Source organism: Capricornis sumatraensis, chromosome 8, assembly GCF_032405125.1.
Source record: "Capricornis sumatraensis isolate serow.1 chromosome 8, serow.2, whole genome shotgun sequence".
In the NCBI taxonomy this organism is placed as follows: domain Eukaryota; kingdom Metazoa; phylum Chordata; class Mammalia; order Artiodactyla; family Bovidae; genus Capricornis; species Capricornis sumatraensis.
The window spans coordinates 87,894,514-87,965,299 of NC_091076.1; the positions used below are offsets into that span (position 1 = coordinate 87,894,514).

At 46.8% G+C, this 70,786-nt stretch overlaps 2 protein-coding genes across 2 annotated transcripts; both read left to right on the top strand.

The window, feature by feature from the left end:
* Positions 1-2,725: 2,725 nt before the first annotated feature.
* Positions 2,726-30,354, top strand: TTLL6 (tubulin tyrosine ligase like 6). The gene is made up of 12 exons (XM_068978756.1): positions 2,726-2,761; positions 2,900-3,030; positions 4,599-4,755; positions 5,515-5,658; positions 6,282-6,367; positions 11,525-11,750; positions 13,081-13,256; positions 14,522-14,710; positions 15,511-15,688; positions 16,594-16,875; positions 29,227-29,596; positions 30,086-30,354. The coding sequence occupies exons 1-12, from the start codon at positions 2,741-2,743 to the stop codon at positions 30,352-30,354; spliced, it is 2,229 nt and encodes a 742-aa protein (XP_068834857.1). The 5' UTR covers positions 2,726-2,740.
* Positions 30,355-64,950: 34,596 nt separating this feature from the next.
* HOXB13 (homeobox B13) lies at positions 64,951-66,707 on the top strand. The gene is made up of 2 exons (XM_068978979.1): positions 64,951-65,554; positions 66,454-66,707. Exons 1-2 carry the CDS (start codon positions 64,951-64,953, stop codon positions 66,705-66,707), a joined length of 858 nt encoding a protein of 285 aa, XP_068835080.1.
* Positions 66,708-70,786: the final 4,079 nt, after the last annotated feature.

Genomic DNA, 70,786 nt, shown 5'->3' on the forward strand with positions numbered 1-70,786 from the left:
TATTATTTTGTCTTGCTTTTATTTTGAATTGGATGGTGAGGGAGACATTGTAGCCTCTTCTGTGGTTGAAGTCTCTGAAGGGTTGCATCTGACCCTGGGCTGGAGTCTTGCTAAGTCAACTACAAGTCAGTCCTGCACTTGTGAATGCCGGTTGCATGTGGGATGTTTGGTGCAACGCCTGAATAGTTAACAGACCTCCTCAAAGCACCCCATCTACAACCACGGGGACCAACTCCTTCAGCTAGGAAGGCTCAGGGCTCATTTCTGAGGCTGTCTCCAGATACTCACTCAGTTTAATAATAAGACTGTTTACCTGGTGCCAGGCATAGCATCTCAGCTTGCTATGATGCTAAAACCCCAGGAGGGAAAAACCAAGGCCAGAGTTGGCTGAGTGAGTCCCCAAGGTCATAGTCATGGCAAAAGGTGGAATCAGCTCCTTGCTGGAGCTTGCATGAACCGTGGAGGTGAGGTAGCATTTCATACACTGCAACCTGTTGACTGGTTCTGAGTGTTGGCCCACCGCCCACATGAGCAAGGGAGGGGGTCCCCCTGCAGGTGGATCTGAGTAACTGCCATTCTGTTTGCCCTCTCTCCAGGGTGTGGGGGGGCAGTATTTCCCCCGAGCCTCCTCACAGGCAGGGGAGATGCTCCAGTGCCTGCCTATGGAAGAAGAGGAAGGGACAGACTCAGAAGAGAAAGAGGACGGTTCTATAGAAGATTCGAAAGAAAGCATCACCATGGCTTTTGTGAGAGAGAACACTGGGGCTCAAAGGGGGCTTCAGAGTGCCCATCAGCAAGGCAAGAAGAAGAGGAAGAAAAAGAGGTTAGGATTGCAAGATGGGGAATGGGGATCCATGGTGGGAAAAGCAGGAGTGGACCTGGAGGGGAGGGGGCCTCAGCTGCTAAGGAGTAGGTAAAGGAGGAACTGTGGAGTCAGTCACACCATTTTTGGTTCGTATGAAAAAGAACCTACTTTTGATTCTGTTTTATAGAATCAAATAATGGTGTGTGTAATCTAAAACCACACCTGTCCTCATCTTCCTTCTGTTGTTAGAATGCCTTTTGAAAAATTGTGTGGGGAGAGACTATTTCCTCATTTTAAGAAAGTGCTTATTGTCTTGGGGATTTAGGATACTTTAAATGTAACAACCACGTTGATTTCTTAGGATCTGACTGTGGCTTCTGTATTCCAGTTCTTATTTAATATTTTGCCATACTCTACTCCATTCTTGGTCGGGGCAGGGGGATGAATCACTCCTCAGACTGATTGATATCTGACATCTTATCTGCTTTCTAACTCATAGCTTCCCTTAATGGGGGGTAGTAGGAGAGAGACCATTGAATATTTTGGCCCAAAAGATGTTCACTTCCTATTCCTGATGGGCCACTGGAATTAGAGGATTGAGGAGTGATGATGTTAATGTGAAGCTTCAAGGAAAATCAGCCATAATCACAATACAGCATTTCTAGCTCATAGGCAGAGCAACAGTACTCTGCACCCATGTTTTCTGTCTCTCTGCAGCTACAGGGGTGTGTGTCCCCAGTAACAGGGATGGTCAAAGCAGGCTCAGTGTAGCCACTGAGATTTCACTCAGTTCCCGTGGGACTGGATGTTTCTGCATGCAGTCACTTGTTCTGGCAAGTGTGTCTGTCTCTGTCTTGGTGCTTTCCCCTTTCTCTTTTCCAGATGATTGGTGATCAATCTATCCAGCTGCCGATATGAGAGTGGTGAGCATCTGCCCTCAACGCATCCACCATGGGGACCCCACCAGATTCCCCCGAAGAGTTGGGAAGGGTCACTCATATATTCCTGAGGATGGGAAAGGGGTGTCTTCTAATTGTGTTCTTTGTATCTCCCAGTCCAATTAACTATTTGAGAAAGTTGGGAATCTCATTCCAAGAAAATATGAGTTTTGATCTCAGTGGTGTGTACTTCTATAGTTTCTGTGTATGATTGTTGGGGGATCTGTTAACAGCTGGCAGCAATGGCTGCAATCAATAGCTCTTTTTTGGAGCACAAGTTACAAACTGGCAGTCCATGGGCTAAAGATGACCTGCAGACCTACTTTGACTGCAGAGCAGAGTGTTATTTTCACTTTGAATTTGGGTGCTTTAGGCTGATCCTGACTTCTGGTCACTACAGGCATTTCTTCCTTTCCAGGTCCTTGAAAGCATTTGAATTTGTGTTGGAGTCAGCTCCCAGTTATTAATAGGGACCAGGAAAGAAGGATGTGTGTGGTTTTGAAATACACTGTGTAGTTTTCTTCTGTCAATTTACCTTACTAATTAAGCTTGGTTTTGGCTGACGTTAAGGATTAGTTTATATTCCCTGAACACTCAGTGCTAGTGTTTGGAGGAAAGCCAAAGGCCTGCTTCCTGGCAAGGGTGGGTGAAACACTGACCTCAGAAAACCTTCTGTGGTGATCACTGGGCACAGGCCGTGCTCTCCAATAGCTTTCGACTCTCTGTGTTCCTTTCTCGGCAACGGCATGTCCAGATGGGGCAAGATGGCTTCCGGTCCCAGGGAGCCCACTAGTCTGGCTTCCGTGTACAGTCTGGGAGCACCTAGGAACATAACCTCCCCGTCTCGTGCTCCTTCCCCACTTCCCCCCATGGGTCTTTCTTCCTCTCCCTCCTGGCAGTGCGTAGGGCCGCCCAACAATATGGCCTTCGAGAGGGAGGAGAAAATGACGACTGGACTCTCTACTGGACTGACTTCTCAGTGTCACTGGAACGGGTGATGGAAATGAAAAGTTACCAGGTATCTGGGTCAGAGCTGGTCCTCGGCGTAAGCATGGCATCGACTCTGTGGGGCCCCACTCTTATGACTGACCCCAAAGGGGAGCTCCTGGGTGCTCCTGTGGGCCCCATTGTTCACCACTTCCAGCTTCCTTTGCAGAAAATCAATCACTTCCCAGGGATGAGTGAAATCTGCCGCAAGGACTTGCTGGCCAGGAATATGAGCCGCATGTTGAAGATGTTCCCGAAAGATTTCCACTTTTTCCCGAGGACCTGGTGTCTTCCTGCTGAGTGAGTGCCCCTTTCTCCACTCCCCACCCCCAGTTTACATTTTCCTCTTGCCCCTAACCCTGGTTACTACTTTCCCTTCCCGTAGGATCTTCCATTTCTCTCTCTTCAGGAAGAGAAGGGATAAAGGGTGTGTCCAAGGTTGAGAAAACACAAGGCTCTGCCTGTAAAATTAGATGACATTTAGGGGCTGGGTGCCTTGGAGCCTGTGCCTGCAGTTGGGATGAGAGTTTGTTCTCACCTTGAAAGCTGTTGATTTTGAACTTGTTCCAGTCCTTTCACTGTGCAGTTTCTGAATTTTTGAGGCCTTCGAGCACTTCTGGAGGGAGTAAGGTGATGGTTAGAGCCCTCTAACCAGTAGGAGCAGGGAGGGATGCCTGACCTCTGACCCATGGCAGGACATGGCAGTCAGCCTTTTCCCATCTCTTGTCTCACTATATCCATCTGGACATCCATCCCTGGTACATAAAGTACTCTGGACCACACCACTGAGAAGCAGGAGAAATGTGAAGTGACATGAGCATGACCTGGATACCGTCTAGTGTCTGGATGAGGTGGGGGTACAGAAGCATTGGCATCAGAATGATGTTCACAGGGCAGGGGCCCCACAGGAGTCCCACTGTCCCTGCTCCACTGAGTGCTTTCCCGAACCAAGAGCGCCAGGGTGCCCAGCTTTTTCAGACTTGTCTAGAACAATTGGAAGAGCTTAGCTGCAACTTAGAAGGAAATATGTTTGTCATCATGTCAGCAGGCTCCTCCAGATTTCATGGCCACTGAGAGACATTGTAGTTACATGACCTCCAGTGGCCACAAAGCTCCTTGAGTTAAATGGAAAACAAGAAGTATCGCAAGGCTGAGATTTAGAATCCTTTAAGTTGGTTGCTTGCTTCTGAGTATACTTTCTTCAAAGTACATTCAAAGATAGCATTTGCCAGACTACCCCGGTGGTCCAGTGTAAGACTCCGCCTTCCAATGCAGGGGGTGCAGGTTCAATCCTGGTTGGGGAACTAAGATCCCAAATGCCACAGGGTGAGGCCAAAAATTAAAATAAAAAGATAGCATTTTCCCTGTCACTGTAGCTAGAGTGGAGGTGTTACAGAAGAAAAGCTGGAGTCCAGAAGGAGATCCAAAGTCACATCATTTGTCAGGGCTTGAGTCAGATTCAGAACTCCACATCTCTTATCTGTAAACTCAAAGCCAAACTGTGTGGATAACAGTTACTTTTATGGGATGTGAGGCATGTACCAACACCTTGCCTGCACTGTGTCATGTATGAGACAACTGTCACTGTCCTCATTGTGTAGATGATGGAATTGAGGGTTAGTGAGGCCAAGTCCTTGCAAAGGGCCACACTGCTGGTGAGTGATGTTGCCTGGGCTTAAATCCAGCGCTGATCTCCCTCCAGAGCCCATCCACTCACCACTGTGTGTGCTCCGCTGTCTCTCCAGATCTCTGGGCATCTGTCTGTCAATTCCAGGGTTTTTGTCACTTTTTAAAAAAGAATAAAGAGCTAGCTTTCATTTTTGCTGATCCCCAGCTAAAGGTGTCTCATTCCCTCCCTGCTCTGGTAGCTGGGGAGATTTGCAGAACTACAGCAGGTCAAGAAAAAATAAGACTTACATCTGTAAGCCGGACTCGGGCTGCCAAGGGAAAGGTATATTCATCACCCGAACAGTGAAAGAAATCAAACCAGGGGAGGATATGATCTGTCAGCTCTATATCTCAAAGGTACTTCCTCATCATAACTATTTATCTGTCATCCACGCACCCTCACGCTGTAGCTTCACTGTGAAGCTAGGGAAGGGAGGACGGGGAGGAGTGATGCTAAATCCCGTCTTCTGCCTTGTACTTGGTCAGACCAAGCCTTCTGACTGGAGAGGTGACATGTGCCTAGGCCAGAGTGCCCTTGCACCCTTGGAGGTTGGTCTGGCCCTGCCAGGCTGGCCCCTGGCAGGATCTCTCTGGAGATCCCACCTCCTTTGGGAGAGAGAAATAGCTCTGGAGAGACCAGGGCAACCAGCTGTACTCCATGACTGGCGATAAAGCCCAGTACAGAGAGGGAGCCTTCTAGAAGGTACATGGAAGGGAAGCCTGGCTGGCATTGCCATCAGCATTGCAACTGCGTGAGAATTCTGGCAGAAGGGCAACTGTAGTATATACAGTCTTGGAGGGTGACAACATGTCCTTCATCACAGGACTTCTTCATGTTATTTTGTTTCATTGCCAGGAGAGCTCTTCAAGGTAGTTACTTGTGCCATTCGACAGATCAGGAAACAAAGGCCAGGTGTGGTTTAGTGACTTCCACAAGGTCACGTGATGGGTCACAGGGCCCAGGCCCCACATCTCCCTCTCTAGTCCCGGCCCAGGCCACCCTTTTTTAAACACAGGCAACGTTGGAGCTGACGCCAAACACAAGACAGGGCCCTAATGAGCTTCAGGTCTGGGTTTCTCCTCTGACGCTATGGGGCTTCTGTTCTCTCCTCCCAGCCCTTTATCATTGATGGGTTCAAGTTCGACTTACGGATTTATGTGCTCATGACATCCTGTGACCCCCTCAGGATTTTTGTGTACAATGAAGGACTGGCACGCTTCGCCACCACCTCTTATTCCCATCCCTGCACAGACAACCTGGTGAGCTCGGCGATACGCTGCCTCCACTTCCTTTTTAAGCTGGTAAAAAAACCCCTCATTACATCTGCATTCTCAAGGCACGGTGAATGTGGCTGTCACTTGCTGGACTCTCATTTTCTGGGTAACAGGGTGTATCTGTTCTTGGATTTAGCCTTCCCAAGAGCCCTCAGAATAGGGATTATCATCTCCAATTTACAGATGAGGAAACTAAAATCCAGTTATAAGGACAGCAGAACTAGGAAAGTCCAGGACCTTGGGCCAAGGCCCAAGTTCACAGAACTAGGAAGAGGCGAGGATGGGACTTGTGGCCTGACTGCAAAACCACAGTTCCATGATGCTCAAAAAAAGGACATGGGCAAGCCCTTAGTCCTCCCCCCACATCCCTGGCCCCAGGGTTCCTTAGGTCTTCCTCAGCCGAGTGCCACTCAGCCTCTGGAGGAGTGGGAGTGATATGCTCCAGGCTATAGGGTACCCCTTCTTTCTTCCTCCTTTTTGCCAGTATATGTAAGCCCTAAGACATCCTCTTCCTTCTCTTTAAACCCCAGGGCCCACGGGAGGGTGCACAGAGGAAGTGGGAGGCTGCGCTTCCTTCTGACCCCACAGACTTGTGTCTCTTTCCCCAGAATGATATCTGCATGCACCTGACTAATTATTCCATTAATAAGCACAGTGCCAATTTCCTTCAAGATGCTCACTCTGGCAGCAAGAGGTAAGGAAGCAGTTCCCCTTCTCTTCTTTCCCTGCTGGGCTCAGAGCTGCCCTCTGTGATTCTACTCAGACCCCGTCAGTCCCCATCAGTGTTTCCATTTCAGATCATGTGGTCTCACAAAATATTTCTTTTCCTCTAAACCCAGAACAGACGCCTTAGCCTCTGCCTTCTGGCTGTTAATCATTAAAAGAAAGTCACATCATAAACCCTAGGGGGTTGGGAGGAGGAGAGATAAACATGAACTGTTTCCCCAGCAGGATACACACACACACCAAAACATACTCATATTACAGTTGGCCCTTCTGACATTTCCAGACCAACAGCTATTTATTGATTGCTGGTCTGCCACTGGAGAAGGACCTGCCAGGCCTGGGGTTCCCTGGGGTGTTGCTTCAACAGAGATTCTCAAATGATGTGGCATGATGTCCTGGTGTGACATGACCTGTGGCTAGCTGGCTGGAAGTTTCCCCAGAAGAATGGGGGAAAATGGGAGGAATGCATGAGTCTTTTCCCCAGCGGCCTTTACACTTCTATTATCATCTAATCCTGTCTCATTGAGTTTTAAGATGACTAGGCTAAAGGGAGAGGGCAAGGAAGGCCTGTGTGTCGGGGCCCATGTTGGTGCTTTGAGTGCATGTTTTCTCAGTTGAATTTTTACAACACCATGGCAGAGGTGCCATCACCTCCCCTTTGTAGGTGGACAGCTATGAGTTAGGCATCACCTCCATTTTATAGTTGAGGAGACTGGGCCTCTGAGAGGTTAAATAAGCTGCCGAAAATTACAGGCTATAAATGCTAGAGCTGGACACAAATGTCAGTCTGTCAGATTCCAAGGTGCATGATCTTTCTCTTATATCAGGCTTAAAGGACTGATAAATAGAGTCTGTTTGGCTTCAGAGCATCAGAGAAGCACAGGAAATTTCACAACTCTCTCGGTAGCAGAGTTCCATAAAGCAAAAGGAAAATCAGTAGGTTAAGCCTGCTGGAAGGGGACATGTCGGATGGATAGGAGGCAATCTCCCTCTTGTCCGAGAGTGCCAACCACCCATCTTGCCCACAGCTCCCTGACTTCCTCTTTGCCCACCTGGTCCTTGGGGACCCACTGGCATTCTGCACTGCTCCATGTTGAACATCGGGGCTTGGTGAGGCCCAGCTTCCAGTCCCTGCTCTGACTCTCGCTGGCTGAGTCGTCTGGAGCAAGTCCCTTCACCTCTGTGAGCCTCCGTTTCTTGGTCTGTAGGATGAGAGCAGTGAGATGCCCTGCTCTGCCCACCTCGTAGGGTCACTCCAAGCCTCACGCGACCTGTAAGAGCGCCCAGACAGTGCTCTTAGTTACTGTGATTCTCCTTAGTCTAAAGGCGTGTAGTTAAAGGACCATCCTCCTCCTCCTCTTATGAGAACAAACACCCCACTGATAGACTTTGGGCCCTCAGACTGTGATGGGCGGTGTATGTGGTGCCTGGACCAAGGTGGGGGTGTAGAGTATTGTTCTGCTGCCTTTATTTTCCTTCCTTCCTTCCTCTTTCTCTTCGCCTCTCTCACCCAGGCCTGGCATCAGCACTCTGCTCTTCTCCATCCCCCTCCCTGCTGGAGCCCCCTCTCCTACCTGGTCTGCAGTCCCTCACCCACCCTTTCTCTAGGCCCATCTCTCCTCAGCTGCACCTGGATGTCTGTGTGGCTTTCTGCTCAGCATTTCCCAATATCTTGCATCCTGTCTCCTCATGTCCACCCCCGCAGTCCAAGCTTCCCCCTCTGCCTTCTGACTCACAGGATTGGAGAGTTTGGTATCATCTCAGATGTTTCCTTTTTCAGCAAATCATTGAATTCTGAAGTTCCTTCCTTCAAATGTCCCCCAGTTCTTTCCTGTCCACCAGGCCCCGACCTTGGTTCAGCCTCTTCCTTGACTGTCGCATGACCTCATCACTCTTCTCCTTAGCTCCAGGCACCTCTGCTTAACCTTTCTGTACCTCCGATTTCTCATCTCTGAAATGATGAGATTGGGACATCCCTGGTGGTCCAGTGTCTAAAACTCTGCACTCCCATGCAGGGGGCCTGGGTTCAATCCCTGGTCAGGGAAATAGATCCTAGATGCTTAAACTAAAAGATCCTGAATGCCACATCAAAGGCTCGGCATAGCCAAACAAATAAATAAAATGACGTGATAGGGAATTCCCTGGTGGTCCCGTGGTTGGGATTCCGCATTTCCACCGCAGGGGGCACATGGGTTCGATCCCTAATCAGTTCACTGATCAGATCCCACAAGCCATGCAGTGCAGCTCACAAAATAAATACAAATAGATAAATAAAATGATGTAATAAAAATGAATCCTGGCCAGCCAGCCTCAAACAGATTTACCATAAGAACTTATTGAGATGATGTGTATGAATAGGCCTCAAAAACCATAACCCCCATGCAGGTGGCTCCTGTTATTATTATACACTCCATATACTCATTACTTCTGCACTCAGGTAACCAGTATGGTTCCCAGGTGCCTAGAGTACCAGTTCAAACTCCTCTAGTCACTCTATGCTTTGACCAGACCCCATTTCCCACTATTATTGTTAATACAATAATAGTTACCATTTTATTTGTTGGGCACTTGTTGTCTGCCAGGCACTGCTCTGAGAAATTTACACACCTCAATACATTTAATCCTCACAATGACACTATTAAGTTGGCATGATTTCCCAAGTTTGCATATTAGGGAACAGGTGTAATAAGGTTAAGAAACTTGGCCAAGGTTACACAGCTAGAAAGTGGCAGAGCTGGAATTAACTCCTGAGTCTGGTCCTTACCCTTAACTACTAGTAACACTGCCTGCACCATCCACTCTGTGGTGTTCTCCCAGGATGTTCTTTGGCTCACTTTTTGATACACAAGCCTTGCTCATTCCCACTTCTCTGCTTTTGCTCAGCTCCAACTGGAAACATAGGGAAACATCCTTGAAGGCCCTTTCTGTCTAACTAAGCTCTGTGTTGCCTTCTCTGACCTGGTCCTTGATGCTGGTCCAGCCACATAACCGCTGCAGTGTGAGGGAAACCCATCTTCTCCGTGGGCCTCTGTTTCCTCACTTGTCAGATGGGAGGATTGTCTTCCATCTCTAAGGACAAGCCTGTGGAATCTGAGTCTAATCACCCCAGAAGCCTCTCCGTCTCTGGACTCCCACCATCCTCCTGGTCAGCATCAGCTGTAGCCTGTAACTGCTCTTTGCTTGGAGCACATGTTTGTCTTGTGTCCCCAGTTGTATTTAAGTTCCTTGAGGGTTAGTATGGCGCCCTGGCTTTAGAATCTAGGTGTTTCCCATGTTTTAGGGCAGAGTGTTTTCCTTCTCTCCCTCTAATTTGCTTTCACCTCTCTTCATTCTCCTCTTCCTCACCTTTTAAAACCATCTGCTTCTCCTACTGTCTGCCTCACCTGCCCTACACTCCCCACTTCCTAGCTTGACACCAGCCATACCTGCAGTAAATCCCCACCAGACTGCAAACTCAGTAGGAGCAGTGAAGAAGAAAAACTGGAAACTTGGCAGGCCTCCAGGGCAGAGACCAGGCCTTCTTCATCTTTCAGGGAGCCTGGCACATAGTTGGTGTGTTAAATCGAATGGACTAACCACTGGGCGTTATGAAATTGCACAGTAATATGTATTCATTGTGATGTGCCTGAATCATCAAGAAGAGGTTATGTTATGATTCATAATGTCTATTATAAGATGGTAGAGGAGTGTCTGATCTATTTTGGGAATATTTATTTCCCAGTTAGGCAAATTAAACACTTTTTTTTATTTTTTTATTTTTTGCACTTGAGAGGATTGGCTTCAAGTGATCTGGAAAATTCATTTATGAGCAGCACTTCATCCTGGACAATGGCAGGTAGAAAAGGCGTGCCTCTGCACTGAGTGTCTCTGTTTATCTGTCGTCCTATAAACGCATCTTTGGCAGTTTCATGTGTGTGCTGGCTCCTCAACGGTCCTTAGGCTTCCCACGGGAGAGGTGCTGGTTTCTCAGGATCCCCTCATCGCATGAATTTTGCACACACAACAGTGTGTTTGTCACTCAGTTGTGTCCAACTCTTGGTGAGCCCATGGACTATAGCCCACCAGGCTCCTCTGCCCATGGGATTCTCCAGGCAAGAATACTGGAGTGGGTTGCCAGGCCCTCCTCCAGGGGATCTTCCCGACCCAGGGATCAAACCCACGTCTCTTATGTCTCCTGCAGTGGCAGGCGGGTTCTTTACCACTGGTGCCACCAGCAGGCCCTTAGTAAGTGTGCGCTGGCTCTGCTGACGGGGTGCAGATCTGTGGGCTGCTGGCTGAGCTGTGTCCCGTCTTCTCATCCTTCCCTTCGCTTTTCATTCCCCTGCATCACCCATACTTCCTCCTCCAATGTTTTCACTTCCTACTTCGGCTCTCTGTGCACACCTGTGTGTGTGTGAGGGGGCGGGTATCTGTCCCCACCATTGTCTTTTGAACCTGTCAGATTTGTCCTGTCTCTGTACTGCCCAGCTCAGAGCTGACTGGAGCATTTCTTCACAGACCTCTCTACAAGGGATAGACATTCTCTGATATCTGTGACAGGGGGACCAGCCATCTTGGTTTGCCTGTGACTGAGGGATTTCCTGGGATGTGGGACTTTCAGCTGTAAAGTCAAGACTGTGTGGTTTGCCTGGGACAGTGGGTGACCCTATCTATGGAAATGCCTTGGGGTTGCCTTTTCCCTCTGGGCTTCCCTTTACAGGGTTAACATTGAATAAAATAAACAATATTTCTATGTCTTTAGTGTCCCCAGAATCCCCTCAGATAGTGGAAGTGGAACCCAGATATCAGTGGTCTTAAAAGACTCCTTAAGTGCCTCTAATGAACACCAAAAGCTAAGAAACCATTGCTACCAAAGCAACATTGTGATGTGGGGTGTTGGTTTTTACAATTTTAAAAATTCATCCATTAAGCTTTCCACTGGGATACCTAATCCCTGCCCCAGCCCACAGATGTTTTCTCCTGTGGGTCCTCCTGAGCTGACACAGCGATTACCCTGGCTCCTGGGTGTCTCTCCCACTGGCTTTGGGACTTTATCCTCTCTAGAAGTTTCTAGTTTCTAGCATTCTACGGCCTTAGATGACCAGAGGTGGGCTGCCCTGCCTCACAGCCCATGATTCCCTTCCAGGAAGCTCTCCACCTTCAACACGTACATGGAGAGCCATGGCTACAACGTGGCGCAGATCTGGAGAGACATTGAGGACGTTATTATCAAGACGATCATCTCGGCCTACCCCATCATCAAGCATAACTACCACACCTGCTTTCCCCACCACACACTCAACAGCGCCTGTTTTGAAATCCTGGGCTTTGACATTTTGTTAGATCACAAACTCAAGCCCTGGCTGCTGGAGGTAGGGAGATTGGGGTGAGGGGTGAAGCTGGCGCCTGTTACTGGGGTCAGTCCCATCCCTCCGCCCTCCTGGCTCAGCTAGGATGTCGTAATCCACTTGTCGAGCAGCGGCCTCCCCGGTGCCTGCTGCCTGGGGCGTCTCCCTTTGCTGAAAAGCGGCCACCAGAGGGAGGTAGACGGCCGGGAATTAGAGAATTCCTTGTGCTTTCTTGAGGTCCACCCAGACTTAGAAGCTCTGATCTCAGGTGCAGAGTGACTCCAAAGACAGTTCTACCTTTTCTAACAGTTGTCTCCGTCACAGAAAGGAGACTTTGTTCTTCATCAAAGGTGGGTGGAGGATATTTGAGATCAGATGGAGCTACTGGGCCTGGCTATCTGGGGCCTAGATCCAGTTCCAAGCACCAGCAGAGAACAACCTAGTGTCTGTGGGCACAGAAAAGGGCGGGGAGCCACTCAGTGAGTTTCTTGTCTCCTCCAGACCCATGGGGTGGTGGGAAGAGGAGGAAGAGAAGCTTCTGGGTGTCTGCGTCTCTTCCTGACTGGACCTGTGCGAGCAGGCCTCTCCCGCGGGCATTCAGTGTACACACCGGAAGCAGGGGCAAGGGCAGGGTTGTGGTACAAGTCAGAGGTGATGGTGACGGCTGCCAGTGATACAGAGGCAGCCCTCAGAGGGGAAGACCCAGAATTACATATCAAATTCCTGGGGTCTTGCCTTTCCTCCATTCCTAGCCCTTGTTCCCAAGTGTGGGTGGGAAGGAGAATATGGGTGTTCAGAGCTCTTACCAAAGAGCAGAATAAGCTACCAGGAGCAAGCCTTCAGAAACTGCTAGAAGTCTTCAAATGTCACATAATGCCTGTGAACAATATGGACTCTTCTGTGAGCAGCAATGAGTCCTCCCAGTCCTCCCACCATCCTGACCCTTAACCCCTGTCAGGATCCTGAATGCGTCACTCCCTTCCCCTCCCCAGCTCCCAGCCTGGCCCTCTGGACTGCCCTCTTCCATCTGTTCTCTGGGGTGCACAGTGCACAGGAGGGGCACATGCACCCCAGATGGAGGGGAAACCAAAGGCAGCTCCTTCACCCCCACCCCTTGCCATGCTCCTCAGGAATTCAGGACTGAAATAAAAGCTAGTTACACTGCAGGGAAAGGTTCTGCTCCCTCCTTTTTTCACCGAGGCTCCAGTCCAGACTCTCTTTTCCCTCTCTCTCCTACTCATTGTGGTAGCCAGGGCCCCTAGGTGGGCTTGGGTGGCTCCGTTGAGGGGGCACTTAGCTTTACCTCCTGCTTGCATGCTGCCCAGCCTCCCCAGCTGCCGTCTTGTCCTCACAGGTAAACCACTCTCCGAGCTTCTCCACTGACTCCTGGTTGGATAAAGAGGTAAAGGATAGTCTGCTGTACGACACTCTGGTCCTGATCAACCTGAGAAGCTGTGACAAAAAGAAGGTCTTGGAGGAGGAGAGACAGCGGGGGCAGTTCCTACAGCAGTGTCGTTCTCGGGAGACCAGGTACAGTCATGGGTCAGTTCTAACAAATGATAATCCTGTTTGGAACATTAGTTTCTATTTGCAGGATGTGGCAGGTTAAACAGTTTTTCCTTTGTTCCTAAAAATAGGAGATTAATTTATAGACATAAGTACATGTGATGAATATAAGTTTGTTAATATCATATGAAGAGATCCAGGGATTACCGATACAAAAAGTAAAACCATTTGTCTTTACAAAAGGGAACATTCTTCTGTTCTCCCCTTGTCACCGTGTTGTGAGGAACACCTCATCCCTGCTGCATAGCATTTGCCTTCGTCCTACAAGAGCGAAAAGGAAGTCTCAGAGCCTGTCAAGGACTTGGCTTTGCTGCTTTTCAGATCTCACAGTGGCCCCTGCCCTCCTCACAAGCCTGGTCCTTCGGAACTGAACTTCTGGAACCCGGCCATGGCATCAGGCCGTCTCTGTTTGGATGGCACTGTGTTTCTCAGAGCACGTTCATGTCCACTGTCTTCCCTGTAAGGAGGGGGCGGGTGGGTGGTAGCATGGGGGATTGTATGTCCTGCTTTTGGAGCTAAGAAGACCAAGACTCTGGAAGGGGAGCTGCCTGTATAGGTCACCTCGCTGGCAAGTGCCAGGTCTGGACACAGAGCCCGATAGGTGTATGCTGCCTGGCGTTCCAGGATGCCTTCCACTGAACTCTTGGAGAAGGAGGCAGCATCGTCTAAGGAGCATTCCCTGAATCAGTCTCCTCGTCATGACTTGGCCCTGGATGGCTCAGGGGCTCCTGGTTTCCCTACTATAAAAGGGGCTTATTGATCCTCCGCCCTGACCTCCACCTCCTGGGGGGCTGTGAAGGGGAATGAGATCATCAGCTCTCATAAAATCTCATCAGGCTTATCCATGAAGCCCTCAAGTTTAGCCGGTTCTCCAAAGGAGAATGGCAGGGACTGTGATTGGAAAGGTGACAGTCTGCCCCTGTCAGAAGCTAAGCCAAGAGGGAAATGGGCTTTACTTGTAATGGGAGAGAATTTGGTGAGCTGTTAGGAAGAGTGTTCTAACCAGCTGTTTTTAGTGCATTATGACACCGGCTGTCCCAGGAGGGCTAGAATCTCCTTTCAGGAAACGTTCATGTATTCATTTACCTAGGAAACGCTGGTTGAACACTCTTGCATGCAAAGCCTTGGTCTCACCCTAGATGACATCCATGTCCTTGGAAAGGCCATGTCCTTTCCAGGATTGGTCCCAAGAAAACCTAACTGCAGCCCTGTGTTCCGCTTCCCAACAGGAAAGAGGAAGTCAAGGGCTTTCAGGCCGTGCGAGTAGAGAAAACTGAGAAGTATGAGAAGGAAAACTGTGGAGGGTTCCGCCTGATTTATCCCACTGTGAATTCGGAGAAGTATGAGAAGTTTTTCCAGGACAACAACTCCCTCTTCCAGAATACAGTTACCTCCAGGGCTCGGGAGGTCTATGCCCGGTAGGAAGGCTCCTGGGGTGAGGGCGGCTGGGTGTTGGGGGAAGAGGAGATAGTGCTTGACCTATGGTGTGACCTTGGGACAGCCATGAGGTTGCTTTAGTCTCACAAGGACTAGGAATCATAAGGTTCTTTGGTGTGGGATGTTGGTAAGTGGATATGAAGCTGTTTCTATAAACTCACCCCTAAGACAGCCACCCCAACCCCACTCCCAGAAAGCCCAACCCCTCAGAACTACCTCCTAGATTCATTCAGGTATCAGATCTAAGGACTGGAAGGGACTCATCCCATCCAGTCCAATGCCTACCCACCACCCATTTCATGGAGCAGAAAGAGGATCATCCAGCAGATAATGACAGAAGAAGCTCTAGAAGCCCTGTCCCCTGAGTCCTGTGACTGAGTTATTTCCATCACATGATTGGCCAGAGAGGCCCAGCATATGAAGGGGTTTGATGTGGGAGCTCCTGATTTTATCCTCCTACCCAGACCCTCTCCTTAGCACTTGCTGGTTGTGTGATCCTGGCATACTGGGAAGGGAGGAGAGATGGGGTGGTAGAGTAGGGTGCTGCCCCCCACCACATCTCTCCCTGGGCTAATCCCAGATGGGAAATGGTGTGGGTGGAGGAAGGATTCTCTCCTCCATCTCTTGCTTTGGAACTCTCAATCATTTGGACACACTGGGGCAGGGAAGATGGAGCACTGCCCCTCCTTGCCCCAATCTTGTCTGCCCCTCAAGAAGTATGTCCATAATATTCATAGCCTATCCCTAACCTGTGTGATACTCACTGATCCTCACTGGGCAGGCAGCTGATCCAGGAGCTGAGACTGAAACAAGAGAAAAAATCCTTCCAAATGAAACAGAAGAGGGTAGACATGCAGGAGGAATCGGCAGGCGAGCAAGCGAGAGGCAAGAGCTGGCAGAGCAGGCGAGAGAAACAACAGCAGAAATGCAAGACTACCACCAGCCAGACCTCCAAACAAGTAAACGTGGATGGGAGGGGAACGCGCATGCCCAGCACACTTCCCCAGCTGGGGCCAGTCCAGGGGGGATGCTGAGAAGACCCCTACTGAGAGCTCAGAAACACCGAAGGAATGGGGGCCGCATGGAGGGCTGTGCCCCAGGAGCGGGGCCTGGAAGTCACAAGGAGCCCTGCAGCCTGCAGAGGATCCCTCCATCCAGGCAGAGAGGACTTGTGCTGTTCTGTCCTTCTCCCTCCAGTAGGAGTAAAAGCAGCTGGGAGGCTGAGGACCAGCCCCATGTGGCAGCGGCCTCTAGGACTACCTTACTCATGGTCCCCAACTCCAGTTTGGGTTGGAATGCCCCCTTCCTACAGGCCAGGGGCACAACTGAGAGAGGAGGCTACAGGGAAGACCTGGGGGCAGGGCCTCAGAACACTACATGTGGGGCAGAACACAGCTGGTCCTTCCAGGCTGCTCTCTGCTCCAAGTATGGACTAGCCTCCAGGCTGGAGCCAGCTGTCCAGTTGTCCCATGATCTCAGTCTCTGGAACCCCCTTCTTGGCCTGGCTCTCTCTTCTTGCTCAGTGAAAAGATTCAGTTGACTTTTCTGAAGTGACAGGATTAGAGGGGTTTTTTTAAAATAATTTTGTTAGGGTCATAGACCCTCTGAGAATCTGATAAAAGCTATGGAATCTCTTGCCATAAGTAACTGCTGTTTTAAGTGTTTCAAAGGCCCCGTGAAGCCATCCATGAGCCCTCTAGGGGTGTCTTTGAACCCTAGGTTAAGAGCCCTGGATTAGAGAGATTAATTCAGATTGCTTTCCTCTCCTCCTGATCTCCTTTGCACCTACCGTTGGGTGCAGATGATCTGGAAGTGGACAGAGCTCGGTTCCCATGGGCTCTATGTTTGGTGTCCTTCTTCCCAGTATCTCCAGCCATTGATGTTGGTGTCCGGTGCACCTGACTTGCTCTCGAGTGTCAGACACACAGAGAAAAATGAAGCAGATAGCAGCCTTGACCAGGAGGCCCCCGAAGAGGAGGCTGATCCAGCACTCTGTAAGCCTTCATCTTCAAGGCCTTATAGCTCTGTACCTGACTTGAGGAATTCAAGCCTTCTCAGCTGCTCCAGGCCAGAGCTCAGTAAACCCATCTCCAAAATGAAGGAAGCCAAGTCTACCTCTGCAGTGAACGCGATCGCCGGCATTGTGGTAAGCAGCGCAGTCTGCCTCTCCTGAGGACTGAGCTGGGGTGGGGTGGAGTAGTGGCAGGAGTCTTGCCTTCTGGTCCATTCTCTGCCCCTGACTTATATGGCCCTTTGAATAAGCTGCCTACCCTTCTCAGGCCTCAATTTCCCCACTTGTGAAGTCCAAGTTGTGGAATTACACTCCTGCTAAGAGTCTAGACCTACGGTATAGGGCTTTTAGAAAGGATGCATGCCCTCTTTGGGGCAGGTTACCATCTGTTGTATTAGCTTCTGTAGGGCTACTCTAACAAATTACCATAAACTTAGTGGCTTGAAATGCACATCTCTGGTCTCACAAATCTATTCTTTAGATCAGAAGCTACAGATCTGAAAACAAGGTGTTTACAGGGTCATGCTCCCCTCTCTAGGGAGGACCCTTCCTTGCTTCTTGCTAGACTCTGGTGGTCGCTGTCCAGTCTCTGCCTGTGTCATCACATGGACTTCTTCCTTGCGCTTCTCCTCTGTGTTGACTGGTACAAGGATTCCAGTCATTGCATTAAGGGCTTACCCTTATCCACAATGAGCTTATTTTTAACTTGAGATCTGCAAAGATCCTGTTTCCAAGTAAGGTCACATTCTGAGGTTGTGGGTGTACATAAATTTTAGGGAGCTGTTGAACCCAGTATACCACCTCAACAACATTTCCATTTGAAACAATGGAGTTTCAGACTCCAATGATGTATGGACTCCTTTTGATGGAAAGAAACCTCTTTCAGATTCCAACTGTAAACAACTTTTTTTTAATATATACAAGCATAAGATCAGATATAAAGCCTTTATACCTATAACTCTTGAAGTGAAGTGAAAATTGCTCAGTCGTGTCCTACTCTTTGCCACCCCATGGACATTTCAGTCCATGGAATTCTCTAGGCCAGAATACTGGAGTGGGTAGCCATTTCTTCTTCAGGGGATCTTCCCAACCCAGGGATTGAACCCACATCTCTCGAACTGCAGGTAGATTCTTTACCATCTGAGCCATCAGAGAAGCGCACTTATAGCTCTTGCTCCATGCTCAGTTGTTGCAGTCGTGTCCAAATCTTTGTGACCCCATGGATTGTAGCCCACCAGGCTCCTCTATCCATGGGATTTCCCAGGCAAGAGTACCGGAGTGGGTTGCCATTTCCTCCTCCAGGGCATCTTCCCGACCCAGGGAAGACCCAGCGTCTCCTGTGTCTCCTGCATTGGCAGGCAGGTTCTTTACCACTGAGCCACCAGGGAAACCTATAACTCTTACACAGCTACAAAACAAAAACAAAGCACTTCCTGGTGGTCCAGTGGTTGAGGCTCTGCCTGCCAAAGCAGGGGACATGGATTCAATCCCTGCTCCAAGAAGATCCCACAGGCTTCAGGGCAGCTAAGCCCGTGCAGCACAACTGTTGAGCTCGTGCTCTAGAGCCTGTGAGCTGCAACTGCTGAAGCCGCGCACTCTAGGACCCATGCTTTGCAGCAAGAGAAGCCTACACACCACAAAGAAGAGGAGCACCCGTTCTCTGGAACTGGAGAAAGCTTGTGCTCAGCACCAAAGACCCAGTCTGGCCAAAAATCAATTAATTAAAAAACAAAACAAATAGCACCAATAAAATCGGCACAAAATATTAACTTCACATGACAGTTGATTTTCTATTTTTGTAGATACCAAGTTGCCACATAAATGTGGTACTGACAGTCCTAACGCAGGTCCTTTTGGATTCATTATACTTAGGCCAACCAAGAGCTATGTGATGGCTCTACTGGAAAATCTTCAGCATTGTTGGGCCTTCACTTGGTCTAAGCTCAGTATAGAGTAGTGCAGTGTTTTTCAAATTTCTAACCAGAGCCCATAATAGAATTTCATTTTATTTCATAGTCCATTAAATATACATGCATACAACTGGAGAAAAGTTTTTAAAACAGTGCTTAGCCATGCTGCATATAGTGAGTGGCTCAGTTTTTTCTTTTTTTAAAAATACCAGTTACAACTCCCTAAATTAATTTCATGACCTAGTGGTAGGTTTGCAACCCATCGTTTGATAAACACCTTTAAGAGCGTTATCCCCTTGGATTTCACGATGGTTTCTTGGATATAACACCAAAAGCACAAGAAGCAAATGTACCAATAGATAAGTGGGCCTTCATCAGACTTAGATAATCAACAAAATTAAAAGACAGCCTGTGGAATGGGAGAAAATCTTTTCAGATTATATATCTGATAGAGATTAATATCCAGAATATATAAAGAACTCTTACACAACAACAACAAAACCAAACAACCTGATTAAAAAATGGGCAAAGGCTGGACTTCCCTGGTGGTCCAGTGGTTAGGACTCTCTGCTTTCACTGCAGAGGACACAGGTTCAGTCCCTGGTCAGGAATTAAGATCCTGCCAGCCATGTGATTCAGCCAAAGGAAAGAAAAAAAGTGGGGTGGGGAGGGAAAGGTTTAAATAGACATTTCTCCAAAATGAACTTAGCCAGCCACCAAAAAAAAAAAAAAAAAAAAAACAACACAAAAAACCACCAACTGCTGCATGCTTCCACCTATATGAGGTATCTAGAGTAGTCAAACTCTTAGAAACAGAGTAGAGTGGTGGTTGCCAGTGGCTGGTGGGTGGGGTGAAAAAGGGCTGTTTAATGGGTACAGAATTTCAGTTTTGCAAATTAAAAAGAGTCTAGAGCTGTTGCCCAACAATGTGCATATAGTTAACACTACTGTACTATACACTTAAAAATGGTTATGATGGTAAATTTTATGTTATATGAGGGTTTTTTTTACTATAAACATTAAGAGTAAGGAGTATACTTTGGGAATCTGGCTGCCTCTGTTGGATTCTTGGGGTCTCATTTTATTATATACATGACTTCCATCTAGTCAGTCTAGTCTCCCTAAGCCTTAGTTTCCTCACCTAAAAAATGGAATTTTTATCATAGTACCTACCAGTGGATTACTATGAGGATTAAATGGAAGGATCCACAAAAATGCTTCGAGTGGTATTCAACACACAGGAGTCAGTAAGCATTAGCTATTATTTTAATGTTATTGCTACTTCTTAAGATCCACCCCCTTGTGTGTGTGTGTGTTTTGCATAAACCCAAGACTTAAAGCAGTACTACTTAACTCTGATGAAATTACAAAATAAGGCAGCTAGCAAAAATGCATTTTTTTCCCTTTTTTTGGATTTCATGTTTATTTGAGCAAAATCATTGGCTCAGGATGTTGTACTATACTTGGTTCATTCAAAGCCTTTGCCTGCTTTGTTTATTTACTTGTCACTTTATCCCTATGCTCATCTCCATTCACCTAGCCACCATCTTTTGTTCATGTTTCCTTGTGAAGAAGAGATTTTTAAAAATGCAAGCATTTAAATTTGTTTAAATGTGATTGGGTTATTTTTCTCATTCTATGTCCTATTTTTATTCTTATTGAGCTCTACTTTTTCTTTTCTTTTTTAAGATTAATTTTACATGCATTAAAATGCTAAGTTTTAGCTGAACAATTCTGACAAATAAATACACACTTGTGATCCATATCCCTATCATGATATAGAACTTTCTGCTATTTCCCAAAAGTTCCCTCTGGCCTTTCCCAGGCAATTGACCTTTGCTCCCTGCATCCCTCCCCAAGGCAGCCACTACCCTGACTCTTTTTCATCTTAGAGTAGTTTTGCCTATTTTAGAATTTTGTTCAAGTGGAATAATATAGTATATAGTATTTTGAGTGTGACTCCTTTAATTCAGTATTAGATCTGTGAGATTCATTCACGTTGTTGGAAATATCAGTATTTTGTCCTTCTTTATTGCTGAATTGTGTTCCATTGTACAAATACACCGCAGTGTGTACATCATTCTCCTGTTGATGGACATGTGGGTTGTTCCTAGTTTTATTCTTTTATTGCTATTGTAATTAAAGCTCTTATGAACATTCCTGTATAAGTCTTTTTGCGGACATAGTTTTCTTTCCTCTTGGATAACTACTTGTGAGAAGGATTGTTAGGTCAAAGGGTAGATCTCTGTATAACTTTATAAGAACACCAAAGCCTTTATTTAGAGTGATTATAATAGCTTTTGTACATTTCAGCCAGCAATGGATGAAGGTACCGATTGCTCCATGTTTGTTACCACTTGGTGCTGTCTTTTAAACTTTAGCCACTCTAATGGCTACGTTGTGATTTCTTATTTCAGTTTTAATTTGAGGATTAAGCATGTCAAGCACTTCATCAAGTGTTTATTGGTTATTCATATATGTTTCTTTATGAGGAGTTTGTTCAAGATTTTGCCTTTCTCCTTTTTAAGAAATGGGATTTAAAGAATATATATTTGTTTATTTGTTGCATTCGATCTTAGTTGTGGCACGAGGGATCTTCATTTGCAGCATGTGGGAGCTTAGTTCCCTGACCAGGGATCGAACCCATGTCCTCTGCATTACAAAGTGGATTCTTAACCACTGGACCACCAGGGAAGTCCCAGATTAAAAAAAAAATTTTTTTTTAACACCAAAAACATCTTATATTGGGGTGTAACCAGTTAACAATGTTGTAATAGTTTCAGGTGAACAAGTGAAGGGACTCAGCCATACATATACATGGTAGCCATTCTCCCCCCAAACCCCCTCCCATCCAGGCTGGCACATAATATTGAGCACAGTTCCATGTGCTATACAACAGGTTTTTGTTGGTTATCCATTTCAAATATAAAAGTTTGTACATGACCTTCCCAAAGTCGTTAACTATCCCTTCCCTCTAGCAACCATGAGTTCCTTTTCTAAGTCTGTGAGTCTCTTTCTGTTTTATAAGTTCATTTGTATCATTTCTTTTTTGATTCCACCTATAAGGGATATCATATGATATTTCTCCTCTCCTTCTTGTCTGACTTGCTTCACTCAGTATGACGCTCTCTAGGTCCATCCATGTTGCTGCAAATGGCCTTGCTTCATTCTTTTTAATGACTGGATAATATTCCATTGTATGAATATATGTACACCACATCTTCTTTATCCATTCCTCTGTTGATGGGCATTTAGGCTGTTTCCATGTCTTGGCCATTGTAAACACTACAGTGCTACAGTGAACTCTGGGGTGCATGTATCTTTTCGGGCCGTTTTTCTCTGAGCATATATCCAAAGAAATGGTTTGTTTTTTTTTATGTTTTGCTATTGTGTTGTAGGAGCTCTTTATATATTCTGGAAACCTACCTATTCTCTTTCTTACCAGTGTTTTTTGATTAGTGAAAAAGCAATTTCAATGACGCTTATGAATTTTTCTTTAATGGTTATTGCTTTCTGTGTCCTGTTTAAGAAGTTTTCATGCACTTCCATGTCAGAGATATTTCCCCAGTTTTTTTCTAAAAGCTTTATGGTTTTAGCTTTGTGTATAGGTCCATGATCCAACTCAAATTAACTTTTGAGTTTGCTAGGTGATGGGTAGTAGGGTTTTATCCCCATAGGCACATCTAGTTACAAGACTGTTTACTGAAAGACTTGCCCTTCTCGTTGAATTGCTTAGGTGCCTTATAAGTTCTATTAAGGTTTTATTTTGTTGTTGTTGATGCCATAGGATTTTCATCAAACAATTAGGCCATCTTCAAATAAAGACAGTTTTACTTGTTAATTTTCAATATTCACACCTTTTATTTCTTTTTCTTGCCTTATTGCCTGTCTGGGATTTCTAGCACAATGTTGAATAGGAGAGGAGAGAGTAGACATCTTCCCTTGTTTCCAGTCTTAAAAGGGAAACATTCAATCTTTTATCATTAAGTATGGCATTATTTGTAGGTTTTGACAATGTTCTTTACTAGCTTGAAGAAGTTCACTTCTATTCCTAGTCTGCTGAGAGTTGTTTTAAATCATGAATGGATATTGAATTTTGTCAAGTGCTTTTTTGGTACCAATTGATAGAAGTTTTTCTACTTACATTGTTAATATGGTATATTACATTGATTAATTTTTTATCTTGAGCCAATCTTATATTCCTGGAATATAAGACCAAGACCCTTTTGCCATGTTGTGTTGTTCTTTTTACAGATTGCTGCATTCAATTTGCTAATATTTTGTTGAGGATTTTTATTGTCTGTGTTCATCAGAGATGTTGGTCTATAGTTTTGTTACTTTTTGTCTGTTAGCTCCATAAAATAAATTGGGAAGTGTTTTCTCCTCTTCTGTTTTCTGGAAGAGATTGTGTAGAATTGTCATTATTTCTCATTTAAATATTCAGTTAGAGTTCTCCAGTGAAATGATCTCAACCAGGTGATTTCTTTTTTGGAATATTTTAAACTATAATTAGATTTCTTTAATAGTTATGTATTTTCTTTTGAGTGAGTTTTGGTGGTTTGTGGCTTTTAAGATATTGGTCCATTTTATCTAAGTTGTTGGATTTGTATATGAAGAGTTGTTTATATTAGTTCCCTATTATCCTTTTAATGTCTGCAGAGTTTGTAGTGATATATTCTTTCATTCCTGATAGTGATAATTTGCTCATTCTTTCACTTTTTCTTGGTAAGTCTGACTAAGAGTTTATCAGTTTATTCTTTTCAAAGAGCTGAGTTTTGTTTCCATGGATTTTTTATTTTCTATTATTTTCTGATGATTTTCTATTATTATTTCTGATTTCCTATTATTTTTTTGATTTTTTTATTTCATTGATTTTTGTCACTAATACTTAGGTTCTGTTTGCTTTGGATTATTTTTGTTTTTCTAATTTCTTAAGGGAGAAGTTTAGAATGTTGAATAAGACCTTCTTTCCTAATCTACACATTTCATGCTATAAATTTCTTTCTAAAAACAACTTTAACTAGATACCATGAATTTTGATCTATTTTCATTTTCATTTAGTCCAAAATGTTTTCTAATTTCACTTGAGATGGTCTTTATGACCCTTGGGTTATTTAGAAATGTGTATCTTTTTTAATTTAAAAAATTTTATTTATTTTTGTGTTTTTTTATTGAGCTATATTTGCTGTATGCTGCTGCAGCTGCTAAGTCACTTCAGTCGTGTCCGACTCTGTGCGACCCCATAGACGGCAGCCCACCAGGCTCCCCCGTCCCTGGGATTCTCCAGGCAAGAACACTGGAGTGGGTTGCCATTTCCTTCTCCAATGCATGAAAGTGAAAAGTGAAAGTGAAGTCGCTCAGTCGTGTCCGACTCTTAGCGACCCCATGGACTGCAGCCTACCAGGCTCCTTCGCCCATGGAATTTTCCAGGCAAGAGTACTGGAGTGGGGTGCCATTGCCTTCTCTGATATTTGCTGTATAATATTATATAAATTATAGATATACAATATAGTGATTCATAATTTTTAAAGGTTACACTCCATTTATTGTTATTATAAAATATTGTCTCAATTCCCCATGTTGTACGATAAATCCTTGTAGTTTATTTTGTACCTAATAGTTTGTACCTCTGACTCCCCTATCCCTATATTACCCCTCCCCACTAGTAACCGCTGGTTTATTCTCTATATGTGAATCTGCTTCTTTATTCTTATATTTGCTAGTTTGTTGTATTTTTTAGATTCTACATATAAGTGATATCATACAGTATTTGTCTTTCTCTATCTGACTTATTTCATTTAGCATAATGTCCTCCAAGTCCATCCATGTTGCTGCAAATGGCAAAATTTGGTCCTTTTTATGGCTAAGTAACATTCTTTTGTGTGTGTGTGTGTGTGTGTGTGTGTGTGTGTGTGTGGTTATACCACATCTTTATCTATTTTTCTGTTGCTGAACACTTAAGTTGCTTTCATATCTTGGCAATTTAGAAATGTGTTAACTTTCAGTTTTGGGGGGGTTTTCCTGTTATTGATTTCTAATTTAATTCCATATCATCAGAGAACACACTTTATATGATTTCAGTGCTTTAAAATTTGTTAAAGTTTGTGTTATGACCCAGAACATGGTTTCTTTTGGGGAATGTTTTATGTGCACTTTAAAAGAATATCTGTTTTGCTGCTTTGGGGCAGTGGGTCAATTAGATTTATTTGGTTGCTGATGTTGTTCAGTTCTTCTATATTCTTACTAAATTTCTGTATACTAGTTCTATTAATCACTGAATTCTATTCATTACTGAAATCCACCTCAGGATTTTCATCATGGACATGGGGGCAAAGAGAGTAGAGAAAAGAAGAGCCTCAACTAAAAGGTTCTCTTAGAGCTTTCTCTATCTAAGGAATTACTTAGCTGGCTAAGGAATGTTACTTAGCCATAAACAGGACAAAATTTTGCCATTTGCAGCAACATGGTTGGACTTGGAGGACATTATGCTAAATGAAATTAGACAGAGAAAGACAAATACTGTATGATATCACTTATATGTAGAATCTAAAAAGATACAACAAACTAGTGAATATTCCCCAGTACCCGCTTTTGAATTTTGAGTTGCCTTGAGTTCAGGTCAGGGCATACTGAAGGAAAAAACAGTCAACTTCTCTTGTGGCTGAGATGGTAAAGAATCTACCTGCAATGTGGGAGACCTGGGTTTGATCTCTGGATTGGGAAGATCCCATGAAAGAGGGCATGGGCATGGCCACCCACTCCAGTATTCTTGCCTGGAGAATCCGCATGGACAGAGGAGCCTGGTGGGCTACAGTCCATGAGGTCTCAAAGGGTCGAACACGACTGAGCGACAAAGCACAGCACTGCTGACTTGCTGTTGCTTCGAATTCTCATCTTCCTCAAATCTTCCTCGATCTGCTAGCTACTGTTTACTTTTCAGAATTGTCAGATAACTATTCTATGCGTGCATTCTGTGCAGGTTTTATAGGAATAGCCTATGGGAGAGATAGATGCAATATGCTTAATTCATCTTAGCTAGAATCAGAACCAAACTACTGTCCCTTCTGGTTGTTTTAAATTTTCTTATCCCTTTGCTGTCTGCATGATACATCAAGATATCTCCTTTTTCATGGATGATAAAAGCATTTATATTTCCTCTTTATTTATTTTGATCTTAGTATGAGCTTATCCATTTTATTAATTAAAGAACCAATTTTAGGCTTTGTTAATTTTCTCTACAGTTTGTTTTCTATTCATTTTCTATTGCTATTGTTTTTCCAGTGTTGGTTGTTGTTTCATTGCTAAGTCGTGTCTGACTCTTTTGTGACTCCATAGACTAACTCACCAGGCTCCTCTGTCCATGGGATTTCCCAGGCAAATAATTGGAGTGAGTTGCCATTTCCTTCTCCTGGGGATCTTTCTGACCCAGGGATTAAACCTGCATCTCCTGCTTGACAGGAGGATCCTTTACCACTGAGCCACCTGGGAAGACCAGTGTTTTCTTTATTATTTCCTTTTTTTCCCAATGCTATCTTTATTATTTCCCTTTTTTCTGTTAGCTTTTAGTTTAATTCCATCACCATTTTCTATTTTCTTAAAGTAGAAAGTTAGATTATTTACTGTAAGCCTTTCTTCCTATCTAATATGTGTTTAGCACTATAAATTTCCCTGTAAATACCAGATTATCTTCATATCATAAATTTTGATTTGTTACATTTTCATCATTCTTTGAAATATTTTTATGATTTCCTTGTGATTTCATTTTTGTTCCATGGGTGATCTAGAAGTATATTGTTTAATTTTCTAATATTTAAGAGTTTTCTAGAGATCTTATTGCTATTCAGTCAGTTTAGTCACTTAGTCATGTCCGACTCTTTGTGACCCCATGGACTGCAGCATGCCAGGCTTCCCTGTCCATCACCTACTCCCTGAGTTTGCTCAAACTCATGTCCACTGAATCAGTGATGCCATCCTTACCATCTTATCCTCTGTCGTCCCCTTCTCCCACTCCTGCCTTCAGTCTTTCCCAGCATCAGGGTCTTTGCATCAGTTCTTTGCATCAGGTGGCCAAAGTATTGGAGTTTCAGCTTCAGCATCAGTCCTTCCAATGAATATTCAGACTGATCTCCTTTAGGATTGACCGGTTTGACCTCCTTGCAGTCCAAGGAACTCTCAAGAGTCTTCTCCAACACTACAGTTCAAAAGCATCAATTCTTCAGTGCTCAGCTTTCTTTATAGTCCAAATCTCACATCCATGCATGACTACTGGAAAAACCATAGCTTTAACTAGATGGACCTTTGTCGGCAAAGTAAGGTCTCAGCTTTTTAATACGCTGTCTAGGTTGGTCATAGCTTTTCTTCCAAGGAGCAGGCGTCTTTTAATTTCATGGTTGCAGTCACCATCTGCAGTGATTTTGGAGCCCAAGAAAATAAAGTCTGTCACTTTCCATTGTTTTCCCATCTATTTGCCATGAAGTGATGGGACCAGATGCCACGATCTTAGTTTTTTGAATGTTGAGTTTTTTAAATTTATTTTTTATTGAAGGATAATTGCTTTACGAATGTTGTTTTAAGCCAACTTTTTCACTCTCCTCTTTCACTTTCATCAGGAGACTCTTTAGTTCTTCTCTTTCTGCCATAAGGGTGGTATCATCTGCATATCTGAGGTTATTGGTATTTCTCCAGGCAATCTTGATTCCAGCTTGTGCTTTATCCAGTCCGGCATTTCTCATGATATACTCTGCATGTAAGTTAAATAAGCACGGTGACAATATACAGCCTTCATGTACTCCTTTCCCAATTTGGAACCAGTCCATTGTTCCATGTCTGATTCTAACTGTTGCTTCTCGACTTGCATACAGATTTCTCAGGAGGCAGGTCAGGTGGTCTGGTATTCCCATCTTTCCACACAGTCAAAGGCTTTGGCATAGTCAATAAAGCAGAAGTAGATGTTTTTCTGTAATTCTCTTGCTTTTTCTATGATCCAACAGATGTTGGCAATTTGATTTCTGGTTCTTCTACCTTTTCTAAATCCAGCTTAAACATCTGGAAGTTCACGGTTCACATACTATTAAAGCCTGGCTTGGAGAATTTTGAACATTACTGTTCTAGCATGTGAGATGTGTGCAATTATGTGGTAGTTTGAACATTCTTTGACATTGCCTTTCTTTGGGATTGGAATGAAAACCAACCTTTTCCAGTCCTGTGGCTTATTGCTATTAATTTCTAATTTGATTCCTTTGTGTTTGTACAATGCTTTGATAAAATTTCAGTGTCTTAAAATTTATCGTCTTATTTTACCAGCAACACTTTGATGAATATTCCATGGGCACTTGAATGTGTATTTTGCAGTTGCTGACTATAGTGTTATATATCTCAATTCAATCACCCTGGTTGATAGGGTCACTCAGATTTTCCATATCCAGACTAATTTGATTTCTGTTTTTTATATCCATTGCTTAGAGATGGATTTTAAAATCTCAACCCCAATTATGGACTTATTTCTAAATATTTATTTATACCTCATATAAAGAGAATCATACAATAATTGTACTTTGTGCCTGGTTTATTTCACTTTGGAGCTTCTTTGGTGGCTCAGACAGTAAAGAATCTGCCAGCAATGCAGAATATCCAGGTTCAAAGCCTGGGTCAGGAAGATCCCCTGGAGAAGGGAATGGCAACCCACTCCAGTATTCTTGCCTGGAGAATCCCATGGACAGAGGAGCCTGGTGGGGTTTTGTCCATGGGGTCGCAAAGAGTCAGATATGACTGAGCGACTTACACTTTAATTTTATTTTACTTAGCATAATCTGTTCAGAGTTCATTTATGTTGTAGTATATATCAGAATTTCCTTCCTTTTGAGGATGGTAATAATATTCCACTGTGCCTATACCACATTTTATTTATCCATTCATTTGTTGGTGGACATTTGGGCTGTATCCACCTTTTGCCTATCGTGAATAATGTTGCTGGGAACATTGGTGTACACACTTTTTTAAAAGGAGTGATCTTATAACTTATTTAGCATCTATAGCTAGGAGCTGAATTGCTGGGTCACAAGGTATTTGTAATCTTATTTACTTATTTTTGATTGCACCGGGTCTTTGTTGCTGCACGCAGGTTTTCTGTAGTGGTGAGCAAGGGCTACTCAGTGTACGAGTTGTAATCTTATCTTACTTATCTTTCTAGATGGTTCACCAGAGTGTCTGGACCAACCTACATTCTCATCAGCAGTGCATGAGCGTCCCTGTAGCTCCCTTGCATTCCCCCAACACTGATAGCCAGCTTTCAATTTTTTTGCCAGTTTAATAGTTGTGAAATAATACCTATTTCTCTGATTACCGGTCTCCAGTGTTTAAAGTCTCTCCATTTAAAGACCTCCAGAGGAAGCTCTGTGGACATTCCGCACCATCTTCTGCCTTAGTGTTTAACCAATTCATGGTTAGAAACTTTTCTAACCAAAATCTTTCTTATTGCTCATGAATGCAGCTCTTCATCTGTTTGTTTTCATTAAAAAGGGCATAGGAAGTAGCCTTTGCTTTTCATAATCTCATTTTGGACCATTTTCTCTTCCAGCCTCTAACTTCAGTAGAAGCCTTCCCAGAATCCACCACCCAGGTCTCAGATACCCCTGAATGTCTGCTGAATGTGACTATGACAGCCAGCTCTGAGTGTAGCGGCCCAAAGATGGACAGGGTGGCCTCCTTTAAATGCAAGCCACAGCAGGTGCCTTGGTACCTCATCCCAGAAAAAGTATCAAACAGTTTTCTGCCTACAAAATGCCAGAGCTTCTCGTGGAGTCCGAACCCAAGCTGGACTTTGCTAAAGAATGGCCTGAAGAAGCAGCATCCCATGTCAGAGCTGTTCACCAAGGTTCAGCTGAGACAGAAGCTGTCTTTGTTCCCAGCTCACTACAACCCAAAGCTGGTGCTGAGTGACCAGTCACGTGAGTGTCAGTGTGTTCGAAGATGAGCCAAGAGCATAGGGGATGAAGAAACCAAAAGAACCAGCCTAATCTTGGGGAGTGCTCCATCTGAGGGGGGCTGAAACCCCTGCCTTCAGGGAGATCCCAGTCTGATAGCGGAGACGTAGTCTGTACTTAGGGAGTCTCTCGCCTTAATGGGAAAGCAAAAAAAAAAAAAAAAAAAGTGATAAAAATAGAATGCTATGTCCAAGTACCCTTTTCAATCTTTTCTGGTTCTTATTCAGATGAAACCCATTCAGCTGGGCCTGTACAAGTTTGGGGTGTTAAGTCTGAAAAAAAAAAACAAAACGGGAAGAGAAACTGTTTGGAAGAAAGGCACAGTGGCTGATTCTAATTAAGGAGCCTCAGCCAGTTTTAAGCAGGAGACCCTAGTGGGAGGTGGCCTTCGCCAGGAATTTGTGCTGGGTCCAGCAGCACAGATTGATGATGCCAATGACTTTGCCTTTCCAGAAAACCCCTCCCTGCTCCGCGAGTCCTGCTTTCGTAGCCGAAGCTCTGGTGAGAAGAGGCAGCTGGATGTGCCCTCCTTCCTCTTCTTAGAGAATTCTCACGGCCATGATGTTTCCCTGAAAGACCTGCTGGTGGTTGCCACTCCAGCCCGACTGGACCCAAGGCCTGGCAGAAGCCATACAGGTGCTTTGAAAGACCTGTGTATGCAGGATCAGGAAGCATACAGTCACTACCTGATCTCTGGCCAAAGAGGATGTGAGAGGAACTAGGTAGGCCCACTTATATTCCCTTCGTGTGTCTAGAGCATTGGCAGGCACTCTTACCTATATTTCTGGAATGTTGGGTAGGTAGGTGGGCAGATAGATTCATAAAGACATGCAGGTAAGTAGACAGTTAAGACTCACCTCAGGGCTTCCCTGCTGGCTCAGGGGTAAAGAATCCGCCTACCAGTGCAGGAGACATGGGTTCAGTCCCTGGTCCGGCAAGATCCAGATGCTGGGGGGCAACTAAGCCCGTCCACCGCAGCTGCTGAGCCTGTGCTCTGGAGCCTGGGAGCCACGACTACTGAAGCCCCATGCCTACAGCCTGCGTTCTGCAAGAAGAGAACCCACCATGATGAGAAGCCTGCACACCGAAATGAAGAGTAGCCACTGCTCCCCACAACTAAAGAAAGCCTGCACACAGCAACGAAAACCTAGCCCAGTCCAAAATAAATAAAAATGTTTTTTAAAAAAGACTCACCACAGTCAAAATGTGACCCCCTTGCAATGTATTGATATGTTTCTACTCTGACTGATCTGGCCCCGCTGCTTTAACTACACTTTGCCTTGTTTTCCACTTCTGGCTGAAATTGAGACAGTCACGAATGCCGGCCCTGGAAGTAGAACCATGCTAACCATGAAAAGGTTGATCTCCATACCTTTTGTCCTCTGCCAGCCTAGCCTACTTAGGTCCAGGGCACTTGACCTGAGAGCTGACCCTGTAAGGCGTGTACTAAGGGGACAGAACAACAGGACAGTGGTGCCTGAGAAGATCTGGAAACAGATCCTTAAGCTTTTATTTATTTGTTTATGGCTATACAGCGTTTTCATTACTGTGCACAGGCTTTCTCTAGTTGCAGTGAGCTGGGGCTACTTTTCTTCGCAGTGCCAAGGCTTCTCATTGTGGTGGCTTCTCTTGTGCAGCACCAGCTCTAGGCGCAGAGACTCCAGTAGTTGCCCCACATGGACTCTAGAGCGCAGGCTAAGTAGTTGTGGTACGGCGCACGTTCACGTGGGACCTTGTCCTGGACCAGAGATTGAACCTGTGTCCCCTCTATTGGCAGGCAGATGCTTAACTACTGGACAACCAGGAAAGTTCAAAGACCCTTAAGCTTTAATTCCACTGTGTAAAAGCACCAAAGCGATGGCAAGGGAGCCCTCTCAGAGCATTAGTGCTCCTGAAGGAAGGTGATATGTAAAAATTTAGAGCTCTACAAGATAGCATTGCCTATGGTGGAGGGTTAGAACTGGACATGAAACAACAGACCGGTTCCAGATAGGGAAAGGAGTATGTCAAGGCTGTATATTGTCATCACTGCTTATTTAACTTGTATACAGAGTACAACTTGAGAAATGCTGGGCTGGATGAAGCACAAGCTGGAATCAAGATTGCCAGGAGAAATATCAATAACCTCAGATATGCAGATGACACCACCCTCATGGCAGAAAGAGAAGAAGAACTAAAGAGTCTCCTGATGAAAGTGAAAGAGGAGAGTGAAAAAGTTGGCTTAAAACTCAACATTCAGGAAACTAAGATCATGGCATCTGGTCTCATCACTTCATGGGAAATAAATGGGGAAACAGTGGAAATAGTGTCAGACTTTATTTTCTTGGGCTCCAAAATCACTGCAGATGCTGACTGCAGCCATGAAATTAAAAGACATTTGCTCCTTGGAAGAAAAGTTATGACCAACCTAGACAGCATTTTAAAAAGCAGAAACATTATTTGCCAACAAAGGTCCAGATATCTAGTCAAAGCTTTTTTTCCAGTAGTCACGTGTGGATGTGAGAGTTGGACTATAAAGAAAGCTGAGCGCTGAAGAATTGATGCTTTTGAACTGTAGTGTTGGAGAAGACTCTTGAGAGTTCCTTGGACTGCAAGGAGATCCAACCAGTCCATCAGAAAGGAAATCAGTCCTGAATATTCACTGGAAGGACTGATGCTGAAGCTGAAACTCCAATACTTTGGCCGCCTGATGTAAAGAACTGACTCATTGGAAAAGACCCTGATGCTGGGAAGGACTGAAGGCAGGAGGAGAAGGGGACAACAGAGGATGAGATGGTTGGGTGGCATCACCAACTCAATGGACATGGGTTTGGGTGGACTCTGGGAGTTGGCAATGGGCAGGGAGGCCTGGTGTGCTGCAGTCCATGGGATCACAAAGAGTCAGACACAACTGAGTGACTGAACTGAACTGATGGTGGAGGGATTTATACTGCTTGATTGCCTTTAGGAGATACATTTTAATCATCTCATTCACTTCTGCCATCTAAAACAGACTGACCAGACAGTCTGGCCCCCTTGTGACCTGTAGTTCACACTGCAGAAGGGCTGACGAGTAAATATCAGCCCATATGCTTCACTTTGGGTGCTCATAAAAATGCATATTTCAAGGTCTGCTCCTGGAAATTCTGAATCAATAGGTCCTACTGAGGGGTTCAGGAATCTGCATTTTAAGAAGCTCCACTATGTGTTCTGATGGTCCTGTCACCACCCTCAAAGGAAAAAATTGGCCTAGTGTTTCCCAAACTTCCCTGATGATATGAATTGTGTGGGGGCCCTTGTTAAGACTGTAGTTTCCAAGGCCACACCTCTGAAAATTCTGACACGAGATTTGGGACAGGCCACTGGGAATTTGCCTTTTGAAGACATCTCTCTAGTGTGGAAATGAAGACTTTCCTACATGTAGACCCAGGCCTGGGCAGAGGAACCTGTGATGGCCATCCTGACCTGTGGACCTGTTATAGGAACAAAACTCCTCAGTCCTGATGGGGCTCAAACTCACCCCCACTGTCTCTGGTTCATAATTTTCTAGAATTTTAAGTTATTTATGCTCCTACTTTTAAAGGGAAGGATAGGGGACTTCCCTGGTAATCCCTGGTGGTCCAGTGGTTAAGAATCCATCCTGTGATGCAGGGTACATGGGTTCAACCCCTGATAGGGGGACTAAGATCCCATATGCCTTGGAGCAACTGCACCTGTGTGCCACAGCTAAGACCTGATGCAGCCAAGTAAATAAATAAATACTTTTTTAAAATGAAGTGGTGGTGGGGGTTTAGTCGCTAAGTTGTGTCTGACTCACTGTGACCCCATGGACTGTAGCCTGCAAGGCCCCTCTGTCCATGGTATTTCCCAGGCAAGAATACTAGAGTGGGTTGCCATTTACTTCTCCAGGGGATCTTCCTGACCCAGGAATCAAACCTGGGTCTCCTTGCATTGCAGTCAGATTCTTTACCAACCGAACCACCAGGAAGCCTGGGGCATGAAACCTTATATGCAATATGAGTGTTAAAATAAAGTTATAATGATCAGAAGCCACACCAAGAAAGGGAGAAATAATTATATTGAAGGGGTATGATTAAGTGCTTCCTAAAATGACAATTGAATTTGGCTCTGGACCTCTTAGCAGAAAAAATAACATTGCATCCTGTTTTGGACTTTTTTGTCTCCCCAATCAGAGACTCCCAAAGGACATAGACTATGACTGCACCATCACACTGGGGTTTCCCTGAAGGCAGGGTTTTCATCCTCCTACCCCAACCCCAGGCAGGGCACTCCCTAAGACTAGGGCTGGTTCTGTTGGTTTCTTCATCCCCTAAGCTCTTGGCTACTTCTACATCTACTTCTGCTTCATTGACTGTGCTAAAGTCTTTGTGTGGATCACAACAAACTGTGGAAAATTCTTAAAGAGATGGGAATGCCAGGCCACCTTACCTGCCTCCTGAGAAACCTGTATGCAGGTCAAGAAGCAACAGTTAGAATCGGACATGGAACGGTGGACTGGTTCAAAATCGGGAAAGGAGTATGTCAAGGTTGTATATTGTCACTCTGCTTATTAACTTATATGCAGAGTACATTATGCGAAATTCTGGGCTGGTTGAAGCACAAGCTGAAATTAAGATTGCCAGGAGAAATATCAGTAGCCTCAGATATGCAGATGACACCACCCTCATGGCAGGAAGTGAAATGGAACTAAAGAGCCTCTTGATGAAGGTAAAAGAGGAGAATGAAAAAGCTGGCTTAAACTCAACATTCAGAAAACTAAGATCATGGCATCTGGTCCCATCACTTCATGGCAAATAGATGGGAAACAATGAAAACAGTGGCAGACGTTATTTTCTTGGGCTCCAAAATGACTGCACATGGTGATTGCAGCCATGAAATTAAAAGATGCTTACTCCTTAGGAGAAAGGCTATGACCAGTGCATTAAAAAGCAGAGACATTACTTTGCCAACAAAGGTTGGTCTAGTCAAAGCTATGGTTTTCCCAGTAGTCATGTATGGATGTGAGAGTTGGACCATAAAGAAGGCTAAGCGCTGAAGAATTGATGCTTTTGAACTGTGGTGTTGGAGAAGACTCTTGAAAGTCCCTTGGACTGCAAGGCAATCAAACCAGTTAATCCTAAAGGAAATCAGTCCCGAATATTCATTGGAAGAATTGATGCTGAAGCTCTAATACTTTGGCCACCTGATGCGAAAAACTGACTCATTGGAAAAGACCCTGATGCTGGGAAAGACTGAAGGCAGGAGGAGAAGGGGATGACAGAGGATGTGATGGTTGGATGGCATCATCAACTCAATGGACATGGGTTTGAGCAAGCTCTGGGAGATAGTGAGGACAGGGAAGGCAGGTGTGCTGCAGTTCATTGGGTCACAAAGAGTGGGACCTGACTGAGCAACTGAACAACAGCAACCTCTTGGCACATACACACTGGCATTCATGTAACTAGTCTGGGAACAGAGACAGCTACTCTCTCAGTTGAACCTTGGTGGATAGCTCTGACATGGGATGCTGCTTCTTCAGGCCATTCTTTAGCAAAGTCCAGCTTGGATTTGGACTCCATGAGAAGCTCTGGGATTTTGTGGGCAGAGAAGGTGTTGATATTTTCTCCTAAATGAGTAAAGATAAATTTACTCATCTAGAGAGTAAGAGAGAGAGAGTCTTTAGGGGTGATTCTTTTCACTGCCTTTAATTTCTAAGAGCAGTTTGTCATGTGGTCACTTGCTATTATGGACTTTTTCTACCAAGTAGATGATGGCTGAAGGTACTGGCATGTTTTCTGATGAACATTAATGATGGTAAAATTTACTCTTTCTTTTTGGTAATGTAGTCTATAGTCACTAGCACTCTCTCTCTCTCTCTGTATAAATATAATTTAATTTCAATCATAACTGTGAAGTTTAGAAAGGAAAAAACAGAGGCTCAAAGAGCATAATGTTTAACATTCAGGAGGTTCCACAGCTTTCAGTGGTGAAGGGTTTGAGTCAGATGTTTCTGATTCCCAATCCTCCAGCTTTTACAGCCACTCTTTCTTTCAAGTGGTATTTTTAATATTAGTCTTCAGCTAGAGCTGAGGGAATGATAAATGGCTCTTTAGTGAAGGTATTTCTGCAGGAATCAGTGGTAGTCACGGCCAAGCAGGGCTTTCCAGTATTGTGTGGAGTCACCAGATCTCAGAGCTTATCCTCTGCTTTTAGGTCAAGTAATGGCTTCTCAAAATTCCCAGCTGATCAGACTGCAAGGAACTGACACATACAAGGCAAACTGGCAAAAGTCTAATTATATGCAGCAGAATGCCTATCAACATGTTGGTTTACAAATGGAGCAGGATGTGGTATGAGAATAGGGCTTCTGCATAATAATGCTTGAATTAGAGAAGGAAAGCACAGAGCAGATGTTCAGATTACAGATCATGAACTTTCTCTGTAGGTATAATAACAATACCTTCCACACATCACATTTACCTACTGTCTCTCATGTAATCCTCAGGTCAATGCTGTGAGGTTGGCAAGACAGAATTATTCCCTTATCCTCAATTTGCAGAGGAAGAGAATCAAGGTTTGGGAACATTATCTGATTTGCCCAATGTCACACAGTGGCGGGTTCCGATGTCTCTTCCTCTTTACCAATCTGCCATGAACTTAGATCCCATCCTGACTCATGTGAGGAAGGGAGCCCTGACAAAGTCCTCCATTTTTTCTGCTTAAATCTCCATAACCTCATCATCCTTCCTTGGGATCCATTTTCACAGTGAGGCCACTGAGATCAGGGCTTCAGATCTGCTAACAGTTGAGCTTTAGGGGATAAATAGTCCCTTTTGTAGGACTTAAGGATGATTTAAAGCTTGCTAATGCAGGGTGCTTGGCAGCCTCCTCGATAAATGTAGCTACAGTGATGATGGTGGTAATGATACTGTGCTGATGGTGTTGAGCCAGACACAGACTGGACACTTGTTTCGGGTGTATTAAAAGTTCTGCCTACAGTATCTCAATCCTCAAAGCAACTCTTTGTGGTAAGTACCACTGTTATTCTCTTTTTTCAAATGAGGAAACCAAGGTTTAGAGAACTTAAGTAACTTGCCCAAGGGTACACAGATACAGGGCGCTAAGTTTGTGCTCTTAACGAGTACCACTTGTTGTCTCTGGACCAGTTAGGTTGGCAGCTCTTAAATGGTCCTTGTCAAATGTTTGGGGCTATGATAAGGATTCAGGAATATGAATGTTGTGTAGGAGTTTCTGGTTACCGTGGATGTGAATCACCACAAGATAGGAATGGTGATGATGGGTTAATTGACTTAAATATTCCAGAAGCCATTTTAAAGAAAAATCTAAGAAAAAAATCTTTTTTTTTTTTTTTTTTCTTTCCAGAGTCAGACTGGATTTCTGCCATTTCTTCCTCTTACTCCCAGGAAATGATTTGTCTCTTCCGACAATGTCTACGATGCCTGCAGAAGCAACTGAAAGTTTTATTTCCTCATCTAGAGAGCCTGGCCTTATGACTGCCTCCCATTAGCACCACTGAAGCGAACAGCCTTGCCTTTTGTCCCGCCCCCCAGTTAGCTTACAGAACTGGAGAACCACGACTTCTGGGAGTTACGGCTGCTGCCCCAGGACACGCCCTAGTTGCCCCACCAGCGGTGTTCTCATGGGTCCCTCACGCAGCACTGCCATCCAGGGCACTCCCAGGGATAAAGCAACATGAAGGGAGGAGTGTTGCCAGGAAGGACCTGCAACACTTCCAGAAGTCCAGAGCCCTCAGGGCACCGACAGGTGAGTGTGAGTTGGTCTTCGACTCCAGAGAGAAAAGACAAAGAGCTAGGCTTGATGGAGAACTCTGAGCCCTGAGTAAAGGAATCAGGACAGTTGTAGCTTCATCAGGTAAAAACCAGACCTCCTCCTACACCAGCAGCTCTGTGCCCATGTATCTTCGGCTGCCTTCCCTACCATCCTAACTCAAACTGCCTTTTCTGATGCCACTGTCACTGTTAGGCTGCCATAGGTCATAGTCTGGCCCAGACAAAAGCTGTAAGACTCGCTGAAATGGGACTTCCTAGAAGCTCTGTGTCTTTCCTTTTTTCTCCCTAGTCACCAACCCCAGCCAGTCAAGGTTCCTGAGCTGATAAAATGGAAGTCTCTCAAGGTGAAGTCAGAATTATTTGTCTTCCTAAGGGACAATGTGGTGCCAGCACTTTTGAACCTAACAACAGGGTCACCTTCATGCTCATGCAGTCTGTGCAGTCACACAGGGCTCCACACTAGGAAGGCCTTGCATCTGGTTTAATGCTGTTACCATCTTGAAATTCTGAATAATTTGTGAACAAGGAGTCTTGTATTTTTATTTTTGCACTGGGCCCACCAAATTAGGTAGCTGATCCTGCCTAGAGGCGGTAATGGCTCTGGGTTGTCCAAAGGCAAAATATTATTAATAGTAGGATGCTTTCCTGGCCCCACCTGCCTCCTGCTTGTTCAGCCATGGAGCTATGCAGAGCAATTGTCTGCTGAATGCTTATGGGGGACAAAAAATGCTCCTGGCAGTCCTTGCCCCCATGGAGTGTGTGGTGGGGTAAGAAGGGTCCCTGGGTAACTAGTCAGATTTAAGTTCCACTAAAGAAGAGCATCGGTGGATGAAAAGGAAATGCCCTCACACCCAGCTGTGAAGATTAAGTCTTCTTCATTAGAAGAGGTGATATTTGAGGTGACGGAAAAAGATAAATGGATTTTTTAATTAAAAATTTTAATGTAAAAAGTTTCACATTGCAGTGATGACTTATTTGCCTTTGTATGAAATTTTGTATAAAAATTTAGGTTCAAAATGCCTTTCCTTCAAAAAAATTTTTAATTGTAATACAATTGACATACAATATTATATCAGTTTCAGGTATACAACATAGTGGTTCAACGTTTACACACATTATGAATTGATCACCACCATAAATGCAGTAACCATCTGTTACCAAACAAAGTATTATGATATTACTGACTACATACCCTATGCTGTACATTACATCCCTGTGATTTATTTATTTTATAACTGGAAGTTTGTTTCTCTTAAATCCCCTTCACCCATTTAGCCAACCTTCCTTCCCTCTGGTGGTTACCAGTTTGTTCTTTGTATCTATGAGTCTGTTTCTGTTTTGCCTGGGACTTCCCTGGTGGCTCAGACGGTAAAGCATTTGCCTATAGTGTGGGAGACCTGGGTTCAATCCCTGGGTGGGGAAGATCTCCTGGAGAAGGAAATGGCAACCCACTCCAGTATTCTTGCCTGGAAAATCCCATGGAGGGAGAAGCCTGGTAGGCTACAGTCCGTGGGGTCGCAAAAAGTCGGACACGACTGAGCGACTTCACTATAAGTGAAATAATATGGTATTTGTCTTTCTGTGTCTAACTTATTTCACTTAGCGTGACACTCTGTAGAACTATCCATGTTGTCGCAAATGGCAAGATTTCATTCTTTTTATGGCTAAGGAATATTCCATTGTGTATGTACACTACATCTTTTCATCTTCTTCATCTATTTATCTGTCAGAGGACACTTAGGTTACTTCCATAACTGGGTTATTATAAATGATGTTGCAATGAACATAGGGGTGCATATATCTTTTCTAGTTAGTATTTTGATTTTTCTTTGGATAAATACCCAAAAGTAGAATTTCTGGATCATATGGTTGGTTCTATTTTTAATTTTTTGAGGAACCTCTATACTGTTTTCCATAGTAGCTGCACCAATTTGCATTCCCACCAACAGTACATGAGGATTCCCTTTTTGCCACATCCTCACCAACACTTGTTGCCTGTTACTCCCTGATAATTAGTTATGTTGAGCATCTTTTCACGTGATGACCAGCTATATGTCTTTTTTTGGGAAAATGTCTGTTCAGGCCTTCTGCTCATTTTTAATTGGATTGTTTGGCTTTTTTAAAAAATTGGTATTGAGTTTTGTGAATTCTTTATATATTTTAGATGTTAACCCTTTACTGGGTATGTCATTCACAAATATCTTCTCCATATAAACAGGGTTTTAAAAAGTGAGTTTGAGGTGTGGGACTGAGGAATAAAGTTCTGGAAGAAAATATAAACAACCCGGGACATGATCAAGAAGTAAAGTCTATTCCAATTTGGCTGGATCAGAAAGGATAACTGGGAGATGACAATAGAAAGATAGTTTAAAAGAGGGCCCTGGAGACCCAGGTGTTCTTTGTTTTATTATCATAAACTTCATGATGGTGAACTTGTCTGTGGCTGTCTCTCCACTGGACTGTACCATGTCTCTACTTCTTTGTATCCCCTGCTTTCAGCCTGGTGCTTAGGACCAAACTGCGATTCAGTAAATACTTGCCAAATGAATTGATGTAGTGGAGAGTCTAAAATGTTTTCCTGGGAAATGTTAACCTAATTTAATGGGCAGTAGGAAACCACTAAAGGTTTTTGAATGGGATAGGTTTTATTTAGTGTTAGAAAGGTGAATTTCATAGTAGATGGTAGAATGGATGACTAGCAAGGGGGAGAGAACGAAGCTGGGAGAGAGAGGTTAGGAGGCTCGTACATTGATCCAGGTTTCAAGCCCTTGCAGCCCCTATCAGGATGGCTGACTGTGGGGAAAAAAGGGAGACGGGAAGACAAACATGGTAGAGCTGGGGCACAGCAGCTGAATGAATGGAGGGGGAAAGAAAAGGGAACAAGAAAGATGGCCTCAAAAGAACTGAGTCCCGTGAAAGGAAATAGGAACTTTGGAGCTTTGGGGGATGGAGATCAGGGCATTTGTTTCATAAAGCAGATGGATGAGTTCCTGTCTCCAGATGGACTTGAAAGAGCAGCACTGAAGGACACGTTTCCAAGTCCAAAAATGATTTTCTGAAGACAAAGCTGTTAAATGCAGCCATGTGGGATCAGGAAGGTTCTCTAGGCTCAAAACTATCTGGGCAGCTTAAAAAAACTATTCGGTGCCTCCACTCCCTCAGACGAAGTTAGTCAATCTGGCTGGGGTAGGGCGGTATTGACCTTGGATTTAGAAATCTCCCGCAGAGGGTCCTGGTACATAGTGAAGTTCGGGAGCCACTCATCTGACTCATCCCACTGGACAGCCGTAGCCACCTCAAACAGGCAAGCTAGCTCTCCCTAGCCTTAAAAGGGCCATTTCTGAATCAGTCCAGTTTTCCCTCCACCCTGGCAGGGGGTGTGAGGCGGGCAGACTGGCAGCTGTTCCAAGCATCCTCCCCCACCCATACTGGATGATTACATGAGCCAAATGTAATCATTCACAAGCCTTGTCTTTACAGCTGGCATGTCACTTAGCTTAATTACAGCACACAGTGGCATTTCAACTCAAGGAATCTAAAAAAGCAATAAAATGGGTTTTGCAAATTGTTAGAAAGGCAATGAAGACCTTGAAACTGCAATTTACTAAGCATTGCTTTTAATTATTTCCCATTCTCCAGGCATGACTCTAAGTTATTAACCGGCAGCCTAGGAAAGCCAATCGGCAATGTGTCCTGGGGAGGATATTTCACGTCTCCTGAGAGCACACTATGTGCTGGGGAGGTGGTGAGAGGCTCCTGGAGCTGCCCTGAGGTGGGAAAGGATCGTTCTGAGCGTGTGTTTTTCCCGCCATGCACCTGCTAATCATGCTTCTACCATGACTTTCCTGAACCACGGGCCATGACTGGTCTGGGGTGGCCTCAGTAAGGCCCCCTTCCTTTTCACTCCTGAACATCTAGTGTCCCGAAAAAGCGTGAGGAAAAAAAGCAAAACCTAGGACTTTTTTTTTTTTTTAATTTAGATTTTGTGCTTGGTGTCTTCATCTCTCTGTCTGATTTCTTTTGCTATTTTCTGGTTCCTTTTAATTCTTGAGTATGTACTCTTTGGGCAGCCATTGTAAAGGGAAAGACTGTGGTATCTCTCTACCACCCTGCTTTCCTGAGCCTAGGAGTCTTAGGAATGATAATAAAAAGAGACTCCACCCATCTGAGAACGGGGCGGAAGCAGTAGGGAGTCACAGCATCCCCTTGCTGTGAGCAGCATTGGTCAGCATGACAATCAGGAGCAGAGTGCCAGCTGCCTCTGCAGTCATGCCAGGCGGGAGAGCAAACACCCAAATCCTGTTGGCAAACCCAGCAGGGCCATCACAACGTGGCCAAAGTAAACAGGGGCTGGGGCAGCCTGCTGAGATGGACTCTCACTTTCCCTTGGATCTGGTAGAGGGTGAGACCTGAGCCAGCTGAGCCCAGGGGTCAGGGCATCGAATAGCCACAGGGACACTCATATCCATCCATGGGTTGTGGCAAAACCTGGACCCTTGCTATCCTTGCCATGATCCCCTTTGACTTAGGCACAGGCCAAGGAACACATGGACGGAGGCGCCTGGTAGGCTGCAGTCCACGGGGTCACTAGGAATCAGACACGACTTCCCTTTCACTTTTCACTTTCACGCATTGGAGAAGGAAATGGCAACCCACTCCAGTGTTCTTGCCTGGAGAATCCCAGGGACGGAGAGCCTGGTGGGCTGCCGTCTATGGGGTTGCACAGAGTCGGACACGACTGAAGCGACTTAGCAGCAGCAGCAGCAAGGAACATATGATGATGATCAAGCATGTTCCCGTGTATTACTTTGTTTATTCTTCACAGCAGGCTTATAGATCAGTATTATCCCCATCTTGCAGATGAGAAAACTGAGGCAAGGAGACATTAAAGACACAGAGCCAGGACTTTGTCTCAAGGCCTCTGGCTCAGCATCTGCTGCCCTTCTCGTCACCGCTGCCCTTCCACTCTCCACTCCAAGCTCTCCCCTGTCAGTTCCCACAGTCCTTCTACTGGCAGAGCTCTCACACTCTAAAGCGGACTTGAGTTTTCTGTTTCTGAGAAAATGAGGGGCTACTCAAAGGAGTGCGCGTGTGTGCTAAGTCACTTCAGTTGTGTCCGACTCTTTGAGACTCTATGGACTATAGCCTGCCGGGCTTGTCTGTCCATGGGATTCTCTAGGCAAGAATATTGGAGTGCCTTCCTCCAGGGGATCTTCCCAACCCAGGTGTTGAACCCACGTCTCTTATGTCTTCAGCTTTGGTAGGCGGGTTCTTTACCACTAGTGCCACCTGGGAAGCTCAAAGGAGGGGGAGGAGTTATTAGCAAACAGCTAGTGGACCCCTGAGTCTGTGTGCCACACCCACCAACACAAACAGAGGTCCAGTGAGAAGAATTTGTTTACAAATATTTTCAGTTATTTGGATATTTCACCAGTGCTTCTTACCCTCACCCCTTATTTAAACAGGAAAGATCTGAATCAAGAGCTCTGCTTCTCATGTTATAATTTCATTGTGTTTGGACACCATCTGAATAGACCCTCTTCTAACCTGAGGTCTCTTGATGTCCCTAGGGCCCAGTGAAAATTCATATCCCTTGCCGCCTGGCTGGGAAATATATGTTTCACGGCCAGCCACACAGAAGCTATATTCATATCTAATGGAGGGACTGGGCTCCTACTGAGAAAAGAAAAGCCAGTTCTTGGGTGGGCTGTTCCCTTCTGGGTCCCCATTTCTCAGCAGATTTCCTGGTTATTTGAAATTTTCTGATTATTTTTCCGACATGACTGTTTGAGGAGAAGGAGGGACAGAACCAGTCCTTTTCCTCTCACATTTTCATTTGCTCTGCTTCTGGGGACCTTGCAGGGAAAAGCCATTGTCAGAAGGAGCCTGGGAAAGAGGAGGTGAAGGGCGCGCTTGGAGCAAGTCCTCCAGCCCCTGTCTCTGGAGAGAGGACTTAGAAGGCAGGGTGGGCTGCGGGTCATCGGGAGAGAGCGAGGCCTGTGCAGAGCTGGTTTGGAACTTCTGTTGGAGAAGATGCCGCCGGCAAAAGCGCATGGGGGGGAATCTGCCTGTTGTTGGAGATTAAGAAAAGAGCAGTAAAAACCTCGCTCCCCACCACCCAGGCCCGAAGTGCGGTTCCAAGCGACCCAAGGAGTAGGCTGACTCGGGGCGCTGAGTCCAGGGGAGAAAAGTCCCTGGTGGACCGTTTCTCGCTGCCTGCTTCCCAGACGCCGCGCCTCCCACGCGGTGTCCCGCCCAGAGCATCCGGCCCCGGCGCCAGAACCACGACCGGCGCCGCGGCCGCGGGCGAAAGGGCTCCCCGTAGAGAGGCCAGGCTTTCGCCCCAGCGGGGTCGGGGGACGATGGGTCCGGGGTGGAAGTAGGACAAAGGTTGGCCGGGCTGCGCCTGAGATTCCGCTAAGAATGCTCAGGCCAGGGCCAGACCGCCGGTTACCAGGCGCTTCCCCCTCGCTCCACTCTCGGCTTCGCTCCGCAAAGCCTCTGAGGTAACGTCAGGGTGTGAAATTGGCTTCCTTGGGTATGGACTAGAGAATCCGTAGGCATCGCTGCTGTTTATTCAGCAATCATCATGTTCCAGGTACTGAGGCAAAGCGCATAAGGAGCTTTATTATCCCCCAGACCACCTGATGAGGGGGCTACTATATCCATTTACAGACGAAGTCGGAGCCTGAGAAGTGGAGTAAACCGATAGGTGTCAGTTCAAGACCGAACAGTCCATGTCTCCAAACCCGGGGGAGACCTGGGACGCCTGGACCCCGGTTGCTTGAACTCACACTTCATGCTTGGAGTCAGTTGCTAGTGTTTAGATGAGCGCAAGGCTAGTCAGGGAGCGGGGCTGTGCGTTTCAGCGTGGTCACCTTTCCTTGGCTGCTTCTGGAAGGACTTCCCTGGAGACAGGGTGGGAATGGCAGCAACTCCAGTCTTACAGAACCGAACTCAGCGACGACCGTCCAAGTCGTAGACAGTTTAGAGCAGTTTCCAGGAAGGTCTTCTGATGTCCAGGAAGAGTTTTCAGCCTGGCTGTTCTCTTGAATTATTTTCATCGTAATCGGCTGTTAGGGGTGTCTCTGCATTTGGTAGCTTTGTCATCTGCCTCTTCCCAGCGCTATTGATTCTCTTGGTGTGGTGGTGGGCTACAGCCTGGACACCTGAAGACAGGGAACTGAGCTCTCTCCCTTCCTCTCCCTCCCTCCTGTCCTTCCTTCCTCTCTTCCACCTATGGTTTCCCTTCCTTCCTGCTTCTCTGGAGTCTGTGGAGAAGGGCGGAATTTGGTGTGACTTTGTCTTTAATTCACTTCTCAGTCGCTCTAATCACTTGGCTGTAATTGGGTGGAGGCAAGTGCCTGAGGGTTTTTCTGGGACAGGTGTCACTGGGGCCTTAAGAAGGTCTGAGAGGAAGCTGAGGCTGGTGGGACATTTTTGCTGACACGAAGTCCTGGGCTATATAGTGTGTTGATATGATTCCAGCATCAATGCCGTAACTGTTAGTATTATCCCCCTTTTACAGGCAAGGAGGCTATGCTCAGGGAGATGAAGCTGGTGAAACTGGTGAGGAGAGGGGTCCAGGTCTATGCTGGGCCTGTGTGACCTCACAGCTTCTTCGTACTCCATCCAGGGCCCCAAAACAACTTTGAATTGAGAGTCAAAGCAGGCTCCCTTCACATCATCTTCAACATTAAAAATGATAGCCATAGTAACTATGTTCTTAAGATTTAGTAACCAAGTCTGTCCCCAAGAAATGAGAATTTCCTCTCGTCCTGCCTGTGCCCCTAACCCTTCACAGATGCCCAGTGTCCCTCCAGAGGGATGTCCTTTAGCTGATTCTGAGGGAATGGGAATCCAACTGAGACCTGACAATCCTTTCCCCCATCCCCCAACGCTGGGGTCATTTTCAAAGTCTCATTTCTGAGGCTCCAGAAGACTGATTTTTTTATCTAGCTGGAGAGAAACATCGACAGTGGGATGCTCCTTCTTCATCCTGCAGGCTGCCCTCAAAGATTCCTGGCAGGAAAAAGAGAGAGAGGATTTCAGAACCTCCTCTCCTCTCAGCCTCCTTTCCTCCCTCCCTCTCCCAGCCACCCCCTCGCTTTCTTGTCCCACCAGTTTTTAAAGTGCAGAGGATGTTTACCCTCCGGAGCAAGGCCGGGATGGCGCAGAGGTCAGAAGCCTGATTCACCACTGGGAGGCACCCGAACCCGGCCCCTGCCCAACGGCCTCGAATGCAGAGGCGATCCAGCCTCGGAAACCCCACGCTGCTGTGCCAGTAATCGCCTTTGGGACTCCCCAGCCTCCCAGGCATCCCTCCTGAGCCCGCCTGCCAGGCCCAGAAGCGCACTCAACCATGGAAAAATTGTGAGGGGCCCCTGGGCGCTCTCCATCCCCAGGTGCCATCAGAATTAAGGGGGGTGGAAAAGGGTTTTCATATCCTGCCCGCCTGACCTCCAATTCACTTTAAGACCGTCCTGGCTTGTCTTTGTCTAATGCCTAGAGATTTCTGCTCACCCTCTCCCCGCTCCCAGCCCCGCACCAGGCCAAGAGACTCTTTGCCTTTGGGGAAGAAGAGCGAGGAGGTAGAGGAAAGTTGAGAACTTGCACCTTCCCAGAGGCCACAGGTTGAGAACTGAAAGGGTTTGGATCTTAGGCGCAGAGAGGAAGAGGTAGCAGCCTCCCAGCTCTTCTAGTCCATGACCTCTGAGGAGTGGTTCCCCCTTCAGAACCCGGGGCGGGGTGGGGTGTTAATATTTCACCAGCTAGCCCCTTCCTTCCTCCCAGAAGCTCCTAAGTGGACCGTCCCTAGTCCAGGTGCCACGTGGTCCTATGTTGAGTCAGCCTGCTCACCTGTGCAGCCCCGACCCGGGCCCTGTCTGCTGGAGCTTGTTGCCTCGGCCCCCGCCTGACCCCGACACACCAATAAGCCCCCAGACAGCCAAACATCGTTAACTTCTTTGCGTTTCTAGACTTCTCTGCCTGTCCTTTCCATGACCCCAGCTGAGGGGGTCTCCCGGTGTGAGTCTGCACTTCCCCCTGGGGCTGGACTCCAGTGGGATGAACAAGCTTGCCTCGTCCCCATCCCCTCCCCCATTCTCATGCTTCAGGATGGGGAGTCAACTTTCTGTGAAAGCTGGTTGGTCTAAAATAGTGTTCTCTCACTCTCTGTCCTGCCACAACTCACCTAGCCCGCGTAGAGTTTGTCTCAGAAGAGCTCCAGGAAACAGTAAAAATTAAGAGAGTGAAAGGAGAAATTGACACAGAGAATGTCAACCACAATTTCAGAAACTGAAGCTTAAAATCCCTCTCAGCCCAACCCTAAATATGTGGGGTGGGGCATGAAAAGGACTGGATTGTCCACTGGGTCTAGTAACCACCATATAATGTTCTTGCTTTCTTAGTTCCCTTTGCTTTTTGAAGTGCTGCTCACACACACACTAAAAGGGGATCACACTAAATAGGAGACTGTCTACATCAAAAACAACCAGTTGCTGGGAAACAGGATGCTGGTGGTTTTTCCCAAAGCCCATGGGGATCATAGCCCCAGGTTCACAGACCATCTGTCCAGGGTAGAGGGAACCACTGTTAGAAAGCTGGTTCTTCTCACCCCAGTCACTTGCTTCAAGCACCCCCGCTGCCACCAGGGATACTGGTTTTGCCCTCAGATCCTTGTCTCTCCATTCCTCCTGAGAAAGAGAAGGCTTCTGGAAAAAAACACCCCAGGAAGACAGGCTCTGGCCAAAGAGGGAGCTGGGGGTGTGGAGAAGGCATCCACAGGGGAGGACAGAGGGTCTCTGGAGTGGGGATGGAGAGCTCCTCTTCCTGGAGGAGCCCCCTCCCTTTCTGGACAGGAGCTGAGCTCTTCAACCCAAATATATGGTCTACACTCATTCAAGCAATTGTTTGGATAAATTGGAAAATTTTTCTCACCTGAAATAATGCAATAATGGGATCAAGAAGTTAAAAGTTCTTTGATCAGAAATCAAATAAGAAAGCCTCCCCCAAAAGAAAGAAAGCCCCTCAGACCTCTCCTGGGAAAGAGGTCTTTTGACTAAGAAATAGTTATAATCTAATTTTTAAAAGCCTTTAAAATTCGATTTACCAAATCCATATCTCAATTTCAAAAATTCTGAGGGGATAAAACTTTATAACCAAATCGTGGGGAAAGTATGTCTTGTTTTCAAATCTGAAACGCTACCCCGAGGGATTTGACTGGCTTGAAATTCCCCCGATTCCTAGTCAGTTTCGGGCACACAGCAAGTGCTCAGTAAGCGTTGGCAGGCACATCCTCTCCTCCTTGTGGATATCCGGCTCCTGACGCTGGCACTCTGCAGGGCCCGAATTCTCTCTCGATCTTTTCTCTAACGATCGGCCTAATGTTTTGGGAGCCCAATTTCTTTTTATAGCTCTCGGGTAGGATCAAGGCGCAAACCGTTTTGCCTTCCAAAGAATTTCTGAAAGTGGTGGGAATGAGTGGAATGAGGATTACTTCCTAGAAAAGCGCTGCAAAGGCTGATTTTGAGCCCGCGGAATATCCAGTGCTTTAGAAAGAGGCTGTGTTTGCGACCTGAGACAGGGGAACCCGCCTGGAGTTTTGCGAGGCAGGATGCGGGGCGGTTGGCTCATTGCGAGGATCCCGCCGCTGATGGGGGCCTCTGGAGAGAGCGGTACGCGCGGCCTGTGCGGCTCCTCCGTTCCCTAATACCTCCTACTCCTCGCTGGCCTCCCTTGTCCCCCAACTTCAGCCCCGCCGCCTCTCCCCAGCCTGCCGTTCCAGGTGTCCTCTGGGAATAAATAAATGCGTGGAGATCACTAGGTCCCGAGAGGGAGCGCCTTTCTTTCAGTATCCGGAGAACCGAGGCCAAGTCGACAGACGGTCCTCCCCGGTCCAGAACCCCGAAGGGCCGAATCTCCAAAGGCCCACCTGCCGGGTGTTTGTTTGGAGCAGCCGTATCTTAGACTCTACCTCAATTTTCTAGTGTTCTGTAAGTTCTTAAGTGAGAGTCTGCTGACCTGCGGAGGAGTTTGCCTGGGGCCGGGGCTTTGGGGGAGGGAAGCAGAGTGATGCGGCCCGAGGTTCCAGCTCTGCGGCGGCGGCAGCTCTGTAGCGGTTTCCATGAGTCCGACATGGAACTTTTCTGTCTTCTAATCTTAAGGAGAGTCGAAGAAGAAGAGGAAATGATTAAGAAAAGCCAAATCTATCCAATAAAAATGCAGCTCTGCAAGAGAAAATCGAAGTGCTTAATAGTCTGAAATCTACACTCCCTTTCTTCCAGAAAAGAAAAAAATTGTCGGGAAAACTCTAATACACATAAACTTCAAATCCTCAGTTACAAGTATAATTCTATTGACAAAAAAAAAAAAAAACAACCATGACCCCACATTTTAATAAAACATAAAAAACAAATTAGTTAGAAATTAGATTAACAAAAAACAATAGAAAAATAAGAGAACAAGAAAAGACAGTTTTCTGAGAAAGGACATACAAATTGCTTTAACATTGTGAGACTAGGTTCAGCTTCCATGAATATCGAAAATGCACAAAACCTTTGATACAACCCATTTCTAAGAACATATCATACACACATACTTGCATAAATATACAGAGTAGTGTATCTTGGTATAATAGGGAAAAAAGGAAGAGAAAATTGGAAACATTTTATCAATAGTCACCTGGTTGAATAAATTGTGGCACATTCATACAATAAAATGGAACCATTAAAAAGACGTTAGTAAAGACACAAAACCATCATTAACAGTTTTTAAAAAAAATAAAAGACAAAATGCAAACCTATGATGTGCTGCCACTTTTGTTAAAGGTACTTGTAAAGATACCAAGGACTCTGGAAACAGTGCTTCTGGTCAGAAGTGATCAAAGAACTACTTTTCTGGTATTTATTATTATAAATCTGGTATTTGTTATTTTAATAGTGTACATTATAAATTTTATAGAGGATAAATTTTATTATAAAAAATTGAAAACAGAAAAATTAAAAATGAATTACATTTCTGTTTATAAGATCTGATTAATGCAATCTTTGTAACAACCAAAATGCAGACTTTTCTCAGACGCTGAGAACTCGTAAAAACCAGACCGTTAACTTACTCGTTTTAAAAAATATAAGCAGAGGTTTTTTGGTTTTGTTTACAAGTTTGCAGACAACAGATACTAAAGCAGGCACTTAGCTTGTAGTCTGAGTAAAAAGATTTATTTGGGGATGGGGGGAGTAGGAACTAACTTTTTGACCAGGTCTATACCTCCGAGATCTCCGACAGAAGAGTGAAAAGGAGACATTATTTGCACCATTCAGAGCAAAACTCAAACCAAACTCTAGCTGTTCAATTTGAAGTTGAAACATACACTGTTGAGGGACTTTCCGCCTTCTCCGGGTCGGCTTGGGTCTATTTTAGATCTTCGGACCTTATCGCCTGGGACCCGCCGGCCGCTCTAGGAGATGTTGTTTCGGCGGCCATTCGACTGGGAGTTGGCGGGCGAGGCGAGCTGGGGCTGCCCGGGTGAATCTGGGGATGCAGACCGGGCAGAGCCAGGGGCACCCTCCTCTGATGCGAGTAAATGCTTCGGGAGGGAAATGCCCTGCGCTCTGCGCCGCTCGCGGCCTCCCACACCGGCCCAGGCAGACGTGAGGGGCCGGACCCAGGAGCGCCTGGTTTCCCAACCAACGTTGACCGCCCGCTTCGGGCAATCTCCCTATATTGGACTGGCTCCCGCGCCTCGTTCAAAAGAAGGCTGGCCCTTCGGGCAGGTTGTCCAAGGAGAAGCCAGCGGGCCTGAAGTTCTCCCATTTCTTGCACTGATCTGAGGGCTGGGAGTGGGGTGGGGGACTTGGGGCGCCTATGGGTCCGTGTCCCTGAAGCGACCAGCGGCTGACTCCAATCCGTGCAGGAGAAACGTGTGTCTGGGGCCCAAATCCCCCCTTGCCTAGACCAGCACCTCGGCTCTCTTCCTGACCTTCCTTGCTAAAACATATGGACACTGAGGCCCAGAAAGATTAAAAGACATTTGCTGGAGCTGGGTCAAGGAGGAGATACTGGGGACGGCTTCTTAGTCAGCAGGATCCTTGGCAAACCCAGAGAGTGAATTGTGTTGGGGGGGGAATGGAGGGTGGATGAGATCCCACCCTCCTGGAGAGCCCATAGGGATTTTGACTTAAGTGACAGCAAGCCAGTTCCACCCCACCACCACCCCCAGCCATGTCTCCTCAAAAAGCAGCTGTGCAGAGGCTGAAATGGTCCAAATATGGGAATTATAAATTGATTGGCTTTAGCCCCAAACCATTAATTTCCTCCATTTCCTCCTTTTTCTCTCTTCCTGGGGATTCTGCTACCCATTTTCAGTCCTCTCCAAAGGCACTTCTAAATGAAGAAAGATCAGAGTCTGCCAGGCAGGGCCCTTAGAATCTTGTTCATCTGTCACATACTCCCCCATTTGACTGGCCTGGCTAAATGCGGGCTTGGAATCTGAATATTTGCCTAAATGCTCCAGCTTTCTTTGTGTAAATGTGGCTGTGACTCTGTCACACCAGGCAAGAGATGACCACAAATAAGACTAAAACTAAAAATAAAAACTTACTGGTTTTGGGGGGTCTTGAAAATCATTGGTGGGTCTTGGGTCTTGTTTGGTCCTGTTTCTGACTTGTAACCTGATCAAGAAATAAATACAATTGGAACTGATACAACTTCAGGATCACTGGAGAGTGCTTTGTTTATATATAACCAAAGCATGTCTTTTCCAATACTGAACCACGAGAGGTGACAGATTTCCCCCTTGGGGAGTGGGGGAAGTCTGCTCTTAGATTAGAGCAGAAGGGGCCTGATCACCTCCCTTCAGGAGTTAACAGCTCAGGGAAAGTGAAAAATCCAGCCAATCAACGATTGTTTGGTTGGAGACAAGCCAAACAATGGCTCTGCCTGATTTCTTCCGGAATTGTCTGAGCTGGCTGGTCTTTAGAAGGCCAACCTAGCGGGTGCTTCAGTATCTGTGTCAGTACAGGTTCTGGAAGGTCCCAGCCCCCGCTGCTCTCCTATCCAACTCTCTAGGACCTCTCCTCTGCTCTGATGCACTGAAATGTCCTAATTTCGCTCCAGTTTCTATGCTTATCCTTTTCTTTATGTGTGCTCCCATCTGGCCCTCTGTCCGTCTCTCTGTCGTAGACTACATTCATTTCTCTAGGGGGCTTTTGCTTAATTCAGTCATTCATGCCTGGTGAAAAAATTAACAGGTCACTGGTTAACTGGCTCAAATGTTGGGTCAGAGCATTGAGTGATGGCACAACTGCTGTCTGTGGTTCTGTCACTCTGGCTTTTCGCAGGCAGAGCTTGTGGGTACCGTCTAGGATACCCTTCATGCACTGGACACGTTGTCTTTATGGGGAGAGTGACTCACCTACCTATGTTTATTATAATCCCACATATTTCAACATGATATCAAATTTTTTTTTTCCTCCTGAAACCAGCAATTTGACTAAGGCAGAGAGGGAAGACAATTTTGATTCAGTTTGGAGTCTCCTTCTCTTGATCACGTGTGGAAAAAAATTCCAGACCAAGATTCCAGCTGAAACAGATTTTCCTCACTATTTGAAAGGACCCCACTGAAGGGGTCAGCCAGGACAGCTTTCTGGGGTCCAGAGGGAACTGAGCAGTGTTTGAAGCCCAGCCTTTCTTTTCCTAAAAATATAAATTCTGGCATCCAAATCAAGGAGGAAAATTAAAGGAGGCAAAAAGGGAAAGAAAACAACTGGAGGAGGCCTCTCTTGACTCAGATCTGGCTCAGTCCAGGTCCCCTGGCAGAGCCTCCACACCCAACTCAGGGGCCAGACCAAGACTAAGAGAAAACACTTCATCTTGCTCTTCTTTTAAAAGTCTCCCACCCTTCTCTAGGGCAGGAATCCAGACACAATGCCAGAATTTCCCACCTCTACTCTGTGGGTGGGGATGCTTAAATTCACCCTGGACTCCTGCCCTCTACCCTTCTCCCTGCCTCCCACTAGTACTGCCTTGATCTGGGGAAAGTGTTAAAGTGTTAGTCTCTCAGGCCTGCCCACTCTTTGTGACCCCCATGGACTGTAGCCCTCCAGGCTCCTCTGTCCATGGCATTTTCCAGGCAAGTATACTGGAGTGGGGGTGCTGTTCCCTCCTCTGAGGGCTCTTCCTGACCTAGGGATCTAACCCGGGTCTCCTGCTTTGCAGGCAGATTCTTTACTGTCTGGGCCACCAGGGGGAGGAGCCTAGCCGTCGGGTATCACTGCTCAGAGTAGCCAGACTGCTCACGGACCCACTGTATCTCCAGACTCTCTTCAAATGAACACATTCAACCCAGTCCCTCAAAAAGGTCTAAACAATGTAGACTCCCTAATGGTATGGACCCGCCCTGCAGTGCTAATGGCTCTACAGAGATCCCACACTCCTCCTTGGAAGAAGTCTGCTTTGTAGGTGTGTGGCTTGGCATTAAGGACTTTTAAGTTAAACAGAAAAGAGAGTAAATCCCAGACAGGAGTGATTCTGTGCTTGCACAGCGGAGATCTTGTGATATGCAACAAACATGAATCTTGGAAGATAAACATCAATTTCAGAGGCCCCAGCAGTGGGAAGACCTGCAGCTGCCAGGTTGGCTGAAGCAAAATTTAGCAGCATTTCTAGTCTGCAATGAGATGGCTTCCCATATCCTTTGCAGACATTGCACAAGTGATTAATATACATAAGTGTACATGTGTGCACGAAACATCAGATTTTCTAAGGGAAAAAACCCTGTCAAATAAGCAGTTGGGAAAACAAGACTAAATCTCTTAGTACTGCTGGCTGGCTGAGGAAGCTCTCTTTAAGCCAAAGTCACACCTTTATTTCACCCCAAGACCTTCAAAGGATAAATATGAGTTTTGTGTAAATCTCTGGAGAGGATCACAAGCTGCTTGTTCCTCAGAATGGATTATGTGAGATTCATTTTACGAGGACAAACTGTATTTCACACATGAGTCACCTTGAATAATCCAATAATTAATTAAAACCATGTTCTGCAGTGGAGAATTTATTACATTTGCAGGCTTTTTATGAGCTAGGTGTAGTTTGGAAGTGAAAAATGTGAGGACTTCAGTATGTCTGTGCTACATTCTGCATTGGCTAACAGTGACTCCGTCTCTCTGGGTCCAGGGAACAGAGTCGGGGGTGTGGGACCTCAGTTGGGAAGGGTAGAGCCCAGTTATTGCAGCTGAGTCGGACTCACCTCAGTTTTTGTAACCGGGGCCTGGGCCAGTGTTTCCTGGACTTCCTCTTGGAGATGAGTTAGGTCTTTGGGGTGCTTGAGGGATCCCTGGAAAGAGGAAAGTGGTGTGGCCAATAGAAAAAGGGCAATGGGGAGAGGGACGAGACAAAATCCTGACTTGTGCCAGGCTGCTTGGCAATTCCTGGGAAAGAAGAGTGGGCATTGTGGTACTCTTCTCCATGACGAGGAGGTCATAGCTTCTTTGGCTGGGTACCACCAAGTCCAGATCTCTTCTTAGTTTGGGGGGAGGTGCTTTTTGTGTACCCAGCCAAAGAAGCGATGTGTGGAGGTGCTTTTCCGTAGATATAGGACAAGAACAAGCTTATAGGTTGGTTTCTCTTCCCCTAGTAGAAATCCCACATTGATCTTAGGCACTGCCAACTCAGAGCTACAACTGGTTGGTTATACGTATGTTGCAATCTTTACACACAACTCCACTTCCCTCATCTTTATTGTCTCCAAGCAGCCCTGTGCAGAAGGCTGGGCAGAGACAATCACTCCCACTTTACAGATGGCGAGACAGAGGGCTGGAGAGAGACGGCCAGCTCAAGGACATGCAGCTAGTAACATGTGTCAGAGCAGGGAGAGAAATTCCAGCTCCCCATGTCAATAATGCCCAAAGGGCAGGAAGGAATAAGAGATGGCAAAGCTAGTCTGGCCACTGCACCTTGGAAATAGACGATGCATTAGTTCTCTTGGGAGGCGTGGTGGCTCTGGGGGCACCTCCAGGGAAGTGACTGGACAGTCATGCCCCAGTGGCAGTAATCTTGCCTCTAGATCTGAAGCTGAGTAATCAGTCTTTGACACTCTTCAAAACCCGGATAATTCAAAGAGTCATCAGAGGGTCCCAGCTCCACTTTGTTTGGGAGAAGATATAGGAAATTGTGCAGTTTTCCTGTCCATGGCCAGCTGCCCTGGACAGTGGAGCAGAAACCTGTAAAAATAAGTCTTTTGGCCTAACATAGAACAGTAATCTTTCTTGAAGATGACCAATATGGGACTTCCCTGGTGGCTCAAAAGTAAAGAATCCGCCTGCCAGTGCACAAGATCCCCTGGAGAAGGAAATGGCACCTCACTCCAGTATTTTTGCCTGGGAAATTCCATGCGCAGAGGTGACTGGTGGGCTATAATCCGTGGGGTCGCAGAGTCTGACAGGACTTAGTGACTAAACGACAAAATATCTCTGGGAATTGGGTTGACCCAGGGTTTTAAATAAACAAATAGTATGAAAAAAAGGAGACAAGGAAACTGCTATAAGAAACTTGAGACATATCAACTAAACGTAATGTGTGACTTTATTTCGATTATGATTTGAGCAAACTAATTGTAAAGAGAAAATTTTGAGACAACTGAGGAAACTGAAACATGGATAGTATTAACAGATTATTGTTAATTTTGTTACATGTGACAATCACATGAAGGAACTGTTAAAAAAAAAAGAAAAGAAAAAGAAGTCCTTATCTGTTAAGGATTCAAACAAAGTATATTTGGATGAAATGCTGCCTGTGACTTGTTTTAAAATACTCCAGAAAAATAAATCTGAAATATGATTGGTTTTGAGTTGATAAGGGTTGACACTGAGTGATGAGTTTAAGGAGTTATTATACTCTTCTCTGTAGAAGGCAATGGCAACCCACTCCAGTACTCTCGCCTGGAAAATCCCATAGGAGGAGCCTGGTAGGCTGCAGTCCATGAGGTCGCACAGAGTCGGAAAGCGACTTCAGCAGCAGCAGTAGCATACTCTTCTATATGTGTGAAGTTTCATTTTTACTGTTTTCTGTGTATGTGCAATTTGCTACTAGAAAACAAATCAATAAGGCTGTGGATCCACATCCCCCAAATCCACACACACACTATCAAGGAGTGTGGCTTTGAGACCCTCATGGAATCTAGTTCAGAATGTTTAGGCTCATCAAACTCCCATTTTTCCCCAGGGGGAGAGCAGGATTGGAAAGTATTTTAGCACCAGACTGACCCCATCGTTTTCTTTCTCTGCAGTGCGATGGGGCCATGAGACAGTGAGGAGTCTGAATCTCAGAGAATTCAGCTACAGGTGAACATTTCCAGGCATAGCTCCCTCCTTGCTCTAATGGACAAAGCTCCGAGATGAAACAGGGTGGCAGGGGTACGGATAAGTGAGCTGAGTTCAGTCCATACCTTTTTGGTTTTACATCAAACATGCCTCGATTTTTTTAATGCTATGTGTTAAAGGATACCTTTTATTTTGGAGTCAATATTTTATTTTTCCCAAATCCCTTTGTTTCCTCCTTTTCCCTTTAGTAACTTCCCAAATATCTCAAGTCTATTTGTATCAGGTAGTACTTTTTAATGGGATTAATTTCCATTTTAAAAGTTGGAAACGACTTGGTGTTTGAATAGGAAGAGAAAGTGAAATGGTCAGAGCCTGGATTTGGTGCCATAAAGACCAGTGTTGGAGTTCAGACCTCATCATTCATCAGTCTCTAGCAGTTGAGCAAATTAATCTCCTAAACCTCAGTTTTCTTATCTACAAAACGGAAGTAACAACTGCCCTTTACTTGCTGTGAGGATTAAATGAAAGGCACATGCGGGGCGCTTACAGTCCCTGGCACACCCACACACGGGTTACGACGACGTCGACATTTCTCAAGGGCCGCCCCAGGAAGCCGGAGGAGCAGCGCGCAGGGACGTAGGGGCGTGAGAAGCTGGCCAAAGCGGTGTCCGGGAAGCTGAGAAGCAAATCCAAGAGGGCAGACGCCAGCGCTCCTCCTCCGATGGTCTAAGCGGGTTTTGGTCCAGCGGGAATTTCCGCCCTGAGGTCAACCTCCGCCTGAGGATGCGGGATCCCTGGAGGGCAAGGTGCACCTAGCGAGGTAGAGGAGGTCTCCGGTGGGTGGGAGAAAGATAGGGCTCCCATGCTCTCCAGCTGTGCCTTTGAGGTTAGAGACCTCACCTGCCGGCGGGCCGCTTTGCCGTTCACCAGCGGGCGTGCAAACCTCGCTGGGTGCGGTCGGTATCTTCCGTTGCATTATTGAAAAATCGGCCCTACCAGGTGTTTACACGAGGGCAAGGAAGGGAATTAAGGCTCTTGGACAAAAGTGGGGAAGTCCTTAGGCCCCCCTCGTCTTGATTGGGTTCCTTGATTGGAGCCTCCTAGCCCGCCTAACATGCACTGATCTCAGGCCAGGAAGGGACCCTCAGGACAAGGTCCACGGTTCATTTGCACCTCCCCTGGTTCAAGGCTTGGCCTGCATCTCTGGGTCAGACGATTCCTGAGGCTAGAAAAACCATGTCGATGGGGGCAAGCAGGGTGTAAATGAATTCAAAGGTAGGCTAATGTGAGGGATTCCAATCCAAAGACAGAGAGCACCCCCAATCTGTCTGCATCCCTAAATACACACCACACACACACCCAACTACAGAGCTGGGTTGGGCCTGCAGTAGATCCTGGAGGATATTGAGGGACTGGAGGAGATGGAAATATTCGGTCTGCTTCCCATGACTCTTCCTCAGGCCCCCATCTGGACCTCTGGGGCTAAGTTCCATTCATATGAAAGTTTCCAGGCTGATCTCAGGAATAAGTAACTGGAATCCTGGTCTTGTCTAGAGTAGCTGGAACAGCCAGACAAGCAGTGCGTCAGCCTGGGAGGGGGTGCCCTTGTGATCAAGCTTTGACCCCATAGGACCTGGTAGATAAGGAGCTGAGACTTGAAAACCACTCAACTTGTGAAGCTTCTACATAGTCACTCAAAAGTCCCTGTCTGACTTTGGGACTCCCTGGGAGAGGCATGGAGATGGATAGGTATTACGGGAAGTTCCAGTGTTACATCCAGCCACCATAACTGACTACTGAAGGCAGGCATCCCTCTCCTGCTCCCACTATGGCAGCACAGAACTGCCTGGAGTCCCAGAATTGGCTGTGGATTTCCTGAGGTCAAGTCATTTTGACTTGGGCAAGATAGCTTCTTTTCCTCAGCATCTGCCATTCAACCACTCAAATACATAGCTGACTGGAACTGAATGATTTCTAAGGATCCTCCCAATTCCAAATGCCAGCTTACTAGTTTGGGTAAGTAGGGAATTTGAGGCTTCCTATTCTAACATTCTAGATCCTTAGCTCCCGATTTAGCTTCTATACCTAGAGCTTCTAAGATTGGAATCTCCTCCCAAGCCCTACCCTGGCCACATAAGCAGTGTGAGGGGAAAGTAAAGATCTTCATGTATCTAGGGAAAAGATTTTTGGCATCTGGGGACAATAACAGCCACAATCCTTTCAAATCATGGATAAATCTGTGGACTCAATGGAGACCAAATAAAAAAAATTTTTTCCTAGTGGGTGATTTTCTCATTTAAAGTGAAAGGCATTTCATATAGCCTCTCAGAACTCTTAGAAAATCTCTGGAGGCAGCTAGAGGGGAAGAAGTCCTAGTTTAAGCCCAAGTGGATCAAGAGGTGAGCAGATTATGAACCCAGAGCTCTGCTCCAATCCCTAACCTCACTTTGATGGAGTTCCTCATGTGTGGCCAAATACCAGCTCTGAACATCTAGGGTCACACTGTAGACAATTGGACAGATTCCTCCAGCCTCATAAGGTATCAGGGTCTGAGGTAAATGGCCAGATCAGAACCTTGGGGGCCTGGCTGAGATGAGAGTCCTTAAGTGGTAACCAGGAACCACCCCATATTCATCTCAGACTGGGATTCAGAAAGGCAGATGGGGTGTGTGTGTGTGTGTGTGTGTGTGTGTGTAGCCAGACACTCTGGGATGCAGGAGGGTTATTTTCAAGCCTTAAATGAATTATAAGAAGGTAATCTTTTGTGGCATTTTCCCCTCCCATCTTGGTTGTGCTTCTTCAAAGACAGGAACCCATGAACAACACGGACAGGAGGGCTGTTAGAAAAATGGCCATTTTCTTTGGTCCGTGTGTGTGAGTGTGTGTGTGAAGTGCTTGCCTTTCTCCTCTTTTTCCTTCAGAGGAAAAGAGAAAAGCTCTTGCTGTGGTGGTGGATGGAAGAGGATGACAAGATGGTCTGGTTCTGGGCCACTGGAAGGGTCTCAGATCTCTCAGCCAGGGGGATGGGGGAATCAGAGCAAGAAATCGAATCTATCAAACTGTACTTTCCCCTAAACCTCAAACCTACAGCTCCACTGCAGGCCGAATAGGCGGGTTTGGGACTGGAGGGGCCAGGGTCTCCATGTTGACATTCCTCTTGATTTCACGAGCGAAAACTTAGTGTTTGTCTCTAGCAGAGTCTATACATGAGTAGTCAGAATTCATCCTAATAATTATCACTTACATCCAGCATTCCTTGAGGGGGAAGAAACAAGGTGGAGATGGGGATAGGGGAGTTGTAAGAGACTCGGATTGCTTTCTTGAATTTGCAGGTAGGTTTCTTGATATATTTCCCATTCCTGAGCCCATCCAGGATCCCAAGGGCTGAAATAGAGGAAGCTGAGTCTCTGAGGGCCCTAGAAGCATCTACAAACCCCAAAGGCATTGGCTGTGGGCTCCCATTTGAGGAACCCACCCTTGAGAGTGTGTGTAGAGGGTGGGGAGGCTGGAGGGCTCCGGGGAACTATAAGGTGAGTGGAAGAGGTGATCTCCAGCACCAGTTTTGTCCCATTTAATGGGCTACTGAGGAGCTTACACCCTGGGGCTGAGTGTCCCAACTGAGTCAGTACATGTTAGTTGCCTCACAGAGGCCAGGTCACAGGGCTGGGGCTCCCTCAAGGACCTAATAACTGTGCCCTGACCTAGACCCATGCAGAATAATCAGTGGTGAGCCTAGAAGCCTCTTGCTGACTCCCTCCACGACTTTCCTCCTCACTAATGCCCTCAACCTCCAGTAATCGTCCCTTCCCTGCTCCTGCCTGCGCACCACCCTTGTGTCCAAAGTGAACAGTGACTCAGACTTACAGGGAAGCTGATCCAGCCCTTCCCTCCTTACACAGGGCAGATAGGAAAATGGAGGCGCAGAGAGGGGAGATGACATTGCCCACCACGCCGAGCTAGATTAGACCCTTGCTCCCCATTCCCAATGGTTGGGGCCAGATGCCACTGGGCTTCTCTGGGTTGGGGTTGCGGGCAGGTGACCTTTAGTCTTTCAGTATCTTTCTTTCCTTTTTACATTTGTGCTCTTCTTTCTGCCTTTCTCTCAAATTTTGGTTATATTGCTTTGGGAACATTCTTACTTTCTTTCTTTCCGTACGCAAAGCGTATTTCCCCTGCAGCTTTACTCCCATCCCTTCTCACTCTCCGCCTCCCTCCCTTGGCTCTTGGCCCCACTCACGGTTCCTGGCTCAACGCTTTTCTGGTTTCTGGGCTTCTGGGCGCCATCAGGACAGCGGCAGCGACGTGGCTGGCACTAGCTTCTCCCCTTAGCAGACAGTCTTTGATCGCTCCTCAGTTCCACTTGCTGGGTGGTGAAGGCCTAACAGGCTCTAATTTCTGGATCCTCAGCCTCGGCCTCTGAAGCACTTGCGTTTGTCCTGAGAGCGTCCTAACCCAAGGATGTTGCAGGGCTGACAGGGTGAGAGGGACATGGAGGTGAGAGTGGCCTCTCCTGACCAGCCAGGCCTCCACTCTCTGTTCTTGTAGCTCCCAGACTCTGCCGTCATTTTGTCCAAAACATTTTCCTGTGAGGCCTGGCCAGTCCTGCCTGATTTCACAGAGAAGGTGCCCTGTTATCCCCAAACAGGTCCTGTTGTTCAGGCTGGCTGGCGATTGGGCTCCAGGACCGCTCTGCAAGGTGCCTGCCAAGGTCAGACTCTGGCAGTGGGGAGCCCCCGGCAGGCTCTATGCCGACCTCGGAGAACAATGGAAAATTGAGAGGGCCAGAAAAGGGGTAGAGAAAAGGGAAAAGGGAAATGAGAGGGAAAGAAAGATAAAAAACAAAATAGATGAGAGGGAAAGACAGAAAAGGTGGAGGGGAGGGAAGAGGAGAATATGAAAGAAAGAAAAGTGAGAGGATAAAGAAGCAAACAAAAGGAAAGCGGTGTGTGCACTTCGGAGAGCAAGAAAGAAGCCAAGGGAAAATCAAAGGTAATCGGCGGTGGGGTGGGGAAAACGTAAGCAGTAAAGATGGAAAGAAAGGAAAAAGAATGTCCCCAAAGCAATATAACCAAAATTGAAGGAAAGGCAGAAAGAAGAGCACAAATATAAAAAGGAAAGAAAGATACTGAAAGGCTAAAGACAGATGAAAGAACGTAGAGACAGAAAGGACGGATGGAAGGAAAGCCCGAGGAAAGGCATGCACCCTGTTAGCCCATTTTCGTGAAATCAACCTCCTCAAGCAGTTCCGCCAGGCCCGCATAGTCTAGCCGGCCAGCGGAGCCCCGACCTTTCTAGAGACGCTGCAAATTCTCATTTTTCATCACGACCGACCTGAAAGCTGCAGGTACATTCCTCCAGGTGGGAGAACGAAGACACCAAGAGCTCACGTAGTTTTACAAAAAATAAACCATAATTTAACAAATGCCCCCAAGCGGGGCGGGTGGGCTTCTCTCGCCCCCTCCCCCTAGTCGGCTGCCCGAAGCCCCTGCTCCGCGGGCGCTGACAAGGAGGTGCCAAGTCCCAGTGGCCGGAAACCCCGCGGCCGAGCTCAAAGGCCTGGCTGTAAAGGTCATAGGCGGTCTGTGGGGCCGCTCTGAATGGGCTCCCGGAGGTAAACAGACTCTTAACTTTCAACTTGGCCTTGACCTTCCAGGAGGTGTCTGGCCGGTATGTAAAGGAGCAATTGAGGCATTTCTGCGAGTTTGGCTGGGTCAGTAAACGGGGTTGGGGGTCGGGGAGGCTCAGGGGTCCTGAGGGTCTGTCTGGAGGCTCGCAGCAGGACAAAAAGGAATCTGTGGGGCTGGGGGAAGGGCTAGCTCAGCCCAGGCGGGTGGGGAGGTCAGGGTGCCTTGGCTGTACTAAATTCCGCCCTCAACTCTAGCGCTCAGGGAGGATACTGAGGTGCTGAGCCTCAGGTTCTGTACGTGGGAACTGCAGGTTTACTCAAGGCTGAAAGAGGCAAGTAAGAAGGGACCAATACTCGTTAGGGAAACTGTTCTTTTCTTTTCAAATAAAAACAGGTGGCTTGTAATTCATTGGAAACAGAGACACATACAGAAACACAAATAGAACCCATTTATTCAGTTTATGAAATGCTTTCATGTGCAAAAAATCTTCACAGCATTCCTGAGGGGTAGAAATTACTGTGCCTTTGAGAATACATAATTTTACAGATAAGGAGACTTACTCTGCCTTGCTTGACTCCAGCTGAGGTCTATGACAGGTCATACATGTTTGCAAATACATAAACATATACAGAAAATGGGAGCACATGCACATATGTTAATATAATATTTGGAACTGTTCCCTAGAATCTACTAGATGCTAAATAAATTGTAGAGCAAAACAGATCCCCCCTCCCCCGCCATAGTATTTATTTGTATTGAATTGTATCTGCTTACATAGAGGTCTCCAGCACAGTTGGTGAGCTTCTCCAGGGCAAGGTTTGAGGTGGTCTTCTTTGCATTCTACAGTGATGCAGAATTACATGCATTCAGCTGTTTGTTTCCGTAAGACATAGATAAGAACACTAATATCCAAAAAGCACAATGGCAGGCAACATTGCTATGAATCTTGAAATTTTTGTATTTAATTATGTTCCTTCTAAAAAAGAGAGATAAGCTGATGTAATGTCAAGAAATACCCCATGTACATCTTGAATTTTTACAGGGAACATACCCATGTAACTAGCACGTAGATAGAGATCTGAGATCCAGAACATTTCCAGCCTTATGTCACCTCCTAGTCAGAAGCTCCCCTTGCAGGGCAATCTATTCTGACCTCTATCACCATAGATTTGATTTTGGCTATTCTTGATTGAACTGCATCGAAATAAAATCATAAAAAATTTGCTTTTTTGTGTAGCTTCTTTTACCCACCTATCTGTGCAATTTATCTATGTTGTGTGTAGCAGTGTTTTTTAAAATGGCTGTGTAGCACTCTTGATGAACATCTGAGTTGTTTCTATTTTTGAGCTATAATAAATAAAGCTGCTTTAGATATTTTAGTACTTGTCTATTGATGGATATAAACATTCATTTCTGTTGGGTATATTCCCAGGAATGGAATTGATTTACCTATTTATACAATTTAGGGATCTGTTCATGCCTGTGTTGTCATCTACCAAGCAAAAAGCAGTAAAAAATTCTTAGTCGTTAGGTAAAAATCCTGGTATTTCTGTCTTTCATAATCAGATAACCAAGAGGCTATAGCAAGAAACTGGAAAGCATCAAAGAGACATCGCCTCCCTTTTCTCTCCTGTTGTTTTCAAATGCAACAAAATCCAGTGAGGATTTCATGCTTGGTGTCTTCAGTTATCAGCAATGGTCACTGAAAGTGAGCTATACTCTTCCCTACAGCTCTGCAACTTGGAGCAAATCCAGTTGCATGGGCCCTTTCCTGAAAGATAGCTCAAGTTCAGACTCAGGTTGTTGAGGGGGTATGGCCAAGCCCACCTAGAGTGCAGGGTAGTCTGTTCTATAAAATTGCCATGAGCTTAGTGTAGAATGCAAAAGTTCCTGTCTTCTCAAAAAAAAAAAAAAAAAAACTTGTGAGTTTTAGAAAAAGTGAACCCAGAAGATTTGATTTGGGAGGGATAGTGATGGAAACAGAAAATCTCTGAAGACAGATCTGTGAGAAAAAAAAAAATGGTTTGGGGCTTCTGCCTTGCACTGCACAATAGTTCCCAACAGATGAGCCTCAGATAATTCCTCCAATGGTTGAGATTCCCTCTCCCATGCCCTTTTCCTTCCTAGGAAAGGAAAGCCTGGAGGAAGCAGATAGAGGTCCTGGGTTTTCTGGTCCTAGGTTTGGGTGGTAGTGTGCCAAGATCAAGGTGAATTTTCTGGGCCCCATGGAATGTAGGAGAAGACAGAGAGACTGGGTACTTCATAAACGCCAGGCTTCTGTATTCTTGGGGTCCAGATTCCCTCGAAACTAGTTCTTTGCCAGTTAGCCAGGCCTGGTTTTCTGGAAATAATCTTAGATCCCAGAAAAGGGGGGAAAGTGTTTATCTTTTCTGACTGGTACTTCAGGATTTTATAACATTCTCACTCAAACACTTCCTTCAACTTCTCTCCCTTTCTGTGTGTCTCTGGATCTCATTTTCCTGGCTCTTTCTCTGCCTCTCTCTGAATATGCAGGTCGTATGTGACATCTTTCCATATTTCTTTCCCCATCCTAAAACGGAAATCCAGACCCCCCTTTACAGGCCAGGACCAGAAGCTCCATTTCCGCTTCAGGTCTGAACCTTTAACGTCTCCGGTTCTCATGTCTCCTTCTTCGGAGTCCGTGTCTCGCTCCCTCTCCTTTCCACCCCTCTTAGAATCCGGAGCTTTATAGCCTATGGGCGGTAGCCAGGGTCTCTGGGGAAGAGGCGTTCTAGGCACTTCCCGAGGTCCAGGAGTAGCTTATTACTGCGCATCTAGAATGGGAGGGGCACCTGGAGTGAACTGGGATGCTAGTACTGGGACACCAAAGCAAGGAGCTTCCAGAATTATCCCTTAACTCCCATTTTTCTAGCCCCTTCTGGCTCAGGCGCATTCCCGGGTTTTTCCTTTCAGGCTCAGAGCGGCCTCCAGGCCCCACCTTCAACTCCCCTTCCCTCCACGAGATGGACACTTTATAGGGAGAGCTTTTTATTCTCTCGTTAAAATTGCCAAAGCACAGGAGACAGAGAGTCAGGGAGGGAGAGGAGGCGACCGAGGTGGGGCTGGCTCCGTCTCTCCTCTCCCGTCTCCCCACCCCCGACGTAGCTGGGTTGTTCCCAACTGGAAAGCGGCGGGAAGACACCCTGTCTCTTTTCTCTCGTTTTCAAATGCAATCAAGAAAAAGAAAAAGCCGAGAGAGAAAGAGAGGAGGGAGGAGAGGGAAAAGGAGGAAGGCGGGGAGAGAAGGAAGGAAGGAGGAGGGAGTGACCAAGGGAGCGAGGGAGGGTGCGGGGGGAGAGAGAGAAAGCGGGGGTAAAGTATTTTCGCAATTTCTGCAGTGAAGATTTTATGAGCTTCTCTCCGCCAGGCCGCAGCCAATCAGCCCGCGAGCCCGGGCACCTGCGGCTCCTGCGTCACGACGGCCGGGCTAAGCGAATGCAGGCGCCCAGCGAGCTGCCAGCGATTTAAAACGCTTTGGATTCCCCGGGCCCGGGTGGGGAGAGAGAGCTGGGTGCCCCCTGTATCCCCCACCCCCAGCGCCTCATGAGCCGATCCTCGGCCCCATGGAGCCCGGCAATTATACCACTTTGGACGGCGCCAAGGAGATTGAAGGCTTGCTGGGAGCTGGAGGGAGTCGGAACCTGGTCACCCACTCCCCACTGACCAGCCATCCAGCGTCGGCGTCTACGCTGTTGCCTGCTGTCAACTACGGCCCCCTGGATCTGCCAGGCTCTGCGGAACCGCCAAAGCAGTGCCACCCATGTCCCGGGATGCCCCAGGGGGCGTCCCCAGCTCCAGTGCCTTACGGCTACTTTGGAGGCGGGTACTACTCCTGCCGAGTGTCTCGAAGCTCGCTGAAGCCCTGTGCCCAGGCAGCCACCCTGGCCGCCTACCCTGCGGAGACTCCCGCGTCCGGGGAGGAGTACCCCAGCCGCCCCACCGAGTTTGCCTTCTACCCGGGATACCCGGGACCCTACCAGCCTATGACCAGTTACCTGGATGTGTCGGTGGTACAGACCTTGGGCGCCCCTGGGGAGCCCCGTCATGACTCCCTGCTGCCTGTGGACAGTTACCAGCCCTGGGCCCTCACCGGTGGCTGGAACAGCCAGATGTGTTGCCAGGGAGAACAGAACCCCCCAGGTCCTTTCTGGAAGGCAGCATTTGCAGGTAAGCTGCTCTGGATGCCCTTGGTGCTGAGTGTGGCGTTGTAGACCCTGCCTGGATGGGTCTTGGGGCTGGTGAGGAGGAGCTTGGTTCTCCTTGGTTGGCTATTAGGGCTCTGAAGGAGGGTCCAGGCAGTTAGAGAGCCTGGGTGAAGGCCCCAGAGGGTCAGTGTGAGGGGCCTGAGCTGGGTGCTATTTGAAGCCTGAGGCCCACCAGGTCTCTGATTTCCCTGGGAGGCCTTGGGACCAGCCTTTCAATATGTCGGAGTGCTTGACTCTCTTTGCTGTTGTTTGAGACTTAGGGTGTTCCTGCCCAGCAGGACCCCAGTTTAATTCTTCTCAATTCATTGAGTGTGGGGGTGCAGCTGGGTGGGGACAGAGAAATTGATTGTTCTGTAAAGAATACAACCCCTTACTTTCTCTCAGATGAATTTTTCAGTTTCCAAAGGGAAGTGTAGATTTCCTGCAGCCATAACTTAAGTGTGTGCATTGGTGTGTGTGTGTGTGTGTGTGTGTGTGTGTGTGTTGGGAGTAGGGGCAGAAATGTGTTCCCTCCTGTACAGAATTTGCTTGTAGTATCTGTAAGAGTGGCCAAGAGCTGGAAAATGCATATGAGGGTGGACATTAGACAGTGGGCTGGGTGTGTTTGCAGACTGCAGGCGTGAAGGCAGTGATGAGTGAGTGTGGCCTGCAGAAATCTCCTCTTTCCAAGGCTGGGTGGATCAGGAAACCAACCAGCCAGAAGTGGAGGTGTCCTCTTGTGCTTTGGGGAAATGGCAGTGCCTGTATGGTAACCTGAGTACTCCTGTAGGATGACCTAGGTTGTGGGGCCTGGGTCAGACGCTGGGCTTGCGCCAGGCCGTGGTTTGAGCATGTCTCTCTTTCCCTCCCTCTCCTGCATAGACTCAAGCGCACAGCATCCGCCTGACGGCTGCGCCTTCCGTCGAGGCCGCAAGAAGCGCATTCCCTACAGCAAGGGACAGTTGCGGGAACTGGAGCGTGAGTATTCGGCTAACAAGTTCATCACCAAGGACAAGAGGCGCAAGATCTCGGCTGCCACCAGCCTCTCAGAGCGCCAGATCACCATCTGGTTTCAGAATCGTCGGGTGAAGGAGAAGAAGGTCCTCGCCAAGGTCAAAACCAGTGCTACTCCGTGAGGGAGCTCCCTGGCTCTGGCTGGGAGGGGGAAAGGGGAAGCTGGGGTATCCTGGTGAGACCAGGAGCCTGCCTCAGCCAAGCTGGGGCCCCGGACTCTGCTTGAGAGGCTCCCAGAAGTGACACTCTTCCCAGGCCAATGTTCCTGGGTTGTTCTTCAGGGACAGTCTGGATACCCCGTGGATCCCAGAGAGCCAGCAAGGCCCAGAGTTACAGCCCAGTCCACCAGGTAACATTACCCAAATGACCTTGTCCCAGTCATAATCATTCATTCTGGCAGTTGCAATAATCACCATAACCAGTACTAGCTGCCATGATAATTAGTATCATATTTTCTATCTAGAGCTCTGTAGAGCACTTTTAGAAACTGCTTTCATGGATTGAGCTGATCATGAATAAACTTGGAAGGAGACCGGTGACAGGACAGCTTCCTCTGGATCCTCTTCCATTTCCAAAGCCTGTCCCCATTGCAGTGAAGGCAGAGGAGACAAGAAATGGCAGATTTACCTCTGTAACGTTTCCTGTTGCCCCTTTAGCATTTTTTCTAAGATGACAACTAGGCAGGATGGCCAATGCTGGAGGGTACCTCTCCCTCCCTCCCTGCGATCCCCTAGACGGTACCCACTGGTCTCAGAAGTCCATAGGCCTAACTCCTCAGTTTCGGCCCTGGGTGAAAATGAAGCCAGTGGACTGCCTTCCAGGGTCTGTTCTTTCTTCCAGAGAAATGGGGTTTGAGAAAATGCCTGGATAATTCACCACTTCCTCTCCAAAACTTTCCAAGCCTTCCCTCAATGATTCTGGTGGTTCTAACCAAAGGAAGTAGGTCGTGATTCATTGGGCATTTGGGAGCTGCATGAAATAGACATCTGTGGCCTTGTAGCCCCTCTTAGGCACAAAGATTGCAGAATGAGGGGAATAGTAGCCTATCCGTGGCAGGCACATCCCAAACACACTTGTATAGCCTAAAAGGAGAAAAAATGAATATGGGTCGTTCACTACCCATTTCTCCTCTGCTTGCCTGCCGGTGACACCAAGGAGCTTCGGAGTCTCAGGCCTTGGAGTCTCAGGCAGGTTCTTTACCGAGTGAAAGAACCAGCGGTGGCAGAAGCCCCCAAAAGCCAGTGTCAGAATGGGGAACCGCAGGCCGCCGGGACAGTAGTGGGCACAGACTTGTTTCCTTTTACTTTGTGCCGGTTCAGTCCACATACACTCTGGGGGAGTGGAGGACAGTTTGGCGCCAACCCGGTTTTCCACAGCCGCATAGACAATATGCCAATAGCGCGGAGTTCCAGAAACCTGGGGCAGACCGGCTGTTCGCAGAGCCGGGGAACCTGAAGTCGTGTACCTCGACCGGGATCAGACGCGACCTTGTCCGCGGAACATCAGCGAGGCTAAGCTGGATCTTCCCGCAGCCCGGGCTGGCGGGTTCTGGCAGCCTTCTGGCGATCGAGCGCACAGAAATGAAGTGGAGAGGACGGGCCGCCAGACCCACGTTCCGAGCCTCCCCGCAGCGAGCAGTCAGGAGGCGAGCATCTGGAAAGGTCCCCGGCCACGTCTCGACGGCAGCTCCATCTCAGAGCGGACTCCTCCTTTTCCAGGAAACCCTGAGTTGGCCGCCGCAGCCGAGCAATTCGAGTCGGGCGGCATCCCAGTCCTCGCTCTTATCCGAAGGAAGACTCTTCTAAATCTTCCAAATCCTTTTTTTTTTTTTTTAACCAAAGAGGATTCTAAAGCTGGGGCGGGGAAGGGGGAGGGTTAAAAAAGGCCCCGACTGGCATGACCCTCCCTCCCTGGCTCTTCTTAGATAGTGAGTGTGCTTCGGGAAGGGGAAGGTGTCAATTTCGTGATTTACAGTCTTTCCAAGCCCCGTGGTCCAGTTTAAGCTCCCTGGTATCGCGCCTCGCCCAGAGAAAGTTACTTTCTGCTTTCCACGTTCTCCTTCAAGCGAAGTCCCAATCTTTAGTAATTTTTAATACCGCATACTCCGAAGGTTAGTGGGGTGCAGCCCCCCTCCCTTGCCGCTTCAGAAATTGAGAGACTTCAGGACAGATAGGCCTATGGGTGGGTGGCGTGTGGGACAAATGGGGGAGACCGCGTGGTGCTTGCTCCCTACAGAGGGAGGGGAAAGGCTTTAGGTTACCATTCGGACTTCCCGAGGCGACTTCGGGAGGCCTGCAGTCAGGGGCCTCGAGACTCTGAACTCCCGGGGCTCTAATGCCTCCGTTCCGTTATCAAGGACTTAAAGTTTCGGGGCTTCTCTTTTATGCTCTCGCAACAGTTTTAGAACAAACAAAAGATGTGGGATTTTAGATTTATTTCTCTACCAACGTGAGTTTGGCCTATTAAAAAGACAAGGACGCCCCCTTCCGGCAGAATCTCGCCATTTCAGAAAAACTTGTCGGTAGGCTCGGCTTTTTAACAACCGCTCAACTGAGTGAGCCTCTGGCTTCCGAAAGCCTGGGGACTCGGGCCTGCGGGGTTGGGGCATTCGTAGCCGCCTGTGAGAGCGCCCGGACTCGGAGTCGCCTGAAATTGGGCCAGGGTACTGGCAAATGTATCAACCCAGAGGCGGAGAGACCCAGGAGGAAGGCTAGGAGGGCAGCAAAAGAGATCTCTAATAGAGAAAAAACAGGGTGGCCAAGGCACCCGAAGCAAGGCTGCGGCGCCATCAGCCCTCGGTCCAGGTCTTCATTCCACTGGAGTATTCTATTTATCTTCCTCGCCAGAACAATTCGCCGCGAACCCCTCTCCCCCGCTTCCCCCCGCCCCGAGTCATTTACTTGTATGGAATCTGTGCAACAACAACAACAAAAATTATTCAATTTCGCTTTGTGTTAAACCCTTTCATGGAAGCTCTTTCCAAACACCAGTGTTACTACCGAGACGAATTATATCTCCTTCCACCGAGACCATTTAAAAATCTTTCACTAGTTTGTGTCTAAACTAAAACAAAATCCATGTAGCTACATTTACTTGCCTGCAGCTATTTGCTTTTTAAATAGGGCTACTTTAACCTATTAAGACAAGAAAGAGTGTTTCGCTAAAATTTAGATTGAAATGTGTGAATACAACGTTCTCAAATAGGTGAATTCAGACATTTTCATGACAAATAAACGCAGAGGCGCACAGACACACACCGGGAAACACACCGAGTGTCTTTGCACCAACGAGGAGCGCTTTTACTCCGGGCCGCCCTCTGCGCCCTCTTCCCTTTCTCTGAGCGGAACTTCGCCAGCTCAGTCCCAGCAAATGTCGAAACAGGGTTGGAGGGTGGCGTCTACGCTGCTCCAGGACCGAAATCACTTCCAATTCCAAATCAGGCGGATTTTATTAGGCCTCGAGAGGACGGATTAGGCGGTAATGGAAAAGAGCCTTGACAGGACCTCGGGAAGCTCTTTTCCAATCTAGGTTCTCGAAGCAACCCCGCGGACAGCGAACCCGGTGCCCCAGCTCCGGGGTCCCTTACTGGCAAGCGGGCAAACGCTCGCCGCCACCCTAGAACTCGCGAGGCCGCAGCCGGCGACTGTTGGCACCGTCGTGACCCCTGTCCCAGCCCCCCGCCCCGTTCCCCCTCCGTCCCCAGCTAGCCACCCCTGCTCTGAGTGGTTCGAGGACCAGTAGCTGCCCTGCGGCAGAAGAGAGGCCCAAATCAAGACCCGCCAGTTCTCCGAAGAGCGCAGCCCCCCTCCTCCAACGCGGAGCTGACGGCCCTCCGTTCCTCCAGCCCCCCATTGCTCCCCTTTATGAAAGCTTTACTCAAGGTCCTAAATGCTGCACTTGAATTAGGTTTCCTTCCGGGGGAACCCTCTGTGCCCGGGCCCCCTTCCGGTCTACACCAGAGCTTCAAACGTGATTTACACGAACCTGTTACCGTAAACTGGCAATAAAGTGCGGAGGCAACTGTTGCGGAGGGGGCTAAGGAGTGGTTTTGTTGTTTTTGAAAGAAATTTATAGTACATTCTCACCCACCTGAATACTCCCTCTCGGGGAAAGGGGCGCCCTCGGCCCCTCACCCGGCGGGGCCGGCCCGGCCCTCCCCCCAGGCGCTGGCCTGGGCCCGGGGAGAGATTTGAAAACATCC

Excerpts from the sequence above, each read along its gene's own strand:
- TTLL6 (XM_068978756.1), top strand. The coding sequence starts at position 2,741 with ATGGAAATGAAAAGTTACCAG. Across the intron at positions 11,751-13,080 it reads TCAAGCCCTGGCTGCTGGAG|GTAAACCACTCTCCGAGCTT; the intron begins GTAGGGAGATTG and ends TTGTCCTCACAG. Across the intron at positions 14,711-15,510 it reads GCTCGGGAGGTCTATGCCCG|GCAGCTGATCCAGGAGCTGA; the intron begins GTAGGAAGGCTC and ends CTCACTGGGCAG.
- HOXB13 (XM_068978979.1), top strand. The coding sequence starts at position 64,951 with ATGGAGCCCGGCAATTATACCACTTTGGACGGCGCCAAGGAGATTGAA. Across the intron at positions 65,555-66,453 it reads CTGGAAGGCAGCATTTGCAG|ACTCAAGCGCACAGCATCCG; the intron begins GTAAGCTGCTCT and ends TCTCCTGCATAG.